Raw genomic sequence first — 63,177 nt, forward strand, 5'->3', positions numbered from 1 at the left:
CAATTTCTTTTTTAAATGGCGGGTTTTATTCTTGTAATGCAGCCACTCTCGTGACTCCACCCCCTTGTACCACAGTACCTAAAGGAACTCCCTAAAAACCTAATCGAGGACAGTTGGTACTAGTGGAAAAGAGGCTATGACGATGTTTGAACTAGAGGTGCACGGTATATCAGCATTTACATAGGTATATTAGCCATTTTTTAACATGTCGGTATGGATCTGATAAGTAAACCTGGGTCGATATTGATAACCGATATTTATTTCCATCTTGTTGCCGTTTGTGTTTCTGGAGGGGGATGATAGGGGCCATGTGGTGTTTGTTTGGTCATGATAGTGATGATACCGATGCAGCGCAGCATTGTTGGGTGTTTAACTGAAGCAGAGAAGCAATGTAAGGAGTGTGGTCGTTTTTCCACGGAGTTGAAAGGGTAGGAAAATACATATAATATTGGTAAATATTGCCAATCGGCCATAAGGTAGGTAGGTAGGTTAAGTTTATTTATATAGCGCTTTTCAGTAACGAGACACTCAAAGCGCTGTACATACAATTACAATACAATCACAAAGAACACAGAAAAACTAATCAAATCCTAAGAAATGTAAAAATCTATGAATCCTTCTGAGAAATCTAAAAATCTCTGGTCAATATTACAATGATACAGATAACATTAATAATCCTTTGGGTTTTACTGGTAAGAGCTGGTTCTAAACCAATCTTTCTAAAGAGGTAATTATATCATTAAGTCCTCTATGTAGGGGAAAGCATCTTGTGCTAAGAAGTCTCATCATTCCACTGAATTATAACTAGTGAAGCTGAGTCACTGGTACAAAACAGCTTTAATCCACATTTTCAGGTGCTAATAATATATTGTTTTTACTGGTGCTGAAGTTGAACTAAGTAATCTAATTAAGAAAGCTGGGTCATTGGTGTAAAAGCAGCTAAAGTCCAAGTTACTCATAATGTTTGGTTTTCGCTGGTAAAATCTATGAAAAGTAATGAAATCACACATTTAGGTAAAGTAAGATAGGAGGGGAAAAAAATCATATTTCAGACTATTCTTAGCAGAATAGAGTCTGAAATAGTACAACAAACGTCAGCAGGGGTAAACAACACCCACATAAGTAAAGATTCAGCAAGGCTACGGTGGAGTCTTGAGGATGTGAATGTAAGTCTGAGTGTGTTTGCAAGAATTAGACTGTCAACACTGATTGAAGCGCCATTGTCCTTGAGAAGAGAGGTGGAAGTTTTATCCATCGGCCACATAGTCCTATCAGCACACAGCTGGTAGGGGAGTGCTGGAGAAGAGCGTCGTGTTTATATAACATCCAGGAGATATTTTGTCGATAGACAGTTAGCAGAAGTTGCCAAGGCCACATTGAGGAGCCAGATTTAGAAGAACAATAAATGTTGCGGTTCAGGCAGTTGTGAATTTCCAACTACCTTAAGAGTTTTACTGGTATGTCTCAATGGCGAATCCAAATAGCCAAATTTCTGGTATTTTCCACAGATCTGGAGTGCACAACGTCTCCAAGATTATATCCTTTAACCTCTGAGTCCAACCGCTGCCAGACTGCAATTCTGTTCAAGAATTGTGTCCAGCTTGCGATTCTGCTCTCTTAACATTTCAGTCTGAGTGTTGATCGCTCTACAGACTCCATCTAACATCGTAGGCAGCTTTGGAATGCTTTGAACAGCCGCCCACGTTTTATGAATCACTCGATAAGCCACCAACTCCAAAGAGCAGAAATCCTGTTATCAAAAGTCCAAATATGTACACATTTTCTATGTCCGCAACCGACATCGTTGTCAGGCACACAATCTTCCACTGCTGCCAAGAATCCATTGTGTATCCAGAGAAGAACGTCCCGTCTGGACAAGAGGGTCTCCTTTACCCTGTCTTCCCGTAGGAAAAAACTTTTTGACCAATTACGTTGAGAGTCCATCTGACCAAATCCATAATTTACAAGTTTGGAGGATATGCAAAGCAAGGCTCAGAGAAAAATACAGACAAAAAGCAGAAGCAGGGATCAGCAGGGAGGGAGGGAGAGAAAATGCGTGTGTCTTCCACCAAGAGCAAAAAAAATTGATAACAGCAATATTAATACTGGACATCGGCCCAAATGTTCATATTAGTGCATCTCTAGTTTAAACAAACCAGAGTACTGAAGATGTCTCCATGACATACAGTCCTGCACATCCATCTCCACCCTTCCTCTCTGCCACAAATGAAACTTATCAGGGGTTATATTGTACCTTAACCAAAAATGAAACCTATATGTATAATGTACAATAATATAATGTATAATACTAAAGTTACTCTATTATAAGTTTTATGTTAACTTACGTACATTAATGCTTTCATTAAAAAACAAAAAACAAACAAACAAACAAAGGAAACCGTTAAAATGAATTAATTGGATTAGCTACAGCTGCTGGCTAGTAACATTACAGTATTAGCCAGGTAAGCTAACTTAAACTTTAAAATACTCCATGTTTAAATAGGAAAACAACAAACACTACTTGCTACCTTTACACCGAAGTTCAGCCGTGATCCTTAACGTCATCTAATCGGAACCAGGCATTTAAAAATGTCCATAACGTGTAGAGACAAATGAATGAGTCATTTTACCAAAGCGTCTCTCGTTGTTTTAAACCAAATATATACAATAAAAATATGTATTCACTTTACAGGGTTCAAGTAAAGATCATCCACTTCCACCAGGCTGAAAGATCCTCATCTATTTTCTATAAAATGTGGAAACATCTAAGCAGCTCCTGCGTCAGTATCAATCTAAAGGTTTTAGGTAAAACATTTAATCTTTGATTATTGTTCAGTCTTACCTGTGTGGGGTTGTTCCACAGACATTACACAGAGATCTTGAGTGGTAATGCGTCGTTTTGTTGTGACTTTATAAATGCCTTCTATGATTTCACTTTCACTTCCAATGAGACTATACCCCTAAATGTCCACTAGGTGGCGCTACTGGTTAAGAAACATCACCCGATCATTTCTCATGTCTGTCCAGGTAGGTGTGTGGACATTAAATAACAAACTCATCATTATCATCGGTCTAATTATGTGAGCATCACTACTTTAATAATAAGCCAGGTATTAAACTGACCTTTTCGTGCAAACCAATAAATAGTGCAAATAAGACAAAAAGGTGTGAGCACAAACTTGTGCCACAAGAAACTGAATGTGAATTGCTCAGGCTGAATGTTTATTCGGATAATTTGGAATTAAATACATTGGTTTGAAAATGAATTACTAAACTGAATGTAATTGTTTGACACTGAATTAATTTGCTTTGAAAATCTATTTCGTTGTATTGAAAATTTAGTTTGGCTACTTTCACTTTCAGTTCTATGATTGAACTCAATAAAATAAATTCAGTTATTTGTGTCACATATCCGGGTCCTTGAGAAAGCCACAGAGTAATCATACACAGATTCACCGATTTACATTTCACACCAGGTCAAACTGCGTTTATGGCATTTTAAGCTGGAGCAGTGCAGAGTTCATGACCTTGGCAGATGTCAATCACTATAAACCCTTTCCCACCGAAAGTCCCAGGATTCCTTTCACCCGGGTAAAAGGAATCTTAGGGATTTTGGTGCTTTCTGTTTCCATTTCTCAGGAAAGCCACAGACCATTTTATTTGAATTCCGTATGAAGTAGTGCACTACACCTTCAGTCCAGCTGATGGCATTACTGCTTTACTCCTTTTTAAATAATAGCTAACTAATTTGTTTTTGTTCCAACCGATAAATTATAGTAGATGCAGCTTTGGAGTTATACAGTTGATTAACTCCCTCCATTATTAAATTCAGTTGCACTGGATCCATAAGCATGAAAAGCTAATATCATTGTGTTACATTTATTTTTTTTTTACCAGCCTGCATCTGGCCAGAGATGTTGCTTTACAACAATAACTACTAGACTTTTGTTTCTTTTATTACCATCTGGCAAACTCATATATCTACAGCAAAAACAGAAAAATACGTTTAGTAAAAACTTTATTTATTAGAATTTAAAAAACAATCAGTCCAGAAGTACAGGGAATTTATACCTTAAATGCTTAATCATAGGCAAATATTGATAAAGTAGAAGATGCATATGAACCTATGCACTTATGAACTTATCCTGCTTGTGGGTTTGGGCACAAATATCAGCATTCCTCAAAGGTTTAATGTAGAAGTTTGTTTTTTTGGTTTCTTCTGTTGTGAGATTTGGGCTTATATTCAGAAAAGAACTATGTGCAGAACCCTGAATGCTCAGAACAAAAGACGCAGATGGGTTAGAGGTACAATCAGATGAATAATGAAGCTTCAGATATCGATCATACAGATCTGATGATTGCTTAGACACCCCTTTATTTTAACATCATCTACCTTTGCAAGTCTTCTGTCTGTTCTCCTTGCCTTGACTGAAACGTGCCGACAGCACTGAAGTTAGCCTGTGAATAATAGCTTGATGAAAGGACTTTTAGATTAAAACTCTAAAGATAGTCCAGATTCCTTAAATCTGGACTATATTTGATGAGATATGGATCCAAATCGAAAATATTTGGACTTGTCAGACCTAGACAAGTAAACCTAGATGCACTAAAGATATATTCTTTGTTTTAGATATTTGGAGCTGATCAATATATAGTTTACATTTCCTAGAAGCAGAACTAGAGTTTTACCTAAATTATGATTTGAGTGCTGTATTCAGTATTGTACAATAGACGTGTGACAAGTCTGCTGAGGAAAAAACTGAAGGGAGGAATGTTAACACACGGTTCTGGTTATCTTTGATCATCATTTCTTATTATTTGGTGTTTATATTTATTAATATAATATTTGTTAAAAATATTAAAAATAGCATGAAAGACAATTGCTTCTGTGTTGCATGATGCTTATGAATAGAGGCTCAGTCACTGACAGCCTAACCCTATTTTACCCTCTTTGATGATGCCATTACTTGCAGTCTATTTTGTTTTTCTGGACAGGTGGAACTGTGCCATGGGACACACCTGGGTCTGATGTGTTAAAGCTTGAATGACCATATAAGAAGCCTAATGTAAATGAAAGATGTACTAACTGTAACAGTTATGCTATTTGTAGCTATTAGCCAAAGACGCCAAATTAGCATATTGTGTTACATCGATCTTCCTTTCCCCATTGGTATGTTTGACATAAAGGCAGAATCTGCTTCTAAATATGCAGCACTATGTAGAGTTTATAGCGGGCACATGTGTGTTTCGCACACTATGACTGAGCAGTTACAGCAGTCACTAGGCCATTGCTAACGCATGCAGCTCTTCACTATTTGCTAATTGAGCTGGAACTGACCTGATTCATTTATAAAACAGCCCTTCAAGAGTGTTTATCCAGATAGCGTTATTAGGAGGCTCTGAAGAGTTCTTGTTTGAAAAGATTTTAGTCTTACATCCACTGGATTAAGATTTTGTACATATCACCTAATGCCTCTGCAAGTTTATTTGTGTTTCTCATTCTAGCAACAAAACAACTGAAAGCGTTTTACATGATGAAAACATAAAACGCATGAAAAAGTACATTGCAGTGGCAAACAGAAAGAAAAGTTGGACTACGTACTGAAATTAATGTTTCAGTTAATAGTCTAAAAAGAACAGTCACCGGCATCTATAAACAGTAAAAGAACTTAGGGATTCAGCATTTTTGCAGCTTTCTGGAAGTTTGTTCTAGATTAGTGGAGCATAAGAACTGAATGCCGCTTCTCCATGTTTGGCTGTGGTTCTCGGGATACAGAGTAGACTTGAACCTGAAGACCCAAGCAGTCTGGAAGGCTGATACAATGACAACAAATCTTTGATGTGTTGCGCATGCTACGCAGATGACACACAGCTCTACATTACAATGTCACCAGATGAAAAACAAAAGTAAAGTAATTCAGGAGAAGGGATCCAGAGTCAGCACACAGCTTCTATTACTACAGCTAGAAACCACAGATGAGGCCTGAAATCTGGGTGTAGTGAAGTATAGTGTAGACCTGAATCTCCAGAGGCACATAAACACAATCAGTAAGTCAGCCTTCCATCACCTGAAGAACTTTTCCAGGATTATAGGACTAATGTCCCAACAGGATCTTGAAAGACTCCATGCGTTTATCTTTAGGCAAATTAATTACTGCAACAGTGTCTTCACAAACAGCTGCAGTTGATCCAGACCTACTGCTGCCAACATCCTCACTAAATCCAAGAAAGTAGAACACATCAACACAGTTCTGAAGATCTTTTTATGCCACAGACCAGTGGAATAAAGAAAGATAGGAAAGAAAAGTGTGACTACAGACCAAAAAATGATGTTTTAGTAAATAGTTTAAATAGAACAGTCAAAAGCAACTCTAAACAAATGGGTTTTTAAACATACAGCACTGGAAAGTTAATGTTTTACTCCATTTAAATGCTAACATTACCTGTATCTTTTTTAAGCCTGGTATCATCTGACAAAGCTTTGATTTAAGAAAGAAAAAAATAGTGTGAGAGGATAAACTTTCCCCCTTCCCCGGTTACTCTGCATAGATGATATTTGTACAGAAAGTAGTCATTCCTTTCTTTTTTTGTGTCCCCAGTAAGCAGCCATCCATCCATTTGACAAATGCCCATTTAAAAAGATAATTTTATCCAGAAAACAGTTTGTCTCCTTTGAAGGGACTGACAAATGAATGAGCAGAGTTTATCTGAGTTGCCTAGTGTTTATCACACAGGAGTTTATACAAAGTGATGAATAGGTATTTTAGTTCCTCTAACCCATCCTGGAGAACCAAAGTCAGTCTCAAACTAGCCCATTTAAATATAAGACATGAACTAAGTGAAACACATCATTAGTAATAAAATTATATATTTGCAGCATGAATTAATCAAACAAAACTACTGAAAATAATCACATTACTATCACATCTCATTGGCTTTTCATAGGGGTTGATGTGCACAGTCACAGTTTTACAAAATAAGCTAATCAAAAAACATGCTAAATTATTTTGTTATATTCTTATGCTTTCATTCAAAAAATAAATCTAGTCAGTTCTTTAGGGGAATTTATGTTGGGAAGACATGTTTAGTTCCCCTTCAGTCCTCTTTGACAGTCTTCAGAGGCTCCTTGGACTGAAGCGCCACATCAGAGCCGACAGACTCATCATCTTCGTTGTCGATCTCATCATAATCATCCGTCTCGTTGGTGACGTATGAGCCTTTCTGTCTGGACAGACACCACAGCAAAATGGCGATAGTACAGAGGAAGACCAGCAGTACCACAGTGATGATACCTGTGAGGTGCAAGGGAGAATATTTACACGGGATAACACAGTAAATACTGAGGTCCATCATAAATTGGGGTAGAAGTCACTGGGTCTTCATTAGTGGAGTCCTACATTTATTGTTTATTACAAACCTGACAGAGGTACTCCGACACCAGAACAGAGGACGTTTCTCGTTTTTCAAAAGAAATAGTAGAAAGTGATGCAAGAACTGCATGAAAAAGTGTCAAAAGTGGTATAAAATGTACTGAATGTTAAAGATTCTACTATGAGTAGATGGACTGGATACCAGTGAGGGTTTCCAGATTGCACACAGGATCTGATTTATTCCAGCAGAGACGGGTCATAGCTCCACACATTCTCCATCATGGTTGCATCAGTAATCAGCTACCAAGCAAAAAACTAGGAAAGACATTCAGGGAATCTGTGGAAGTCTCCGGTTTGTAATACTTCATATTTACTTCTAATTTTAAAAGAAATTGAAACATTTAACCAAAGACTGTGAATTTCCAGACCATTCAGTATCCGACACAAATTAAACAGAGATGACAGTATAAACAGCATCAGCAACCAATAGTTTAAGTACTGTTCATGCTTCTAACATTTGTGCCATACTGCTTTATAGTAGTAAGTTTTGCTATTTAGTTTTACTTCTAAAGAGTAACTTTGGGGTCCCAAAATTGTTTTTGCGACTCACAGTGGGGCCCCAACCCCACAGATTTAATCTGCCCAGCCCATCATGCAGTGTACTTTTTCTTTTGTCTTTTTAATTGTGACCTATTTTAATATGCAGGGCTTGCTAAATTATATCATCGTTTTGTTGATGCGACGTCAAAAATGTGTTTGCAATAAAATACGGTAGCTGGCTACAGGTCTCCGTTTTGAAACTAGCTTTAAGAAGAAGACTGACGTAAAAAAAAATGAAAAGAATACAACAAAACTGATATGAGAGCACAAAAAACACAGAAAAGAATACTACAGTTTGATAATACCATAACTACAGAAGACCCCAGGATTTGATTTTAAACAGATATACACACAATGGAAGAAATGAAAGAGGCTGCAGCTTTGCAACACCTTAATGCCATCTATTTTAACTGTATAAAAATTAAATGTTTTACACAGTTAAGGCCACAATTATTCATACTTCTGGTAGAATTAGATTTAAAGTTATTTGCATTTAACCAAGAAGTTTGCTTCTGATCAGAAATGGGACTAGCGTCTCTAAAAAGATACATTTTAGGTAAGCAAAATCGATTTTGAAAACATACATTATTTTTACATTTTACTAAAATATGGCAAATTGAAATTAATTTATACCCTTGTGAATAATCAGTGGAAACATCCTTATGGTCATTACAGTTGCTGACCAGCTTTCTGCCCATCTTCACTGGTATTTTAATGATTTATCTTTGGTGATGAGCTCCAAGTCTGTGAGGCTAGAGGGCCTCCTTAATCATCTTCCTAATCTTTATTTCCTTCCACAGATTCAATGGGACTCTGGCTTGGCTGCTCCAAAAGGTTGATATTGGTCTGATTAAAAGATTATTTTGAAGCTAAACCTACCAGGGCTGTGAATAATTTTGAGCGTAACCACAAATACATTGACTAGAATCTCTTGAATCATTGTAATCAAACACGATCTCTTTAGGGACTAAAATTTATTCCAATTTTCAAAAGGTTCTATTTGGCAACAACAATAATGATTTAATATTAAAGACAAGAAAATGTTCAGGTTTTTATTGAGGCACAGGTTGATGCAAATAAAATTGTCCCAAATTGCACCATTCAGTTTCATTTGGGCAGTTCATTTGGTTTAGCTTAAGGGTAAAAATCCTGTTTTCACATTTCTGTCCAACATGCCAATTTAAAGTAAAAACCATACACAAAACAAGAAATGAAGAAGCAAGAAAAAACAAAACAATATACTGTGGTTGCCATAGTTACAACAGCCTCTGTAGAGGGGAGGGGCTTCTGCAGGTGGATGTGAAGCCCAGCAGATGGGGAGGAGCTTACAGATTTTTAAATTCAGACTCTCCAAGTGCAAAGTTCACTGAACTAACTTTTAAAAGTTTTTATGATTTACGGCTTAACACAATCAAACCCCTTAATAGGTGAGCAGTAGATTATTACCTGAAAAACCTTGTTTATTCTCTACAATTTCCTTAAATCCATACGACTATTTTTCTTTTTCCAATTTACAGCTGGAATTGAAATAATATTTGGAGGTTAGTGATTTACTTTGACCAAAATCATTCCCTTTGATGACTTTTTTGGCACACTTCATTCTCCGTTTATTTTATTGCAGATTATTGAAAACACTGAAGGATTTACAGACACTGTATGTTTTTTTTAACCCTCCCTGGGCTGCCACCTTAATGTGGTGGAGGGGTTTGAGTGTCCCAATGATCCTAGGAGCTATGATAGCAGGGGCTGTAGGGTCAACCCAAGGCAAACAGGTCCTAGGTGAGGGATCAGACAAAGCGCAGCCCACAGACCCCTTATGATGATTACCGAAGATGGACACAGTGTTCCCTTGCCCGGACACGGGTCACCACTCTGGAGCCAGACCTGGATGTGGGGCACGCTGGCTTGGTGGCCGGGCTTTCACCCACAGAGCCCAGCACAGCCCTAAGAGGAAACATGGGTCCCCCTACCAATGGGCTCACCACCCGTGGGAGGGGCCAAAGGGGTCGGGTGCAATGTGTTAGGGGTGGCAGCCAAAGGTAGAGACCTTGAAAATCTGATCCTTGGCTGCAGAAGCTGGCTCTTGGGACTCAGATACGGGCTGTTAGGTCCCTGTATGACCGGTGTCAGAGCTTGGTTCGCGTTGCCGGCAGTAAGTCAGACTCATTTCCGGTGAGGGTTGGACTCCGCCAAGGTTGCGCCTTTGTCACCGATTCTGTTCATAAATTTTATGGACAGAATTTCTAGGCGCCTCCAAATGGGTTGAGAGGATCCATTTTGGTGGCCTTAGGACTAATGTCTCTGCTTTTTGCAGATGATGTGGTCCTGCCTCAAGTGGAGGACTTCAAGTATCTTGGGGTCTTGTTCACGAATGAGGGAAAAATGTAGCGGGAGATCGATAGATGGATTGGTGCTGCGTCAGCAATGATGCGGGTGCTGTACCGGTCTGTCGTGGTGAACAGAGAGCTGAGTCAGAAAGCGAAGCTCTCGATTTACCGGTCGATCTACATTCTTACTCTCATTTATGGTCATGAGCTTTGGGTCATGACCGAAAGAACGAGATCACGGATACAAGAGGCTGCAATGAGTTTCCTCTGCAGGGTGTCTGGGCTCTCCCTTAACGATAAGGTGAGAAGTTTGGTTATCCTGGAGGGACTCACAGGCTAGCCGCTGCTTCTCCATGTCAAGAGGAGGCAGTTGAGGTGGCTCTGGCATCTGGTTAGGATGCATCCTGGACACTTCCCTGGTGAGGTGTTCCGGGAACGTCCCACCGGGAGGAGGCCCAGAGGAAGAGCCAGGACACGCTGGAGGGACTATGTTTCTCGGCTGGCCTGGGAACGCCTTGGGATTCCCCCGGACAAGCCGGCCCAAGTGGCTGGAGAGAGGGAAGTCTGGGTATCTCTGCTCAGGCTGCTGCCCCAGCGACCCGACCTCGGATAAGCGGAAGAGGATGGATGGACGGATGGATGGGTATGTTATTTTATACACAAAATGGAAGGAACATGTTACATTATGGGTAGTATTGTTTACATGTGACTTTAACTGTAACATAATTAAACAAAAATAGAAGTTTATTTCTCACCTCCGACCAAAGCTACAAAATCCTCTGTGCTGCTGTAGATATCTGCAAAGACACAACATTTATTTAATGTGAATTTTATTCCATAAAAATTTATATTCACCATAAAAGCTTCAAATGTGTTTTCTTGATTGGTTTTGCAGTTTGTCACAGTCTGTAAGTTTTAGTGCTGAATAACCCTGGCCAGAGGTTACAGACAGCTCAGAAATTAACCATGCATTGCCTCCAGACATCTTTTGTCTCAATAATTTGTGCAACAATATGCAATTAGTTAAAGGCTTCTGAAATAAAAAGTTAGACAAGGTTGGTGATGCCGGGAAAAGAGTTTCATGTTTAAAAGCGAAAAAAAAAAGCTTTGACCATGAAATGTAAGCATTAATAAATAGAAAACAAGTCATATTTTTAGGATGCATCTGTTTTGAGCTGAGTCTCCTAAAGGCCCAGTACACATTTTTACAGATTTGCATGGTGCAGGTGTATTTGTGAATCAGAAATAATGTTAATATTTCTTCACTTGAGACTGTTTAAAAAAAAACTTCTAGAGATCATAGATCATGAAAAAAATCTATGAATGTGCTGTTGATTTAACCTGTTTTCAAGTTATTTTGGGATCCTATTCTGTTTCTTTCATTGTTGGTGGACATTAGCCATGTTTTTCTTGTAATACATTTATTTCTCAGGGACACCTTTGCTTATAGCCCATGTTGGACCCATTCGGCCTTGTTGTGGAAACCACAGCCAGTTGGTATCAGTGTTTTGACATTTATCTCCACAGCGACACACCCCCGAGGCATCACTCTGATAAGAACCTCCCTGCTTTAACTACATAGATGGATTGCATAGTTTAAAATAATCCTAAGTATCTGTGAAAGCATGCATGTGGCTCATTACTGATGTCACATAACCTCATATTATTAAAGTTAAACACTCAACATAAAGAATGCAAAATTATTTATATGCTGCTTTGATGGAGAGTGTCATGACAGAAAAAAATATTAAAAAGTGGATTATTTGAGGCTTTTAAATCATGTCTTTCTATTAAATTTACAAGTTAGTTAATGCTAAACGGTGTATAGGTGAATCAGTTCCTGCTACCGTTACAATCTGAAGAAACTAGTAAAATCATCCCATTGGTTGTGCAGCTTTTAGTAAAATGCTATTGAAATGATCAGAAATGGGGGGGGAAACAAACGCCAAAATCAAAGTATTTAGGCTAAAACAAAATAAAAGGATAACAAATGAGGAAACTGCAGCTGGAATAAAAAAAGTTTCCACTTTGTGCAGTCAAAGCTAAATAGGACTAAGGACTTTAAAAGGTCAACTGTGCTCAACCCTGCTAAGCATTTAGCTTTGCAGTAATTAGGTGTTAGCTTGACAGGTTTTAGCAAGTTTTAACATAGCAGCTTGTAGTTGTGCAGCGTTTTGCAGTTTTTAGCAAAGTAGCATTTAGCTTACCTGTATGTAGCTTACCCTTCTCGCTTAACAGCACTTAGCTTAGCAACTTTACCTTTAGCAGATTATGACAACTTTTAGCTTAGCAGCATTGACTGTAGTAACGTTTAGCTGCTTTCAGTTTAGCAACTCTTAGCTTAGCAGTTTTTAGTTTAAAAGTATTTAGCAGCCCAACGTAGAGCTCAACCGTTTTTTCTTGAGCAGTTCTTAGCTTTGTAGTTTTATAATAAGCAGCTTTTAGTTGAGCACCATTATCTTAGGAGCATTTTGCTCCACAGCTTTTAGCACCTTTAGGTTTAGCAGCTCTTGTTTTAGCTTAGTAGCACTTGGCTTACGCTTTTTAGTTGCGCGGCATTTAGCTAGGTAGTAAATGGGTTTTATTCTAGCTCTTTTAAGCTTAGCAGCCTTGGTAGTTTTCACCTTAGCAACATTTATATTTTATCTTGACAGATTTTAACAGCATTTGATGAGCTGAAATCATTCTGCTTGTTAATGTTAAATGGCATTTAGTTTAGGAGCAATTAATCTCTCATCTTAGGAGCATTTTGCTGGGCAGCGTTTAAGTTTTAGCTTAGCCACTTTAGTTAAGTAGATTGGCACAGCTTTTAGCATAGCAGCGTTAAGTTTTTCCTTTTGCATCACTTTTTATTGCAGCTTTTAGCACAATGGCTTTAAGCAGCTTTTTGTTTACCAGTATTTAGTTTAGCACTGTTTAGCGCGGCATATATATTAATAAATTGGAAATAAAAACTGAACTATGTCTGCTATGCTGACCTTTATGTAATAGCTAAAAGACTCAAATTTAATACAAAAGTAAAGTTTAAATAAAATCCAGACATGGCACATTTGCTCCATCTTTAGGTTTTACTTCCTTATTTCAATGTATACTTGATGCAGAATGGTAAATGTTGTTATTTTGGGCTGATTACACAGTTTCCTCAGTTGTCTTTACTTGCACTAGTTTCACAAGTAAACAGATCAAATTATGTTAAATGGTTTTGTACTCTGCTGTAAAGACCAAATTAACCCTTTCTGCATTTGTTTCCTTTATTCCAAGGCAGGGTTATTATATTGAAATATGGGTAGAGACATCTGGAGGAAGTCAACCAAAGATTAAGTGGTAGAACTGATCAGACTCACCCACCTTTATGTTGATTTTTATTAAACATGATAAATGATAGATGCTGCTGTCTGTAACAACATGTACGCACCCTTCTTCCCGATCTTGGTCACAAGATCTGAAAAAGTTGGAAAGGTGTCAGTTGATGTTTGAGTCAGAGGGGAGGGAGTTGTGTAAGCGTTCATCTTGACCTGGAGGGGAAATAAAAGGGTTTTCAGTTGGAGATTGATGGGAAAAGTTTTCATTTCTGATGAAAGATAAATGTATATCAAAGACATTTCATTTTCCCTTATTTGAATTTGTTTTTGAGCTAATTTAGCAGACATTTGGTGATTTGTTTGTTTGTTTTTTGTTGTTGTTTTGCAGCTGATGCAAAACTGCAAACTCCTCAAATCTTAAAAGGAAAAAAACAGCTAAAATGCAGTAAATATTTCCTGGGGTTGCCTAGAACCAAACACAAAATTCTTGCAAAATATCTTTCTGTGCAAAGTGTCATGCAACAATCCAGGCTTTTAAAATAAGTTTGGGTTTCTCACTTCCTGAGACATAAACTCGAGAGAATAACACAAAAGTTAACCCAGAGTGTTGATGTTTGTCACAATGTGAGTCATGCTTCACAGCTGCTGAACATTAGGGTAAGAAACAAACAATGAGGCTGTAATGAGCCTCAATCTGAATGCTGCTGTTGTACTTATATTTTCTGTTTTATCATAATTCTTATTTTTCACAGCAGAACTCATTGAAACACAGCTTTAAAAATAATACATACATAAAGCTTTAACAGATTTGTACTGTATTAGCATCATATTTTAGAAATATTTACTAGTTTCTTTATATACATGATGAAAATTAAAGCTGAATCTGTTTGCAGTTAGTTCAAAACAACAACAAAGAATGTGGTGCAAAGAGAAAATGAAGTCAGAAACTTACAAGTTATCAGCCTGCAGCCGTTTAATCTCCAAGAAACAGAGAAAGAGAAGAATATGTTTTGGACGAGACTCAGACACTCTCGGTTGGGTGTGGTGTTGCTCCCCAGGGTTGTGATCTGTTCCCCCTCTGGCCAATCGCCGAGCTGACTCCACCTCTGTGATGCTCCACAGCCTGCAGATGTCTAAAACTGTGCAGCTGGCGGCTTTCTTGCATCATCCTTGTTAATTAATCTCCAGCCTGCACATTAATTTTAAACCTCCCTATTATGCACTGAAATGTTGAAGTTGTTGTGTCCTTGAGAATATTCCCAGCAGATAGGGTATTTTCATCTTTCAACAGCAGGTTTTCCCTGAGTCTAACTCTACGTGCTGTGTTATCAACCCCAGAAACGTCTGCAGGGAACAGGTGAAACTTGAAATTATAATTACAGCAATAGTTTTTTTTCTTTCAGAATCACATGCAATCTCCAGCATGTCCAGCAGGTGGGGCTCCTGGTCCTTCCAGGTGACTACCTGAAAAAAGGTTAAACTATGATATTCAAACTCAATTTAAAGTCATCTCTTTTGAGAAAAAGATCAGTATAAACATACAATAGCTCAAAAAATGTTATTAATCTGCAATTGCTTGGCTTCTCCACTTATAGAAAACTGCATAAAAAATTGTGGGCATAAACTGTGTCATGATGCATTCAGTTTTAAGTTTCTAGAGAAATTTAAAGAGGGTGAACCTGTGATAAAGAAATAATGAGACAATAAATGCACTTATTTTGTAAATAAAACAAACAGAATGAGAATCAAGCTGTAAAACCAGAACGTTTATGGTAATTGTTCAATCTAGCAAGCATTGAAAATTGTGTGCTTTGATTTTGGTTAGTCATGAGATCTAATATTTAACATTGTTTAAGAGTTAATAACAAGTCACACAAACAAGCTCTTTGTTCCAAAACTGGGTGGATAGAATCTGGTCTTCCCACTCACTCCAGTGGGCATCGGCATAGTTTAGCAAATTATATTTCTGTGGGTTTAACAGTGTTTCACTCAGCAACTTGTAGCTTTTGTAGTCTTTAGTTGTAGTTTGTCAACATTATCACCTTGTTGCCTAGCAGGATTCAGCAAGGTTTAGATTAGCAGCATTTAGCTTTGCAGCATTTACCTTCGTCAGCAGATGCTAGAAGCAGTTATTTCACCTTGTTGTTGACATGGAATAATTCATTTTATTTTTTCTGGTAGCTGGATATACTACTCATTATCTGGGGCTATGTTTGCTATGAACCTAATACAGAAATATAGAAAAAGAACTGTCAGAGTGAAACACATAGATTGAGCTGAAAATAGTGATGGTGAACTCTACATTGACCATGAGATAACAGAAACAGGAGGAATCATGCTTCTTCAGTGTTTATCTGACTTTTTATTGATGTTGAAGGTTGGTGTTCGATTTGTTTTTACTTTAAAGCAGATTAAAAGTGAAAACTTTTCAGTATATTTAAATGTCGGGCTCACAACATACAAAGGATTCTTCCGCCTGGTTCAACAAAGACTTGCGGCCAAGATAAACCAGTCTTATGGCGCTTTTGATGGACAAAATAGGAAGAACTGGTGCTATAGCTCTGCCAGTAAGATGTGATAAAGTTGGCAAATTGTTAAGTTGCTGGCTGTAAAAAAAGAATGTTGGCTGTACTTTTTATTTTATTAATTGTTTTTTAGCTTCACATTGATTACATTGACCTTCTCAGCCACCTAAAAAGGGAAATTGTCAACAAAACACAGCAGAACAATTTGCCTGGTTTTTGATTTGTTAAAGGTTTAGAACAACTCACAGGGCCAATTTTGAATTCATCAAAAAGAGAAAAACGACAAAACTGAAAAATTACTTGGCTTATCTTGCAAACCAAATATTTCCATAAAACTGTAATAGCTGTATATGCAAACGCTTCATTTCTTCATTTCATTAAATGAAGCATTTCTCTATTAGATAGTAGCATGTTGAGTTGATTTCCTTGGCAGTCAAATTCGCAAGCCGATAGGCTACTTTTATAACTTTGCTGTACCACCAGCTTACATGTTTAAAAGCCAACTGGTCAAAGTTTGAAGAAATTACCAAATTATGGGACCCACCTCTTACTTTTCTCTTCCTCATGTGGTGAAGTAGCTTTCAGACCAAAGATCAGCGATCAGAACTACTAAAAAAACGTTCTGAATGCCGTTATTGATATATGATGTTAACTACTCCATTTTATTTGTTGCTACTTTTGTAAATTGATCATCATCATTCAGGTACTGGAAGCTGGCTAGATGTTTTTCCTCCTTCTGATAGTTCTCAGGGCGCCCACAGTTTGTGCATTGCTAGGTTTCTATTTAAATTTCACTGTAGCGTCCCTCTGTCTTCCCCTCCTCACTCTTCCTCATGCTCGAAGAACTCATGGCAACAGACGGTAACCACGGAGATCAATGTCATGAACTCCTGGAAGTTACACTCGGAGTCGCCGTCGGTGTCCAGGCTCTCCATCAGGCTGTCCAGCGTGGACTGGTCTTTAACATGCTGCAAAGGAGGGTGGAGGACAGCTTTAGATCAGGACCCTAACAACGTCTTCTCATTTTATCTCGTAGAATTAAAACGGTTTGTCTCACCGCCATCAGATCTGGCAGCTCATCATGAAGAAGATCCTTCAAATCGCTCTTCTTCAGTTTGTGCTTGTCCCCTTCTCTCTCTGAATACTTCTGGAAGACTGTAATAATGGTTGCCATCGAGCTCTCCAGGTCAGTCATCGTTGTCCGTCCTTCTACCTTTAAACTGGCAAAGAAAGCAAGAAAAACTATAAAACCAATTGTGCACGTTCTGAAGAGAAACTCTAGTAAAATCCTAAAATTCAAAGTTGAACTGTCTACTACACAATAAAATATATGATATGACTCCATGTACGATGGTTTGGTTATACTTCACATGAAATATGTGAAATAATTTGGTACAATACAATAATTTGATAATATACAGTATGTGGGGGGATGAATTTGTAAAATACAATATGCTGAGCTATAATAGAATTAATACAATGCAATATAACATGTCATGATACAATATTTTGTTACAATACAACAGGTAATATACACTGGTATGATACAAAATGCATGATGGGATACAATATGATACTTTGATATAATAAAATATATGATTTTATACAATACTTGTAAACAGTAATGTGATACCATATGGCACAACATGATACATTAATACTGTTTACATGATGGGTTATGATATACAATTAGGAATACCATATATACAATATGACACAATATAAAAACCTGATATAATGTTATATGATACAATATAATATTGCATAATATGATATCATGACTTGATACAATGTGATAAAATATGGTTCAAAACAATTATTTGATTTCATACAGTGTAAAATATAACTACAAAAAGAATGCAGCACCATACAATGACAGAAAAACAGTGAATTGTGATATATATTATGATATATAATAAAATATCACACAGTATAAGACAATAAAATACAATACCACATAACAAAACACAATGTTTTATGTTAATTCGACACAATGTGTTATTTGATTTATGATACGAAAAAAGTAAAATGATATAATATGACATGTGCTTATACCATAGAATAATTTGATGTAATACTCTGTCAAAATAAAATACAATGTAACATGACATATTAGTAGTATGATATATGATTGTAATTCACTATGGTCTGAAACAATACGACACAACAAAAGATAAGATCATTTAATACAGTTTTGAGATTGCATGTCATATGAAAGTATAATATACGATAAATGATACAATATGATATATGATACACAATAAGATAGATATGAAAATAATTGTTTTGAATTTAATGCGGATGCAATGACTACCTTCCCAAAAGATCAATAAATAAAGCATAGAAACAGAATTATCAGATGCTGCTTAATTCTCATGTTTAAACAGATTAAAATTTAAAAAATACAAGTTTGGGTCCCAATCAAGACAGCATCCAAAACTCAGCCTCCCAGAAAAAATAGGACACAAGCAGTGGCATCCAGACCTTTATAAATACCTAATTTTAAGTATATTTTAAAGCACATAACAGTGCAAGACATATATTCTGCAGTGAGTATAATTCTTAAAGATAAATATTCAAATCTTCCAGATTAATGTTCTAAATGTAAAAGTTTGATGTTCTTACCGTTGTGCGGATGCGAACTGATGCTGTGTTCTCAGATGGTCGAGGATGACGATGTGCTGCGGGCTTTATACAGCAGTAGAAAGTGGGCAGTGTGGTGCAGACCTGAGGTCAGCCATCCTGTCGGTCAAATTGCTGACCAATCCTGTCCCACCACCTCCCCTCACTCCACCGCAGCTATGCACAACCCAGCACACCCTGACGTCTCTGTCAAAGTGATCTCTGTTGAAATGTTTGTGTTTATACCTGCTTGCTCAGCTGTTTAACAGGTGCTGCTTTCAGAAAGTTCAGATTAAGTGGTTTTAATTATTTCTAAATAGTTGTTTTTTCATAGACAACCCAGTCATACAAAACTAAAATGAATATATTTAAGGAAGAAAGTGCTGAAACCTTCCCCTGTTTTTAATCTCCTCTCTGTTTGATCCAGTTCTACCTCTTCTGGATGTGTTTGAGCATCTGCTGGGCCACAAAGGCTCGTTTCAGAGGAAGTTTGTGGCTGTGCATGTTAATGAAGACGCTCTTTTCACAGCTCAACTTGGCCAGACGTGTGCCCTCCGCTGCCCAGAGCGAGAGCAAACAAACAGACCAAAACAGCCAGAAGTTGAGGCGACACGTTTTCCTCAACAAATGCTGCAAAGATAAAAACTGGGGTCAAAATGGAAATATAATCCCCAAAATATCTGTACCCTTGGTGCTATGCTTCCTCAATGTTTTGAATCAAATTTCACGTGATCTCTGGGCATCATGACAGAGCAGGTATTCTTCATCAGACTGCCATTAGAGGCCAGAAGTCTTCCTCCACTGTTGCAGAAACAGAGTTGTTCGTCTTCCACACAAACAGCATCTTTGTTTGGTGATAAACGCTCAGCTCACGCAGAAGACTGCCGGCTGTCTCATTGTTCGCCTCAAACAATCCAACTCTGTGCAGGAAACTGGACAAACTTACAGGAAACCAGTGCCACACGTTCAGACCGACAGGTTTATAGTGACACACTTGTATTTTTTGGGGTTTTTGTTCACTCTGGCTGAGAAAAAAAGACAAAACTAGTGCAATTCTTAAACCTGATTTGGTTTTTTAGAAAATTAGAGAAAAGAATAATATTTAGAGTTATTTTCTGTTTCTGAATCTGTAAATTGTCCTAAATCAAGATGTGATTTTCTGTAATTATAAAATAATAGTAACTGTACAGTTTTTATTGTATGTTGTGTTGTCATAAGCAATTTCATATTTTTATCAACAACATTTTGAGTGAATATTTCACTCAAAATGTCACAAACCTGTCAGTTTTTTCAATAAAAGCAGTTTTCTGATTTGGTTTAGTGATCATGAAGTAAACAATTCAGCGTTTCTTCACCACAAAAAGACCAACTGACCTCCCTTTTAACTTTATATTCCAGACTTATTATTGATGAGACAGATTTAGATAACTCACCCTATTGTTATTATTAGTAGTAGATACAGCGACAGCTTTGTAATCATTTTTTACATAATTATATTATTGTATCTCCCTGTCTTTCCATTGTCAGCCTTTAGATTGCTTAATCTTCCCCTCAGGATGGTTTAGAAATGTGTAAAAGACAAAGTGATGGTTGCAGTGTTGAAGTATGTTCTTTATTTGGCAGCTCAGTTCAGCTTCTTCTTCAGCCTGCAGCCAAAACTCTGACAGACCTTTCAGCTCCAGCTCCTCTTTGTTCCTCTGTGTTATGGGTCTCTTTCAGGATTTTCTCTCCTGGGAAACAGCCGAGGCCTCCTCAGAGCCAGCCGGGCTTCATGAGTTGAACCGTCTCCACAGCAGCCAGCTGGCATCTCCTGCCAGGCTGGAAAAAGGTCCACCGGGCCGCTGAGTCATCACTGGGAAAGCAGACAAAGCTTGCTGCTGTTTTGGGTTATTTTGCTTTTTACTCTAAGATTAGATTTTTAATGCTTGATCCTGCCATCATCCTTTCTACCAACATCTTTGGAGAACACGAGTCCATCTATTTCAAGTCATTTTGGATAGAAAGTATAAAACTACAAAGGATAAAAATGTTTTCTGTCTGTAGGGGGGAGCAGTCTGTTGAACAAATATCTAGGCTCATGTTATAGTAAAATCCTTAAAACAGACCGAAAATACCTAAAGTTTAACATTTTATCCATAACTATTTACAACCTGGGTTACTTTTGCAAGATTTTTTTTTTTTTTTTTTACTGAATATGACAAAAATGTCAGACAGGGGACCTGATCACTTTAGATTTGGACATTTGAAGATTTATTCTTGTAAATATGGTAAACCTGTGTTAAAAGAGAGCTGCATATGATAGTTTTAATTATTTGTAAAAATATACATTTAATCAGGATATTTCTTAGTAAAATATTTTATTTTGATTTTAGAGTTGTTCTGTTTGTGACCTCTAGGCGGCAGGGTTTGGCACCCAGATCACATTTTGGTTGTTTCATACCTAGTGCAGATAATTTTGTTTGCATTTTAAATAGCTTTCCAATTGGTTCCTTGTTTTTATGCTCAAGTTGGATCTTAAACTCTTTGTTTAAAACATTTAGGGGACTATTTTGCATAATTTTGTGGTTCATTTGGGTTGTTTTTCTGTTTTTTTTTTGTGCTTGCCTTCATAAACTGGTATGTGACGATTGCATTGTACCTCTGTTGTCATCATGTGTGAGCAGCTTGTGTAATGAGGATGACATTTTGATGACAATGTGCTACAGTTTAATGTGACCACAAGGAGGCACTGGAAGATTCAAAGTCATTATTATCCTTCCTCTATAGCTGACAGATCTAAATTTGTTGGATATTCTTAGGGCGAAGAAGCCTGAATTTTATGAAGTGATCAGCAAGAGTCAGCTCACACATCTCTGGTGTTCCTGCTGCTGAAACATTCATGCTATCCAATCTTTTTTCACCCTGTAGAGGTCCAGGGCTGTGCAGCACATAAACACAGAGTTACAACTGCAATCAAAACACCCACTCAGATGATTTGTGAAGGCCGGCTGGTGCAGGGAAGACATTAAATTCTTCTTTTGTCCTCTTGTCTCTCTAACTCACTGAACACATCAACACCATCCAAACAGGTCAGATTTAGGCTTGAGCCACCACATTTCGGCAACTTAAGGGTGAAGATTTACTCTAAACTATTAAAGTGTATTTAATTTAAATATACTTAATTATTTATGCTGAAAACATAACTGGTATGGGTCTTTCTGGTCTTTTCCGCCTTTCTTTGGTCATATGGTGTGTGTTTTGGGGTCTGAGCCTACATGATCACTATGTCTTGTTGTAATTTGTTGGTGCTGGTTGTATTTTGTCCTTAAGGCAATTGTTTCTCTTTTGTGTTTAAATTAATGATTTTGTGACCATTTATCACAACTTTGTGTCACTTTCTGGGTCTTTATAGTCAGTTTTTTGTCTCTGTGAAGTCATTTTGTGTGTCCTTGATGTCTTCAGGTGTTCCCTTTTCTTTTGACTCAGCCTCCCTTCGTTTCACCTCAAATCATAAGGTTCATTTTCTCATTTGAATTATGATGCATCTAAATATTATCATTGTATTTATGGAGTAATCATTAATTATAGAATCATTTTTATGAATGAATGTCTTTCACCTAAGAAGACCATTGGAGCCATTTTGAAACAACTGAAGATTTCAGGGTCATCAGTTCAAACAATTTTACAAGAACACGTCAGTCACAAGTGGTACCACTTTGCCAGTGTCTGCAGGAGCAACCGAGGAACCACCAAGACTCAAGCTTAAAATGAACTGGAAACTGCTGGACTGCTGCTCACCAGAGACTGCAGCTGTCCACAAGAATGGCTCAAGTGTCTTCTGCAGAGCGCTGTGATGATCAGACATGACAAAGATTGAGATGTTTGGCCACAATAACAAGAACTGTGTTTGGAGAAATTTATATACTTATCACACAATCTGTACCAACTGTCAAGCATGGCAGCAGTAGCATCATGCTGTGGGACTGTTTCACTGTCAGTGTTACTGGTGCATTGCACAAAGTTGATGGAATAATGAAGAAGGAGGACTACCTCTAAATTCTTTCAAACTTGGTCAGAAGTGGGTTTTCCAACAGGACAATGACCCCAAACACACCAGGTTTCAAACTGGTTAAAGCAGGCTAATATCAAGCTCCGGTAATGGCCTTCCCTTAGTCCTGACCTCAACCCGGCAGAACATTTGTGGACTTTGCTTTGAAGTCTGAACTGGGCATGGAAACCAACTGGTTTAAATGAACTCGACCCGATCTGAAGAGGGAAGAGGGGTCAGACATCCAGGCAGAGTAATCCATGAAGCTTGTTGATGGCTCCTACAAGTGTGAACAAAGTCCAACTTACTGTCATGTTAGCAAATATAAACAGAATGTGTGAATTAGTTATTAAATGACCGAAATAAACAACATTCATGGCCATGAAGACTGGATTGAAACTTCAGATAAGAACTGTTGGTTTGAACCTAAAGCTTTCAGCAAAAACTTTTTATATAACGTTTATCCTAATATGTTTGACCTGATACTGAAAAAAAGACTTTACTGGAAGATTTAATCTAAAGTTACAGCTCAAACTTGTTTATTTTAGGGATCACTATGCACAATATTCACCTGAACCAATTACAATTGAGTTGTGAAATTGACTGTATAATTGTAAAATGATAAAAAATCAGTCTTCAGTCACTGCTTTGCTCATTATATACACAAAAGGAAAGTTTGTTTCCAAAGAACACTTTAAATTGCATTTTAACTCAGCTAACTGAATTTCAGCTTCCTGCTTTAGTAGAAACAAACCTGAATGCAGGTCTGCTTTGTGTTGGGACGCCAAACCTGCTCCATTTCTCGATCACCATGGCGACTTCATACATGCCAGCAAGCGACGGGCCGCGACTGCAGATTGGCCATCTCATGTCGCATCTTCCCCTAATCCCATAATCCTCTCCTGCTTGCACTCTCACCACCCCCACGATCGGATTAAAGGCTGCTGACCTCAACACATAGACACACACACCCACCACAAACCTGCTGGCCTGAATATCTGCTTCCTCCTCTGACTGAAACAACTCACCAAACAACAAATTTACAAAATCAGAAACCATGTTAAATCCACCTACAATGTGACATATAAAAATATTTATAAAATATCAAAGAAAAAGCGTGGAATACCCTGGATGCATAAATGTCCACAAGCTTGAAATAATGTTTTGGAAGCACCTTTTGATTCAGCGTCAGCATTCAGTCTCCTGGTATTCACACCATATTGTGAATCTGAGGAACCTGAAATAAAGTCCAGCTGTCCTTGCAGGATTTGTTTGCATCCTTTAGCTCAGTGGTTCTCATGTTTCTAAGTTCCACCATTATGACAGACAGTAGCTGGACTTTATCAATTTGATGTTTTATCATAAAAACGGAAAACTTGTCAAATTGCACTGCTTGATTGGTTCTTAGATAAGTTTTAATTACGTATTTAATTTTTACTCAGAAGTTAAAACTTCCGAGTTTCGTAGTTGGGGAAAAGGGAGGGTTCTTACCATCCCAAACCTCAAAATCCAATATGGCTGCGTTGTACAAAACTTACCTGCATTAAAAACTGTTTATTTTCGTATGTCATTAAATCTTTCAGACAAACAGTCACATAAAATCTCTTTTTGTGAACCCGTTGCTACAGTGAAAGCACAAAATGCAGATAATTACATTTTTAGGCTGTATTTCTCATAGTCAGCACTTAGGTCACTGGTCAATTAGCAAATCCCGCTGTCAAGTTGTGTTTGTTTGGTTGAACCAAAGCGCAGACAGGAATGTGGAATGAGCATGGTCATGATTAATTAATAATGAAAATAAAGAACTTAAAGGAGGGCCCAAGGAGAGCAGGACAAGGAACACAGACACCTTGTCATTCTCCGGCGATTAGTTTGTGTTTACCAAAAGAAAACCAATATTTCTTCTGAGAATCATTAGGGGCAACCTAAATACCAGTGGTAGACAGGTTTAAGAGGCATGGCATTAGCTAAAAGGGTTGTTTGCAGGGATGCTACAAAAGATTTTATTTTCCAAAGATATCTGTCAAGAAAAGGGAGCAAAAAACTGCAATTGCATTTGACACATTTACCCATGGCAAACTAAAACAGTTATTAATAATTATGGGGGACAAGTGACTTACATCTCCTTCCTCAGGCTGCCATCTACAAACTTTCTCTAATGACTCTTCCTTAGTCAGCATCATCGTAGATGACTATGACTCAGAGTACAGACAGTGAACACAGGATTTTGTAGACTGCTGTCTGCGGAAACATCTCCTGATTTGCAGGCACAGACCCACCACACCAACACCAGTAAACATCCAGGGAACTGACTTTGAGATAATGGACTGTTATCAGTACCTGCGTGCTCACCTGAACAATAAACTGGACTGGAGGCACAACATTGATGTTTTTTTACAGGAAGGGTCGGAGCAGACTTTACCTGTACAGTATGTCTCTTCTTATGTTGTAAATTTGCCCTTACTTCGAAGTCATCCTGTACACCTGGCTGGAAAAGCAGCTTCAAACGTAATCTTTCCGCCTCTGTGCTTGACTGTGAGGATTATGTTATTTGGTCATATTCAGCATATCTCATCCTCCAAACAAGATAAGTTGAGTAGTAGAGCTGGATTTGTGTCTCATCTGACCACTAAGCATTCTCATAAGATGTTTGATGTTTACTGACAGACTCTGTTACATTTTGTTCTGTGTTTATATTCATTTAAGTCCTTATTTTTACAGTACATTTCCCTTTAATGTGCATTTTTGTCCTTCACGTTTAAAGAGGACCACATAAGGCTGATCTTTCTTCTGTGACCCAAAGCAATTCCTGGCAACAAAAAAACAATAAGAACAACATATGGTGAGGACTAAGCTGTCGACAGGTCATAGAGCAAATCTTCAAACTCTTAAGGAGGCTGAAACATTGATGCCACTGCACCTCAGCAGCCGTCATCAGGGATTAGTACTGAGCTGCACTTCAGACTTCCTGTGATAACTGGCTCAGAGAAAACCAATAAACACACTGATCATCAGAAATATCTATATCATCAGGTCAATAAAGGTTTCAATATCTACACGTTTCCTTTGAAAACAAAGCAACAATCACTGTCAGTTCTGTTGTAAACTCTATTTTGAAGAGCACACACATTTTATTTTACCAACGATCTCTTTAGTTAGAGAACTGCTCTTACTTACAGTTAATTACTCTTCTCGTTCAAACGTCCTAATCTATCTGCCGTCCTGTTCCCCATGTCTGATAACACTGTCTGGTCCAGAGTTGGACCGACCATTTAACCTTTTTATGATGTTTTAATTCTATCCTGACCTCCCTATTGCTCAAGAAGCTTGTAAGATAAATTTACAAGACTCAAAACATTGGTTTACCACACTTGTCTGATTAATTTACAGATGGATCACTGCACTAGTTAACTGCCCTTGTGTAATAGATGTCTTGCTTTCTCAGCAGCTTCATCAATCAAAGCTGATAATTGTGATCGACAGGGGGAAGGTCTTAGGCAGATGGTGGCCAAACAACACATTTAGCTGAAAGCATCAGAGCGGGTTTTAGATTAATAGTACGAAAAGTAACTGAGGGTGTTGGTGTTTTAACTCCAGTAAATAAGAACTGTAATCACACAGGCTGCCAATGTCTGAATCACAGCTTTTTTGTTTCAAATTGCCAGGAATTTGTATCTTGATCCTACTTTTAAATAAATAAATAAAAAGATTTGTGTTGTTGGGAGATTTTTTTTATTATTATTATTTATTAGGTGTGTTTTTATGAGTAGTCAGCATGTTGCCTGTGAAACTGATCTCAGTTTGGAGAATGAGAGAAAATCCGACTTTAGAGTTACAGCTTATTGTAAATATGCTGCTCTTGTTGTCATCTGGTTTGTTTCCATATCAAGCCTCATTCTGAGAAGATTAAAGAAAACACCTTGAAACATCAAACTGACAAGAATACAAATCATAGTAATTTGTCCAAAAGTTTAGAGTATTTCCTGAATTAAGTATGCTCTCTTTAAATGCAAATTTGCAATCAGGATTTATGTGTAAATCCTAGAAAATGCTGCATAAGGGCTAAACATATGCAGCCCTTCAATCCGGTCTTTCTTAGCAGCAGAAATAATGAATACCTAATTTCAGATGAAAAAATTGTGCAGCATAAGCAGAAGAGCTAGACAGGACAGGGTAGCAGAGAAACGTATGGTAAATGTTGCAAAGATTAGATACATTATTCAGAGTGCAAGTTTTTAGCAGCTCTGTATCAGTTATGTGCCATTATAGCATATCATAAAGTTGTATTTTATATTCCATCACTCTAATAATTTGTAGAAAACTGATAAATTATTACACAAAAATGATGAAAATAAACCAACTGAAAATAAGATGTGATTTTATAAGTGATTTTATTTATTTTCATTATTTCTAATGCATTTAAACATAATATTTAGCTTTGCTTGTGAGATAAAAGATACATTCCTGGTGTTCTTTCCCATAACCAACCTGGCTGACAAGCAAACGTCCAGTTATTCTGATGCAAAGCGGGGCACGCTGATAGCGAAGCTCCTTGATAAAGACATGAATAGAAAGCTCTTTTTTTCCGCATCCCACAGTTCCCATTCAGCCTGGATGAATAGATGCTTCAAAACCAGTCTGGATTCCAATCAGAGATGAACTCTGGGGTCAGCAACGGCTGTTTCAAGCTGTTTATATTCACTTTGCTGTTGGTTCTTGTTCCAGATTACTTCAAAAAAGGGGTATCATCTTCTTCATTAACACTTCTTCCAAATACAAACTGCTATAAAATTTGATTTATTTCTCACGCAAAAGAAATGTGCTTTCACATCTGAACTCAGATTTGGAGATGGTGGAAGGTTTGAATAGGTAAGAACACTTCAATGACTGTCAAGCATGGTGTTGGTGGCATCATGCTATGGGACTGTTTTCCTACCAGTTACACTGGTGCATTGAACAAAGCAGGTGGAATAAAGCAGGACAACTATTACCAACTTTACTGGGTCCCAAACACATATCTCCGGGGTTTAGAGTAAATAAGCAGGCTAACATTAAGCTCCTGGAGATCCCTGATTTCATTTACACTGGATATTTATGGACTATACTTAATAGCCAGGTGTGCGCCGGGAAATCAACTAATTATATAAACTCTACCATCTCTGCCAAGGAGATTTGTCAAATATGCCGCCAACCTTGTGCCACAAGAGGGAAAATTAACCAAACATCTTTGTGTGTATAATTTTAGGTAAAGCCCAGAATAAACTTAAACATTAAACTGTAAAAACTGTTTCAGCTGTTTGTTGTATAATCATTTGAACCTGGTATAAGTCAATAAAAGATCAATATTAATATATTTATGCTCATCAACTTCTCACCTGATCTGTATATTATATTTAAAAACCCAAATCACTAGTTATCTCATCTGAGACTTCCCTTTCTGAAGTTGTATTTTACTCCTGTGGTCTACATCTGCTGTATTTTTTATGTATTGATTCTTTTTTTTCCCCCCAAATATGAGCTGTTTTGTCCGAGGTCAGGAGTACTGAGTGCATATTTACATATCAACACAATACAAATGATCAAACAGAGAAATATTCCTTAATGGTTCATGACAGATTGTAGTAAAAATGCAGAATAACTTAGTTTGACCTTAGTCAGGCTTGTGTATTTCATCCTGTGGAATGAAAACTTTATCCTTTTTCATTTTGTTATGGTTCATTTAAAAAATGAAATGTAGCAGCTCCAAGGTGACTCCTGCTCTTTGAACAGATATCAGATTCTCGATTTATATCCAGTCTCTTCATAACTGGCCTTGGTGAGTATTCATCGTGTTCCCCTGACAGACAAAAATGAATAAATCACATCTCTGTCACATTGTGAAGTTGCTGCAGAATTTATCAAACCATCTGCGTACAAATGGAAAAAGAAGCTGCAGTTTTAGAGATATGACCGAAGCGTGGAGGACAACAGAAAGAAGTTCAAATTAGTGGAGAGGTTTTCTTCGTGGTATCGTCGCAACATAACAGTCCAGTTTTCTGGTTTGTTTTTCAGGTTTTGTTTGCTCACATAAACTGTATTTTATGATGGCTGAATTCCCAAAACAGTTGTTATCATTCAACAATTTTAATGCTTTCGTCAGCCGAAAAGGGGTTATTTAGTTTATCTTGTAAGGTTGCAGTTTTAGGAGCAAACTGCTCCACCAATACCACTTTTGTCAGGAATAGTGTGTAAAAGAAGTCTAATCTCTCTAACAGGAACTGTTTTTTAAATGCATAATTTTGTTGCCAGACCTACCTAAAGATATGATTTATGTGTCCTAAAACAATTCACTATATAAATATACAATATATAATATATAATATGCAGTTTGTGAGACTGAAGGGTTATGAGTCTAACCAGGTAGTCAGCAGCACAGGAGCACCACAGGGGACTGTACTCTCACCATTCCTTGTCACTCTGTACATCTCAGACTTCCAGTACAAGACAGACTCCTGTCATCTGCAGAAATACTCGGATGATTCTGCAGTCGTGGGGTGGATCAGAGATGGACAAGAAGCTGAGTAAAGGAAGCTGGTGGACCGCTTTGTGGCATGGTGTGGAAACAATCATCTCATCTTGAACGTGAATAAAACAAAGGAGATGATTGTAGATTTTAAGAGAAACAGGAATAAGTCAAAAACTATTTCTATCATGGGAGAAGAAGTGGAGGTGGTGGAGGAGTATAAATACCTCGGTGTTCACCTGGACAACAGACTAGAGTGGAGATGCAACTGTGAAGCCATCTACAAGAAGGGACAGAGCAGACTGTACTTCTTGAGGAAGCTTAGGTCCTTCAGTGTTTGCAGCAAGATGCTGCATATCTTCTATAAGTCTGTTGTGGAAAGTCTGATCTCTTCTGCCATCATCTGCTGGGGAAACAGCATCAGAACCAGGGACTTAAAAAAGCTCAACAAGCTGATAAAAAAAGCTGGCTCTGTTCTGGGGACTCCTCTGAACCTCTGGAGATCATTGTGGAAAGACGGATTCTTCATAAAATGAAGAACATTATGGAGAACCCTGAGCATCCTCTTCATCAGACTGTCCTACAACAACAGAGTGTCTTCAGTCAGAGGCTTCTTCAGATCTGCTGTAAGACGGAGCGCTACAGGAGATCCTTCCTGCCCACAGCCATCAGCATCTACAACGACTCTTTGAGGAAACCTTCATAATATGAGCTACAACAACATTTAATTTCCCTTTGGGATTAATAAAGTATTTTTGAATTTTAATTGAATTGAAATGTAGTTCCTGTTATATGAGACAAACTGATGCAACATGGAATTGAAGCATTTCTACTCTTGTAACAATCCAGAGATGTTAAATGATTTCTGCTGCCTTTTGGTGTCATCAGTGCCTTCACAGAGGGAGTTCAGCTCGCTGACAGCATTTAATTGCCTGACCCTCAGTGAACCATGGCTCATTACCTGCTCTGTCCAGCTGCACACATTATTAAACTTTCACTGTCATTTACTGAAAAACACAGGCAGCATTTATCGTTAAAACCTCCTGAGGGCAGAATATATTGCTTTTCTTCCAGCTCCATGCATCTCTTTATGCTCATCAAGGTACAGATGAGCATAAAGAATACATGTTCCAAAAGCTTATTTGGTCCAATTAAAATAAAAATAACTTTAATATTAAATACGAATATAAAACTTATTGTTATATGTATTAGTTTTTGTTTTTTATTTTACCAATAATTTTGTACAATGCGGATTGTTTTGATTTGGGTTTTTTGTTTCTGTTTTTCATTTTCTGGATTCAATTTTGGATTTTCGAGATTTTCATATTTCATGATCTTTTTTAATTTACAATAAATTTTATAATTAATTTCTCTATTGTGGGTATAACTCATTTAAAACAATGCCTCCTTTTTAATCATTCTGACTTTTTTTAACTATTGAAAAAAAAAAAAACTAAATATAAATGAATATGAATTACAGAAAATACTGTAATATTTAAATGTTGGAAATCAGTAATAACCTTCAATATCATCTTTATCGAAAAAGTTTCTTTTATTATTTTTGCACAAAACATTCCATAAGGTCATATGGTCATGTCAACATTTTATTTACATTTTTTATTTCTTATATTACGAATTAAGTTTTTTGTTTTAAATAATTCATCATATTAGTGATATAGTCAAGACAAAGCAATTCTTGCGGCGTTATTAATATCATTTGAAGTCTAGATTTTAAGGTTTTTCTACAGATGTACCTTTGACTTTTTGATTGGATCATTTACGACTTCTTAATCTTGCAATTCTGACGTTATTTTGCATATTTTAATATATTTTAACGGTATGTTGTATTTACACTTTACACAAGGTTTATTTTTATTCTTTTATCATTAACTTCCTTCTCTATTATCTAGTCATTTCTACAGTGGCTGTTGAAATCCTCCAATTTTCTTGATGTAATTAATTTGTTTTTTAATTATTTTAAAATTAAATATTTGGACTTAATTAAAGTAACAATAAACTTTAATTTAAACATTGTATGTGTACGTGCTGACGTACCTGTGTTCTGGTCCCGCCCCCTTTGATGACATCACTCACTCTCCTCCAGCGGAGGAACGTCAGTTCTCCGTTAGACCGGAGCGTTGATGGCTGTTAGTGGTGCGTCTAATCAGTTTTCACTGTTAAAAACTTCTTCGACTGTAAATGAGATGTAATAAACTCCTCGTTTTAGTTAAGTATTTGCTTTATTTTTCTTCCTGAGGACAAATGAGTCGAGAAGAAGCGATAAAAGAGAGGCAGAAGAATAGCGGTGTTCTCCATCTGCTCCCGACACTTAGTGCTGTGAGCGCTTCCAGCGAGCCAGAGGTCAGTTCAAATTGACGCCAAATTTACATTTTACTTCTTCTCCTTCTCACAGCAGTCTCTTCTGCCTCCAACTGCTGTGTTTATTCGACAATACAATTTGTTTGGATGAATTCGGCTTTACTTAGCTTGAACATTTCTCTGTTCCGGTGTGTATAATTAGATTTATTTACTTTGTGTTGTCTGAAATGCTGCTTTATAGTGAGATAGTAGTTGCAGTTTAAATGATATTGTACCTCTTTTATTTTCCATGAATATTTGTATTTTTTTGATGTGAATAAGTATTTTTCCGGTAATATTTGCCTAATCTTCCTCATATTTATGTGTCTAGATTGAAACATGTTTAATTGTGACAGAAAAACTCAGCAGCTGAGGTAAGTGCAGGAAAATTGAGTGAATTGACAACAGCAGGCTAATGTGTGTACACAGTTGTTCAAAGACTTCTCAGTGTTGCCAAGAAGGTCATCTGATAAGCTGAAAATCCCCTGTGTTTCTGCCACAAGCTTTAAGAAGAAACGTTTGTGCTTTTCTTCATCGTCTTCCTTCTTGTTTGTCTTTCTCTCTTCATCCCCTTGTTCCTCTTCCTCTCCACCTCATGGACTCATGCTTCCTCCTAAATCCTGCGGACAACTCTTCCTTTATTTTATCCTCAGATTTCTCTGTCCTTTTCCAATCCCTTCCTCTGGTTTTTCCGCGAGGATGGTGCACCAGCATTTTCAGGTGGAAAACATCAGTTTGCGTGAGAAAAAAGGACAAACGCAAGCAGGAAGTTATATTATGTTTTGATTAGATTTAACTTAATATAACCTGAAAAATAGCTGCTGTGATGTCTTCTAAACTGACTGGTTTTGGAAGCCCAGAAGGTATTTTTGGCCATGAGATGACTGACAGCAGCAGCTGTAATAGAGGCTATATTCTCGGTGGTGTTTGAGGCAAATTGAATGATGAACGTTTATTTTTTTATCAATTTATTCTTCCTGCAGGTTATGACGAGAGCAGATCTAAACATTAAAATATTTATCTTCAATACAGCTCAGCTTGGTTATTCTTCTAGGACATGAAAACATGAAACCGCTCTTACAGTGAGAGCTGATTATCATTTATCCCTACTATTAATACGTATTTGGAAAATATGTCATGGAAGAGCAAGGTCACATTAAAACGTGCTTTTTTCTATTTATTTACAGTTGCTTGCTTGGTTCCTTGAATCTCACAGCAGATTCAAGTTTCAAATTAAACGAGCACTGTCCTTTAATTTTTGATTTATGTGGTCATTTTCTCTACATTTGCACAAATTTTCTCCGTACGTTGCTGCTTTTGAATACCTGAACTCCTCTTTATTGCAGAGATGCTCTTGTAAGTATGAAACAAATAAAACACGATCGGCCTTTTTACTGTTTTTAAATGTGTTGCTAATGACAAGAAATTTAAAAACACACTTTTAATACTAAAAATCAGCCTTTGGAGCAATGCCTCTAAAACTATGAAGCACTTTCATAAATGAATAATGATATAGTTTATTTAACAGCACAGCACAATTGTTTATTGCTGCAAACAAAAAGCGTGTTGACATGTTGACAGAAAAGAAAAGGAATATGTCGAAAGGACAGGTGGCCACTTATGAGTGAGCACAATGTAGTGAGATTTGTGAAAGCGAGGAGGGCAGATCTCTCCTCACCTAGCATATCTCTATGTTATTATGATATAGCACCTATTAGTGAGCTAAACAATGTTACTGAAGTCTTAAGCGCATGTTGGAGACATTAAAAACAGGAGGTAAAGCAGAGCTCGGCTCAAAATAGACCGATTTAGTGTCTATTATTTAGATTTAGTCGCCAACGCAGCGCTAAAGACTGGCCAGGTCCTGGTAACTTGGTTGGGTTGGAAATGTTTGGACGATGTAAACCAGAGCTGATCATCCATTCACAGTAGGCTTGCAGGAAACCTTGTGGCCAACGAGTTAAAGAGAGTGTGAAGTTGGCCAATAAGCAAGAGCTCTTCCTCTACGTTAACAGGAAGCTTCACAGATCTGAGACTTTAAAAAATTGTGCTTTTTAACTGAAACATATGGTCCACTGGAGATTTTTGAATCATTCACCAACATTTGAACACCGTAAGGATTTACTGGGAGGATGTGGATCTGTTACTGCTGGTATGCCACTGATCTCCTAACCTCACCAGCAGTAGGCAAGTTAGACAGCAGTTTAAAAAAAGGTAACTGAGTTACAATACTCTCAAAGTAACTAATTACCAGGAAAACTATTGCTTTCATCTTTTTAAAAAACAAAACATGTTTAAATATGTAAAAGCGTTTAGATCCCCTCTTAATGGAATTAAAAAATGTATGTTCAGATGTTTATTATAAAACTAAATATATGATTAAATGAACTAAAGGAAGAGGAAACACTGTAGACTAAACTGTGTAAATGTTAATGACTGATCATATGAAACAAGACATCAAATAAAACGTATAGTTGTAGATATAATTATTTCCCCATTGAAGAACAATAGAACACAATAGATGTTTTAGAACCTATGGTATTTATTGTACATCAGCTGGTTGTCGAATAAGGTTAACATTAAATTATGCTTGTCAAGCAGTGTGGTGCAAGTAAATAAACCAAACTGTCACAACTTGAGACAACAAAGTATTTTATTCCCCACAAAAGTAAACAGCTGAAGTTTCACTACGTCGTGCACTAAGATTAAAAAATGTGAACTCTACGACCATCTTTAGCCATTGACAATCTGCGTCAAGTCAGACAAGTGCTGTTCTCACAAGAGAGGTCTAGGCCTGTTTTAATTTCCTCTGCTTATATTCCAATGTAAAACATTATTAGTCACATCCAGCTTCAGTTTCATCCATTTATACTTTCTAGCCATTAAACCAGTGACTCTCTCGCAAAACAAGAAGCCTCTTCCTCTTTGGACTGAAGAGGAAGTTTGGAGTGTTTAGATCATCCAAGGAATGTGGAAGAAAGCTGGTTGTATTACATATTACTAAACTGGATCTGGGAGTACTTACACACTTCAGTTCAGTATTAGATTGAAATTAATTCACGATATTGCCTAATATCGGAGATATCTGCGGCTCTGTCTCATTTCCAGCAGCTTTGATGTTAAAAAGGACAAACTCTCCACCAGCTCGTGGCTCCTAGAAGCAGTTATTGTAATAACAGTCACTCAGGGATTAGGACCAGCCGACTCGCGGTTAATTAAACTCTCCGACATGCTCACCGCCCCTCGGATCTCTCAGCCTGACTGAAAATGAGTTCATAACACATCGACTCGGATGTGAGCCCAATACCCTGCTTGCGTTTTCCAGAGTCAAACCCACTAGCTCCCCTGGCAGTTTGCTGCACAGCGTCTTTTTTCCCTCTGTAGTGGAAATTTCTCTGCTTTTGTAAAACAAAAGGAAAATCTGTCTATGCTGTCGTTTCTGCTCCGGCTTCCACACAATAAAAAAAACTAAATGTTTCAGCTTTGTTCAGGGAGGTAATCTTCCCAGTGATCCGACCCATAAACAGCAGAATGCAGTTTCTCCGTCACTGCATTGATGAACTTTGTATTTACCTTTGATCACTTCAAGGCAAGAGGCCACATCTCTAGCTACGTTTTTCCTATTGATAACACTTCAATGAGGCTCATTTTCTCCTCAGAAGGAGGCGTTTATCGATGGCTACAGGACAAGGAATGGAGTTCCTGAAGCTTCCCTTCACTGCACAAAGTCACAACTAAAGTCACCCGACAACACTGCATAGAGACAGTAAACAAGTTCAGTTCAAATCCAGTCCAGCACAGCCCGGTTCAGTCCAGTTTTAATCCAGTTTGATTGGATTTATATGCAGAGAACAGAGGGACGGAACCAAACACACTGAACATGACTCTGTGGAGGAAGAAGTTTAGAGAATTACGAGAAACAAAGACGAAGAACATTATTTTCTTACTTACATTCCTTATATTTGATCCATCCATCCACTCATCCATCCATCCATCCGGGACCTCCCTCTAGGGACGGTCCCAGATGGATGGATGAACTCACCTGAGGGACTGAACTATACATCTCTTCTGCCCTGGAAATACCTCGGATCACCAATGAGGACTCAGGAAGAATGTTTCTGGGAAGAGGGATGCTGGGTTTCCCTACTGAACTTGTCACCTCCATAATCTAATCTCAGCAGACGAAGATGACACACATGAGAAACCAGGCTGTGTCTGTCTGACCTGATGAAGATCTTAAAGTAGTCGGTCCATGAATCTTTAATACCATCTCCAGTCTTTAATCTTTCAGCTCTTAACAAGTCGTCAGACTGAGAGCTGATGTGTTTGGACTCATTTTATTTATTATTCACTCGGCAGATTTCTACTTGCCTGTTTTGTCTGTAGTTTTGAGAGTTGAACAGTAACTTCAGAATGAGGCAGCTGAACAAGCTTCAACTGAAGTTTATAGAGCAGAGTAACTACAGATACATGTCAGTCTGTCCTCTTAGTAAAACATTTCGGCTTAAAAGTAAAGAGCTTATAATTGCATTTATTATGGCCTTGAAGACTGACTTCTAAAACCCTTTAAAGCCTGGAGCTGCATTATGATTTAGAGGTCTGCTCATTTTAATGGCTCAACTGCCTCTTAATAAATTCATTAAAGTGAAATAATGAGATCTAAGTGGACGTGTGACACTTTTTACCACGAGGTTAAGAACAAACTGTTTGCTGCATTGAATATTAACTGTAAATCATCATATTTTGAGAACAAACACCTGCGTAAGAATGAAGGTCCCTCCTCTCCCCACATTACTTCTCTAATGACGATAATCAGCTGAAGGCTTTTTCGCAGCAGCTTCGGCAGTCTGTGTTGCTTTAATCAAATAAAATGCCGTCATTAGTGTGCAAAAATACACAACTGTCCCCACTGTTTATGCTCTCTGCGCCCTGCAGGAATAATAAAGGCACTTGGGACGTTTTGCATCCAAACAATTTCTTGCTGTGTTCTAATGAGATTAAAGTCATCTGCTGATCGCGGTTTTGTGTGTGAATTCAATCACAGCTCAGTGAAGCTGTAGGTGTACGATAAACTCAGTCCTTTAAGAGGTAAAGGTTTAGGTTGGTGTCTAAAACACACAGTTCAGGCATTGGCGGAGACCATCAATTATACTTTGGGAGTAGATAAAGGTCTCCTGAACAACTCGCTGATTATATCTCAGGTGATTTGAACTAACAGGTATTCAGTAGTATTCAAAAGCAAGAGTGAGTTCAGAAGTCATTGTAGCGTCCTTGTTTCTGACCCTGAGTTTTCTTCAACATCCTGACCTTTAAAGGAAAATGGATGGAGATCAGGTAGGGCAGTAAACTTAAATTAATTGTTTTTAACTTCAATACCCCTGCAACTTCTTCAGTCAGTGTTGCAAGCTTAAATGATTGCAGTGTTTTAGTTTTCTAGTATTCGGACAGCTTACATAAACTACAGGTCAAAGGATTTAGATTCACTTTCTCACTTAATGGGCCTCTTCATTTTCATGACTATTCATATTGTAGATTCTCACCAAAGGCAACAGAACTGTGAATAAACACACATGGAATTATATAGTAAACAAAAAGTGTGAAATAACTCTAAACATTTTCATATTTTAGATTCTTTAAATGGCCACCCTTTGCTTTGATGACTTTAAAGTAATTTTAAAGTTATTTTACAATTTTTCATTTCCTACTTAATTCTCTGTGTTCATTCACTGTTTTGATGCCTTCAATGAGAATCTACGTACAAAGGAATATGTCGAAAGGACGGGTGGCTGCTAATGAGTGAGCACTCTTACTTTCCTTTTTTTTTACCGTGTCCTTTCAATTATTACGGACACGGAGACTGAAATGAAAAGGAAAAAAGAAGCTCAAAAAAGAGAGAGATGGGGGAAAAGGGAGAAAAGGAGGAAAGAGTGGAGGAGAGAAAGAAGGATGAAGAGAATACAAGATTACACCCTGCTTGCTTATACACCTGCAGCTGTTTTTTTTTTTTTTTTACAAAATAGTACATGGTACTTATGAATGTAAAATGTACTTAGTGAGAGGTGCAGCCCAAAATAGAACATCTGTGTATCTGTCAACACCTGAAGCTTAACACCTGTGAGTATGGGTGTGGACGCGTTTTGTATACAAGGTTTCTCCACAAAAATATGCAATAGCGAGTGTGAGGACCCACAGACCTGCCCCATGGTCCCTGGACGGACACTGAGGAGATCCAAGCCACAGACATCCAAAGGCCCCCCAAAGCACAGGAACCCCAGGAGAACCACCGCCGGGACTACCACAACCCCCCCAGAGAAAAGCAGTGGAGAGTCCCAGGGGAACCACCCAGCAGCGACAGTGCAGAAGCCCCAGGGAGTCGCAGCGACGAGCCCAAAGGCCCTGCCGGCAGCCGTCCATGCCCGAGCAGATCCAGCCATGGACCCAGAGGCCCAAGACCCCGGGACACACCACCCCCCAAGCAGAGGCCCGACAGAGCCCAGGGGGCCAGGCCCCGGCAAGCAGCCACCGGGAATGAGCCAGCACACACCAAAGCATCCGGCCCCGGACACCGAGAACCACAAGTACACCAGCGGGCAGAGACTCCAACCACCGGCAGGCGGTGTGTCGCGGAGGAAGCTGATCCAGGAGAGGGAGCAGTCCAAGACCCAACCTGTCGCAAAAAAAAAAAAAAAACAGGCACACACAGTCACAATCACCCACTCCCACCCTCATGCATACACATAAAATCACTCGCACCCAACGTAAGGATAAACAACAATGGACGTCGTACACTCAGTCACACTCCCCATGCATACTCTATACTCCCAGGTCCAGGCGCTGGTACCCCCTAGGGGCAACCGGACCCAGGAGGTGGTCCCCTTCCCTCCTGGGGCAGAGGGTACTGCCCAGACCCGGGTGATCCCGGCCCGGCTCCTGACCCCTCGCCCCAACCCAGTCCCCAACAACCCCCATCCACCTCCGGAGAGGGGGCTATGTACAAAAGAGGGGTCCACATGGCCCAAAGCAACTCGCCAACCGGAGCCGCCCCAGGACGGAGCAGTCCCGACCCCCCCAACGAGCTCCGATCCCAACCCCATGAGTCTCCCACCCCCAGTGAACCCCAACAAGAACCTCCCCACAGGGCCACCCCCAACAAGGACACCGATATTGAACACATCCCCCCGAACCCAAACGCCACAAATCCCCACCCCCACAAAAGCACAACCCACACGTGAACTCCGTGGCTGAGAAGCCGATGAAGCCACACCCACACAGCGCAAGCTCCACACACAGCCCCGCTCTAAGAACCCCCGCCGCAACCCACTCCCCCACCACACAGCGCGCCGCAACAGCAAGGCAAGGGCCCCGCGCAACGCCACCCCCGCCCACTGGCGCAACACTCTTACTTTCCTGAAAGATCCTCTATGCAGAAAATGTAGTGAGATTTGTGAAAGCGAGGAGGGCAGATCTCTCCTCACCTAGCATATCTCTATGTTATTATGATATAGCACCTATTAGTGAGCTAAACAATGTTACTGAAGTCTTAAGCACATGTTGGAGACATTAAAAACAGGAGGTAAAGCAGAGCTTGGCTCAAAATAGACCGATTTAGTGTCTATTATTTAGATTTAGCCGCAACCGCAGCGCTAAAGACTGGCCAGGTCCCGGTAACTTGGTTGGGTTGGAAATGTTTGGACGACGTAAACCAGAGCTGATCATCCATTCACAGTAGGCTTGCAGGAAACCTTGTGGGCCTTGTGCAGGAAACAATCATAAACAAAAAGAAAACCTTTAAATGAGAAAGTGGTTCTAAACCTTTGACCAGTAGTGGATATATTCAGTCTTTATTTCATTGGCTTTTCCTGACTGTAGTCTCTGTCACTGTCTTTCAGAGTATAAATCCTCTGGTTGCTTTTCAATTGTTACTCTCCTCTTTGCTTCAGCTCTGCTGCTCTTTTCATTGATTCAGAAACTAATTTCTCTCCTAACTTTCTTTCCTAGTGCTGCAGCTTTGACCTTTAGCATCATTGCTGATCTTGAAAATTAGCAGCGGGGTTTGGAAGTTGCTTGAGTGCACGTGTGAGCCTCCAGTCTTCCATCCTGAAATCCTTTGTGCGTTTGTGTCGCGTCTAGGCTGAAAGCTGCCAATGATTTCATAAGCAGCAGCCATGGCTGCCCATCGAATTGTTCGAGTGAACAACAATCACATCCTACCCCGCTGCAAGTCTGAGGGGACGCTCATCGACCTGAGTGAAGGAGTGGCCGGGGCCAGTCTCAATGATGTTAAAGGTCAGTGTCCCGGTGCACTTCCACCTCAATTACACTGAGAATTATAGAGAGGGTTCATACGCAGTCTGGAGAAGTTTGGAATTTGAATTCAGTATTTTAGGAATGGAGAAAGAAAACAAAAGTATAGAAAAAAGTTGTTTTTGTCTGGAAAATTGTTTTTTTTTTTTTACATGAAAATGTGTAGGAACTCTATGTAGAGTTCTGATCACTCAGTTGTGGGAAAAAAGAAAGTACACCCCAGAACATCAGTACATAATAAAACAATTTGGTATTTACCAGGTTTTCAAATCATTAAATTACAACATAAACCCAATGCCAAGGAAGAACAACAACAGCAATGACTTCAGAGAAGCAACTGTTGCTGCATATCAATCTGGGAAGGCTTATAAGGCTGTTTACAAACTATTTGAAGTTCTTCCATCTACAGAGGCAACAATTATTCACATATGGAAAACATTTAAGACAACTAGGAGTCCTTCCAGGAGTGGATGTCCCAGCAAATATGATCCAGGGCCAGACACTGAAATGCTAACATAAAGGACAAAAAAACCCAAGAGCTCCATGTCTGTAGCGGACACAGAGTCTGAGATGGTTGAAGGTTAAAGTTCATGACAAAACAATTAGAAAAACAAGTATGGCTTGTTTGGGATATGTTATGGGAATTTTTAGTGCCTTGCTTTCTTTGTTCCTTGATATTCTACAGGAACTGACAAAAGTATTAGAACCCCTCAGTGTTGTTCCATTCTTATCTTATATAGTCTTAGAGTAATGGTTTCTCAGCCTTCTCCTTGCACCTGTGTGAGATAATATGTATCCCACACTGTTAAGATTATGTCTGGGACCTCGTCTCTCTGGGTCTCATGAGAGTTACCTGGAAAACTGTTATAGCTTATAAAGAGAACCTTTGCTTTGTCCAGTCAGAATGATTTGGCAGCACTACTGAGCGCATCTCCAATGCTGTAGAAAATCTTTCTCTCTTGCAAGATTATAATAAAACTGATTCTGAGTGACAATCGTCGGTCTCTGTCTTGGTAAAAACTAATTTTCTACAACAGGATAATAAATGAAAGTAGCATGACTTAAGCTTGCAACTTTGAATCTGAAGACTTCTGAAAAATGTTCTTCCTACAGACGAGACCAATGAAACAATGTTTGGCCAAAATTATCAACTCCAAGTTTGGAGAGAACCAAACCCAGCTTATCAGCACAAACACTTTATCCCATCTGTCAAGCATGGTGGTGGTGAGCGGATCACCACCACCATTTTACCCAGTAAAAGCCGAGTTGCCCACAAACTCATCTGCACGCCAAACTATTCTACAGTCCAATGTGAGTCCTTCTGTCCAACAGCTGAAGCTTGACCCAAACTGGTTTATTGACAGGATAATTATCCCTAACACAGAAGAAAATCTATATCAGATTGGCTGGAGAAGAAAAGAATCAAGAAGCTGCAATGGTCCAGTCAAAGTTCAGACCACAACCTGGTTGAAATGCTGTGGTGGGATTTTAGGAGATCTGTGCAGAAAAAAAACCTCATTAGTTTAACTGGTTCATTATTACTGTGTTTGATAATGATGTGAGGCGTGTTTACTGCAGCACTTTCAATAATCTACTGATAAGTAGAGTTATGATCCAAAGAAAGACTGAACCAGAAACTCTGTAATTGGGACAAACATGGCTGTGCTTACCTATCTTTTCAGTGCCTTCTCCCAGTGCCTTAAAGCTCGACACTCAAGACTCCCTTGGAGCTGCGCAGGAGGTGGTTGCTATTAAGGATTACTGCCCAAGCAGCTTCACCACACTGAAGTTCTCCAAAGGGGATCACCTCTACGTGCTGGACACATCAGGTGGAGAATGGTGGTACGCCCACAACAACACAGAGATGGGATACATTCCAGCCGCTTACGTCCAGCCGGTCAGCTTCAGGAACTCTTCGCTAAGCGACAGTGGGATGATCGACAGCCTCGGGGAAGGGTATGAGGATGAGGGGAAGGATTTTGGAGGTCTTGGAGAGTGGATGGGGATGAGCTTGAAGCCCTCCGCCATTTACAACAACACTCCTTTTACTGTGAACCCTTTTATCTTTCCGTCAAATCAAAACTCCAAAGACGTAAGTGTGAGGAACTCGGCGGATCTTATTTACCTGGACTCTCTGGCATCACCGTCATCTTGTTCTAACAGTTGTACTATCATGAGCAGCTGCCATATTAATAACCTCAACTCAACCAGCCCTAACCAACAGGTTACACCCAACTTCCAGAGAGAAAATCCCTTTTTTAAGAGCAAACGTTCTCACAGTCTATCAGAACTTTCAGTCCTACAGGCACAGTCAAATCCAACTTTACCTTCATCTGGATTCTTTACGGGCCTAACAGCTCCTTTACCGGAACAGTTTCAGTGCAGAGAGGACTTCAGGACTGCCTGGTTGAACCACAGAAAACTAGCTCGGTCCTGTCATGACCTTCACTCTTTGGGCCAGAGTCCTGGATGGGGCCAGACCCAACCAGTGGAGACCAATGTTGTCTGCCGACTGGACTGTAACGGAGGAGTTGTTCAGCTTCCTGACACCCACATCAGCGTGCATATTCCTGAAGGGCATGTCAGTCATGGAGACTACCAGCAGATCTCCATGAAAGCCTTACTGGACCCCCCTCTGGAGCTGAACAGCAACCACTGCTCCACTGTAAGTCCCGTGGTGGAGATCAAGCTGAGCAATATGGAGACAAAGTCATTCATAACGCTGGAGATAAAAGTATCAGTAGCTGTGAAAAAGGAGAGTTGTCACGTTGCTGATGTACTTTGTGTTCGCAGTGATTCCAAAGAAGGGCCATACTCTCCCATACCTAATGCCTACATTTACAAAGATACAGTCCAGGTGCAGCTGGATAGTCTGGAGCCTTGCATGTATGTAGCTGTGGTCGTTCGGTCACTGTACATCGGTCACAACACAACAGTCTGGGACCATGTGCAGAGAAAGGTCACTCTAGGTGTATACGGACCCAAACATATCCACCCGTCATTCAAGACGGTTGTGGCCATGTTTGGGCATGACTGCGCCCCCAAAACCTTGTTGGTAAATGATGTAACATGGCAGGCGGCCTCGACTCCACCGGTGGCGCTCCAGCTGTGGGGGAAGCATCAGTTTGTGCTTGCATTCCCTCAGGATCTGCAGATTGGACTGTATTCCAACATGTCCAACTATCAGGTGAAGGCAAGCGAAGGAGCTTGGATAATTCGGGGATTTCAGATAAAACTAGGGAAGGTTGGCAGGCTGGTCTTTATGATCACGTCGCACAACCCCAGCAGTATCACAGACTTTACTCTCAGAGTCCAGGTTAAGGACGCCCTAGACTGCATCCTGACCCAGTTCTGTGTCCAGACTCCACTGCCACCACCAAAAACTGGGGTAAAGATCACAGGCCAGCGGAGGTTCCTGAAAAAGAGAGAGGTCGATAAGATTGTACTGTCACCTCTGGCTGTCACCTCAAAACACCCAAACTTTCAGGATCGGTGCATTACTAACCTGAAATTTGGTAAACTGATTAAAACGGTGATCAGGCAGCACAAGAGTACGTACCTGCTGGAGTACAAGAAGGGGGATGTTATCGCTTTACTCAGCGAGGAGAAAATCAAACTACGAGGGCAGCTGCGGACCAAGGAGTGGTACATTGGATACTACCAGGGAAAGATGGGGCTGGTTCATGCCAAGAACGTTCTAGTTCTTGGTAAGGTCAAGCCCATTTATTGGTGTGGGCCAGACCTCACGACTACAATGTTGTTGGATCAGATCCTGAAGCCTTGCAAGTTTCTCACCTACATCTACGCAACTGTGAGGACCGTTCTGATGGAGAACGTGGGCAGCTGGAGGGCGTTTGCGGATGCTCTTGGATACGGGAACTTGCCACTGAATTATTTTTGTCGGACTGAACTGGACAATGAGCCGGAGAAAGTGGCGTCGGTTCTAGAGAAGCTGAAAGAGGAGTGCACTAACATAGAAAACAAGGATAGGAAGTCCTTCCAGCGGGAACTCATGATGGTAAGGCATCACTTTTTGAATAATTTGTATTTACAGACTTCAGTGTATTGTGGTGGAAATACCAAAGTTTTGCTTGTATGACCAGTTTTTCTACAATGTCGTGCAAAAATCTTTCCAAAGATATCCCTTTTTTATATTTTGCATCAAAGCAGCGGGTATAATCTTTAACATCTGTTAGCAGCTTGTTCCTAAAATCTAGATAGTGCAAGAAATATTTTAAAGATAAACCAGATTGACAGACACAAAGTAGGATTTTACCCCAAATAAGACAATTACCTGGTGCTAGAGACTTAGAAGAACTAGACCAGGACGAGTGAATGTAACCGTCTGGATCTGTATGGATGCATGAACCACTGCATCACTATAATCTAGATTTTCCGAATATTTGATTTAGTCATAAACCCACATTTACTGGAATTGAAAAACTTAACTTGTTGTGTCAAACACTGCTATTTGATAAAAAATAATCATTAATTACAAAACCTCTACCTAATTAGATTTTTGTTGCATTTCATCACCATTAAAGAGTGACTCTATAGAAGTTATAAAGTGTAATCGTTGATGAAAAACTTTTATTTTCACGGCTGGAAATCTTTCCTTTTCCAATTAGTTTGAGTGACTTCCTTTAGCTTCTAAACCGTAACCACTACTGTACAACCTTAATATTTTAGTGGTGCAATGGTGGGATTTCACTGTTATTTGCATCGTTGACTCGACAGACGCAGGATGTAACTTACGTAGTAAAATAATTGAGTGTTTGAGCTTCAGGGGGAAAACATCAAGTCAAAATGCACCTAATACAATTTTTTTCAGTGATCAATTTGTGCTAAAATCAACACGTCTTTTGTGAGTGATGAAGAGTCTGTCACGAAGGTTTCCAGAGGAAGGCTGTCATTTAAACAGGAGACAAAACAGAGTCCATTCAGGGCGAACGGATCGCAGCAACGTTCTTCTCTTTCCATTGGTTTGAGCTTTCAATCTCTGCTGAATATAGAAATGTGTTGGGAAACTGAGTTAAAGTGGAATGTTTATAGTGTTTATAGTTAGTAGGTCAGAGCTTTAACACAGTCGGAAATCAAACAAATAAATATGGATTTAGTTGAAAAGGTTTTTTTGTTTTGAGCAGCAACGAACCACTTTTAGTGGCCGACGTAAGAATTAAAAGTGTGGATGTCTATTAAAGTTGGTCAAAATCAATCAAAATGGATGTAAATACTGATGCTCTGTGATGTTTCTGGAGCATAAGCTCCTCAAAAATGACCAATTCTCCTAATTTCTTCCCAGAATCAATCAGATGCCATATTGTATTGGGTTTTATTGTGTAAAACAGCCTGATTTAAGTCCTGACAGTCAGTCACATGAAGAATAAATAACTCATCTGCCTGAGGTGGCATGCCTGGTTCACACGGCACCTAGCTAGATCACTCTTAACACACGACACACAGCAGGAATATCTCATAAGATTATCTTTAGAGATGTCACGATAATCGTGGTGGCCTTAAGATTGTCGGAAGGGGAAGATCGTTGGTGTGAACCAGGCATCTCATGGAAAAGGAGAAAGACAGGCCTCGATGTACCTCTGAAGTGATCCAGAATTAGTTTTCCTCAGGATGCTTTTATCCTAAAGTACTGTAGTAGTTACTGCTGTTTGAGTGCAGGTGGAGTTGATGAAGCGTAGAGGTTGGAGCAGCTGTAGATGTATTTTTCCCTCACAGTGTTAACCACAGCAGCTCAGCTGTAACCGCTGCACCTTTCCCCGCTGTCCGTCTCATAATCTGAGGAAAGCTTTTATTCTGCCAGCTGTGCAGAGGCTTTTTAACCCTCCTGTTTCCTACCTCTGAACCGTCTGCATCCTTCACTACTTCCTCTGTTTTATAAGGTTTACTGAAAAATGATACTGCCTCAGATCCTTCACTGTGGTTCTGTAATTTCCCCCTGAAGTCCCAGAAGCTTTCATCACCGAGGACGATGGAGGTGTTTGTCCAGTGACCTTTTATGTAGTTCAAAGAGCTACAGATGTGCGAACTGTACGCTGTGTTGTTTACGTCACATCTAAGGGTTTCTGACTGAAAACTACAACTCTGAACTGATTTTATTACATTTTCTGGTCTGTGAGCTGCTGGAAATCACATTTCAAAATTACTGCTGGTTATTCTGAGATTTTAAGGTGGACATTTTCAACATATAAGCCACGGTTTCTCTGGGTTCTTCATTGAATTAAAACTAAAAGTCTCCAGTGAATTTTCTACAGAGCGATTGTTTTTTCAACATAAGGGAGCACCTTGTCACAAGAGAAAAGTGAGGAGTCTGGGCCCAGATTGGAACCCTGCTGGGAACCAGTGGTCCATTCTCCAGAAGCAAGTGGATAAAACATTGTAAGCCGATGAGCCAATGCACCAAAACAACTGATCCATCTCAGCCAGCCCGTTATTCATGCTGGACTGCTGCTCTTTTAAAAAATAGGTGCATTTGAAAGGTTTTGACTTCATGTCCGTTCACATCTAAACGCTCCTGCTTCAGCAAGTCTTATGCAATGTTTTCCCTGAGGAGAGGCGAACTGTCATCATGAGGCTGCAGAAACAAGGCTGACTTAGCCACACAGCCTCAAACTAAACAAACCTCCTCAAATGAATGAAAGAAACCTTATGTAATTCTTACTCAATCAGACATTCCTAACAGTGAAAAGCTGTGGCTTCAAAATCCTCTATTAGCAAACACTGTTGTTTCCCGATGACCTGGTTTTACTGTATCTGGGAAAGACCTGCAGAAAAATACCAAATCCACAATAATCCGTGTATGTAAATCAGGAACAAAGGAGGAACTCTGGCCCTAATGTTCTCGATAAATTGTTCCATTGTTCTAAAGATACAATCTCAAGTGCCTGACTTCATTAAATAACACTTCTGTATGCTAATTAAAAAGGAACAGAGGCTGATGATTGATGATGCCTAAACTCCTGATATCTTAATTAGATGTGGCCTCTGTAATGAGAAGGGTGAAAATAATTGCGATAAAAATGAGAGCCGATGAGTAAAGACACACTGAATGGTGAACAGGTCTGACTATCACTGGAAACTTCCTTTATTTCATTCATTCCGTTCATTTAGTCAAACACATTCTCAAAGAGGGATTTATTTCAGTTTATTTCTCTTATTGATCATATGTTGATCATTTTGGCTTACAGAGAAAAACAACTAAGATTCAGTGTCTCAGACAATTTGAATATTACATCAGATCAATTAAAAAAATGATATTTTATACTTTTTAGAACAATTTCTAAGTACTCAGTACTTGGTTGGGGCTCCTTTTGCATGAATTTTTGCATCAATGTGGCGTAGCATGGAGGAGAGCAGCTTGTGGTTCTGCTGAGGTGTTCTGGAAGCCCAGGTTGCTTTCATATTGGCCTTCAGGTCAACTGCATTGTTGATTCTGGTGTCTCTCGTCTTCCTCTTGACAATCCTCCATAGATTCTCTGATGGCTTCTGGTCAGACCAGTTTGCTGGCCAACCAATCACAGTAACATCATGGTCATTGGACCAGCTTTTGGTACCTTTGACAGTGTGGGCCGGTACCAAGTCCTGCTGGAAAATAAAATCAGCATCTTAATAAAGCTTGTCCACAGAAGGAGTAATGAATTGCTGAAATGCTAACTTTACTTTCATCTGAAACAGGACTGTAGACTACTGAGCCAGAGTCCAGTTCTGTTTCTCCCAGGTGAGACATTGTTAACCCCTGTTAACTCCAGTCCTTGTGAAGCTTCCCCAAACTCTTGAATGGATTTGGCTTGACAATCCTCTCAAGGATGCGGGTACCCCTGTTGCTGGTGCACATTTCACTACCACACTTTCACCTTCCACTCAACCTTCTATGAGTATGCTTGGATACAGCACTCTGACCAAGCAGCTTGTTTAGGAATGACCTTTTGTGGCTTCTCGTCCTTGTGGACGGTGTCCATGATTGTTTCTGGACATCAGCTGATGCAAACCGAAACCTCTCAGCTTAATTACCAAAGGTAAGGCAGACTGTGGCTCTGCGGGAAGAGTAGTCGTCTTGCAATATAAAAATTGTGGGTTTGAGACCAGCTTCCTCCTGCCACATGTCGATGTGCCCCATTTGGAGAACAACTGTCAGACTGAGGCCTCGCAGTAACCAAGTATTTTCCAAGGAGAGCCCAAACAGCTAAATTTTTGTTTCGTCAGACCATGAGACTTTTCCCCAGAATCCTCTTGGCTTGTCCATCTAGACAGCTGTAAATTTCAGACCAGCTTAAAGGTGTTGTTTTTGGAGTGATGGCTTCCTACTTGGTCGGCGGCGTCTCAGTCCACTGTCACGTAGAAGTGGACCGTTCCGGCATCTTCCGTGTCATAGCAGGCTTGAGCCTGGGTGGTTCCTGGGTTGGTTCTATACATCCCAACCAATTTCCTGTTGTTTGACAGTGAGTATTAGGGGGGGCGTGTGCGTATACATACATCTGGTGCTCATCTCCAGTGGTCATTGGTCGAGAGAATCAGCTGGAACATCATGCAACTTGGTAATGTTTTACTCTAATACAGAACCGCTATCTTATTCTAACCACTTCTTTAATAATACATAAAGCAGATGCATTGTAAACCTTTTATTTTGTCAGAAATCTGTGCATCATTCATCCTTTGCCAGAGCTTCCCCCCTAAATGCAGTTTCAGAAGAAACGTAGCCTATGTTTCCAAACACAGCTGGTTGATCCAATTTTGCTTCGTCTTGTGAAGCTCAGCAGCTTTGAAGTTCATCCAGTGAAAGATGGTGGATGAAGTAATCATGACACCAGCCAGTGATGCTCTCTAGATGTAATCATTTCTATAATATGTGGGTTTAAGTAAAACAAGATGAAGGCAGTTTGAGGCTCGCTCTGCTTGTGAAATCACCCCAAATATTCCTGTTTCTTTCTGATTTTTATTGAGTAGAGACGCCACAAACACAGTCATCAGCCTAACAATAAGTCTGTTGAGATAATTCAAGTTCAAGTTCAATTCAAGACATCTACAGAGTTCCTCTTTGGAGATTTTACAGTTTTTCTGTAAAAGTTGCTCTGTTGGAAGATACAACCGAAAGCAGGAGCTGTTTTCCGACTCCTATGCCTTCCTCAGAAGCCGACAGGTGCTCCCATGTGAAATCTGAGCAGGCATTGATCAGGACAGACACGGAGGCCCAGCGGGGCATCCGACACCGCCCAGGCAGATCCTTTTATCGCAGCGTGTTGGGTTACAAAAGGACTGAATAAGAAAGCCTGTGTTTGTGAGCTGAAGAGAGGATTGTTAATAATAGATTATCGCTGAGAGGCAGGGAGAGTCACTCCTGGAGCGGATGTAGTCCACCCTTCAGTCATCTCAGCCAGAGTCAGCTAAACTATTATGATCCAGACCTGGCTTATATCTTCATCAGAGAGTCTGCCTGAGAATTAGCACCCCTAAAAAGTCCTGTAAAACAAATATAGAGGCACGTTTTTAAGTTGATTGGTTCTAGGAACTTTTAATTGGCCATCCCTGACTTCTTGTTTCTCGGGGGTATAGATAGGGGGTGAATTAGCTTTCTCTTGGCATTTAAGTCAGGAAATGTCTACAAGAAAATAACTGCTCAACGAAGCTTGCTGCCATTTGGAGGAGGCCGCAAAGAGTGACATCTTTGGGTCACCAAGTCTCATGACATCATCTGTATTAGTTCCTATGGCTGCAGAGGATGCTTTGAGAGAAAATGTAATAAATATAACAGTATGTGGTTTGTTTATTCTGCCTCATGTTGCTCTCCTTCTTTCTCTTCCTCATTTCTACCTGTCAGCATCGTCCGTAATTGTCGAAAGGAAGCTTATTTTTCTGTCAGCTGTCAGCATCGTCTGTCCGTCTGCTGCAGGGACTCCCTGCGTTATCTCATACCAATGCTGTATTCCCTGGTGCAGCAGAGCGTTTTCTATTTTTAGATCCCAACCGTGTTGTTGTTTAATAAGCAGGAGTCTAAACCAGGCTGGAAACAGATGAAGGGATGTTCTGTGGTGCTGTTGCCTCTGAACACATGAGCCCTTTCACAGGTTTTAAGATCCAGCTGTAAATCTTTACCGCTAACGTTTTTTGAAATCCACCTTTTATTCCTCTTTACAGTTTCTATTTATTCATTTTATCGGCATTCTTTATAAAGATTTATGAAGGAGGCAACTCAGAAAACCTCGTATAATCAGAGATTCTCACTCAGTTTCTGTCCAGTCCTTTTGCCTGAGCACAACAATTAAAGATCAAACCTAAAAAAACAAAAGCAGATGAATAGTAGCTGCAATGTGTGTCTTTAATACAACAGAAACAAATCTAGCAAAGACCAGGCACAAGTCAGGAGTTTAGCAGAGATTTTTTTTACCATAATGATTTATAGTTAAGGATGCCTTAATACAGATGAAACCTTTTTATATAAAGCCAGACCGTGGATGATGTTGCTGATGTCTTCTGTAGCCTATTAGGTCTTTAATTGTGGTGGACCCAGAAGGATCTTCCAAAGGTTTTGAGAAAAAATAGGTCAATATATCAGCCAAACAGCAAATTAATTAACCGCTGACTCCCTTCTTCAGAGGCTTTGTGTAAAGTGGAGTTGATCTCCAAACATGAAGCGAGTCACCTGAAATGTATCCACCACCGAATCTATAGAGGCTCAGAAGGAGAAAGCAGCTGATGCTTCAACCAGCACATATTAGACTGAAAATACTATGTTTATTTTCTGAGAAAAGGAGCAAATTTGTGATCCCAGATCAAAAACATGACCCGTGGCGACACAAAAACCCATATTGGTCAATTTCTCATCTTAAACAAGAACAAAAAAGGTTCCACTCAGGATTCTGATATGATTTCACATTCAGTAACATCCATAATCTCAATTTTGTAACTGGGAGCCATGGTGGAAATTGGACAAATAGAAGACAGATTTTACATCACACCTCAATGACAGTGGAAAACCTCCTGAAACACTACAAGCTGAATGCTTTGTCTCAATTATATAAACTTGTCTCAGTTCAAGCTGCAAAACCTCAGATTAAACAGAGGAACAGAACTATAAATGACTCCATCTAGAGCTCAGACAACAGCTGACAAAGTCCTTAAGCAACATGCTGATCTTTGACCTTCCATCTGGGTTAGCTCTTGTCTCAGAGCTTCATGGCTCTTATCTTCTGCCAGATAACTCACCTGTCTGCACTCTTGACCCCATTTGGCTTTTATTTAGCATGACAAACTGATCCTAGTTTCCTGTCAAGGTACTCCTAGGTTTAAACCGTCCTGGCTTTAACTACACGTTTCTGCAGCCTCTGATTTCCAATTTGAACACCTCATGTCCGTTAGCAGCTGGCCCATTTGATCAGCTTTGTCTTCAAAGAGTCTATATTTAGACTAAATGAACCGCAGGTAGTCTGATCTAAAGATGGAGGGAGGCACAGAGGGACCACAGAGCTTATCAGACAGCTTTTAAAAGCCTGACCTGAAGACAAATCTGAGTAATTCATGTTCAGGTAACTGCATATTATTTTACAGAAAAAGACGGTATATGCAGGGTTTCTACACCGTGTGGATAAGCAAGGAGTAAAATATTAGAGAACATAGACTTTTATACTAATCTCATTCTGTACAATTCTGCGCGGTTCTGTCTGTCTGTTCAAATCTCCAACCATCCGACTATCTATCCATCTGTCTGTTGTCCTGCCCATCCTTCCTTCCTTCTGTCCTTCTTTCCTTCCTTTCTCTCCACAGAGGATTTTGTGTGTGTCCACGTTTGCTTGTCCTGCATGTCTCTGTCTACTGGTGGACTGTCCAAGGTCCGTGTCTTGCCCAACGAACGCCAGAGATAGGCGCCCCCCTGCAAGGTTTAATGGGGTATAGAACATGGAACGATGGAAATATGCAACATTCACCTACAAAATAAAACTTTATTAGCAGTACTCTTCACATGCAATCAAATTTGTAAAAGAACCTCCTGTATCATGTGGCATTAATAATGAATCAGCTGATCAGATGACTGGTTTCCTACTGAGACCATTTTCCAGGAACAGTGTGAGAGGTTTACCCTGATTACAAGTTGGAGGCTTGCTGTAAAGGTGGAGGTTTTAATATTTTGAGTTTAGAGTAAGTTGACTGAGTCCAAGGTAGGAGCACGATATGGCAAACTCTTGTAGGAAAAGGTCACAATTGTTTTCTGTGTGAAGAAACTAAATTTTCCTCTGAAAGACTTTTAGATTGTAGAAACTGGCTCAGTTAAAGTCCATCAGGTATAAACCAGTGTTGTTTTCTGTGTTTTTTATTTTATATTCCTATTATTTGTTTGTATTTTAAGCATGCTCTAAAACTTGATTTTAAACGTTTGCTTTGAGATCAGATATAGTGTGATTTTAGCCTGGAGACCAATGGAAACCTCAGTTGCTGTATCAATAGATGGAAGACGAGAATAAAGGGTCTCCTGGGTCCCTGGACATTTATTTCTATTTTTTGAATTTTAGTTTTGCATAACTCTAGCTGAGTTGATGCTAGCCGTATAAATTTGGTACTGTTGCATATTTTAGGAGGAATTTTAATTTTTCACAATTTGGAGGAATTTTAAAATCAATGAATCTATATATATTTAGCTTTTTAACAAACTGCCAACTTAATTTGATTTCTATTTTTTAATGTCTTTATGTTGAAATCTCTTTAAAATGTTTTATTTTTTTCCCACAAAGTGAAGATATTTTCACCTGGACTGTAAATCTATCTAAAAAACACTTGATTTACTAAAACTGGCATTTAAGGAGTTCAACTATGAAAATCCATTATGTGTTTTACTTTTTTATGGTAAAGACTGAAGTCAATTAAAGCATTCCTAAAGAAAAAAGGGATAGAAAAAAAATATTCTGAAAAAAATAAGAATATAATAAACATGTCTATCATTTTATTTACCTTTTGGCATAAAATACAGAACAACACAGAAATAAAATCATTATTATAAAACTAACTTTATACTTCTTTCTACTTTATTTTGGGCAGAGAAATTGCCCAGAAAGATCCTGAGGTGTTAGGTTATGGTTTAAGTTATTTGTTTATTTGGGCTCATGTTTTTCAGCATGTTCCTTGTTATGTTTTATAGGACTTGCCATATTCTATTATTTTTACACTTAGGTTTTGCCATATAGTTAATTTCCTTGCGCTCATTATTCTTAGGTGTGTTTCTTTAGTTTATTCTTTGTGTTTTTTTGTGATCCTTTTACATTCAGATTGTTTCTCTGTTTGGCATTTTCTCCAGGGTTTCTTGTTCAGTCTGTTCGTGTTTAACTGTCTTTTCTCCTCTTCTCTGCTCTGCTCTTTTCTTCTGTCTCGGCTGCTCCACATTTCCTCTGATTGCTCTGTGTTTTCTCTGCCTCAGTTGCAATTCATTCCCCCTGATTAGCTCTTCTGGTTTGCCTGTCATTTCTCTACGCCAACCTCATTACATATACTTACTGGTTCTCTGTGTTCCTCACTGGTTGCTTCCGTTTTACTGCCGTACGGTCCGTTTCGCTGCTCATTGACTAATTTTTCCATGGTTCACGTTGTTATTGCTGGTCTGCTTAAAGTTCTTTTCATTTTGTCTATTAAAAGTTCTTATCCTCACCTTAAGTCTGCTCTGCATTTGAGTCTTTACCACCTCAACATGGCAGAAATTAAAAATGTTGAAAATATTTAATGTTTTTTTTGTTTTTTTTACATGCAAAAACACTTGAACAACATTTTATTTTTAACAGTTACCCCACAGATACTAGCTCACATTCTGAGGTTGGCTTTCGTAGAAGATGTTACCACAAGATGGTTCTTCTGTTTTATGTTTCATTTTGTTTTATTTCTAAGTGAGAGGACAAACTTCTCAGCTGCTGTTCTACCTCTTTTCTAGAAAAATGTCATCTTTTCTGGGGCAAATTTGAAGTCATTAGCCGTTTTAAACCCTATTAACTGGGAAACCAGATAAAATACATTATAAAAACAAATCCTGACACTTAAGGCTTTTTAAATCCTTGAAATTAAATCTACACCTTCTAATCCTCTTTAATGTGTTTAATGGTTGTGAGGTTGCGCGCCCCTGTTTCTTTAGAGCAATTAGCTTCATCTAACGAAGCCACCCCAGAGTAAATTATTCCCTCGTTAGGTTAATAATGTCCATTATCTGTCTGTAGTATCACAGGAACACCTCTGGGAATGTTGATGTGTCCAGAAGCAGAAATAACCTACAAATCAAAAGTTTGTTTGCTTTGTGTGTTTCCCTTGGTTATAAAATGTTCAGAAATTGCAGTGGAAATATAATGTAGTGACCTATTTTCCATTTTATTTAATAAAGTCCTCACCACACAACAAATATCCATGCATATTCTGAACATTTAATCCTTAAAATGCCAGTTTTAGTTGATAGTTTAATTTTAGAAGAAAAACAATGCAATAAGTAGGTTTCTTTCCCATCCCATGTATGCAAATTGGTGAATGTACAGTTCACACATATATATTCACCTCAATAAAGATTAAATATATATTTTTTCTTTTAGAAAAACAGTACATTTATTTTCTTTATACCACATTCCCTCTTTAGAGTCCATAATATCTCCTATAATTGTGCTTCATTTGTCAGTTTTATTTGCTTATTCAAAGGGTTTAATAAATAATGCTTAATAAACCCTAATTGTGTAATAGTGGATGTTTGTTTAAAGAATGCATTTTAAAGGGGCGTCAGTGGAAGAAAAAAAGGTCAAAGAGACACGGATTGATCTGAGGTCAATCAAAGATTCACTCCAAAATACCCAATCTGGCAAATTTTTATACTGTCTGCTTCAACAGAAGCAAAGTTAAAATACAATTCAAAAACCATGAAACATGGGCCTAGGAGGACCAAGATGTGAACTGTTATATAATAAACATGTCTGAGGATCATCCTCTTGCTGATGTTTGGGGCGTTTTGTTGAACTCCTCTGATTGCTGTTCCAGAGATCTGTTGCATGTCAAGTTTTGAATTTCTCCTCATGACAATGAGAGGCCCCCTAACCATTCATGTGGTCATGTTTCACAGCTTATCTAAACTAAGGTCGGGCTAAATGTAGACTTTGCAAGGTAATCCACATATCCTTTTCCCAGGAAAACCTCATCCTATATCAAAGTTGATTTTTGTTGATCCGTCAATCATTGGTAACAGACAACAAAGCAGAGCCCCTAAATCAGTTTTTGAATGTTGTGGTGGACATGCTTTCAAGGTGTGAAACAATGCTGAGATTGTCCATCTTTCACCAATCAGGCGTTGCTGAAGATGGACTGCCAGGGTCTGGTTGCTAAATTGGTCCTGGACTTTGTTTTGTTGACCACGGCGGTTGAGGTGGCGTCGAGGTGGAGGGAGTTGGCCGAGAAGCTGGCCCGAGTGTCCAGGCAGCAGATGGAAGCTTATGAGGCTCCGCATCGTGACAAGAGCGGCGTCCTGGACAACGAGGTGAGGATATTTCAATTCAGCCTATATATATATTCAGTTCACAACCAAAGTCAGGCTTTACAAGACCAATAGGCAACATATCCATATCCAATTATGTAAAATCCAATTTAGTTCAAATTAAAATCAAATTAGTACAGTTAATTAGGTATCTTCCGGGACCAGATGGGGGTTAAAAGGAAAGGGAGGAGACAGAAACAACACAAAAGCACTAAGCTAGGACTACTTTCTATAGGAATTTAAACATAAGAGAGTTAATGCCAGCAATAGCTCTGTATAGGAAAAAGACATAACTAAAAAGAGAAGCACTGAGCCAGTTGTACTTTCTAAGCAAAAGAAAAACACAGAGCACACAAAGTTATTGGCAGCAGTATTTTTGTCAGTAACGAGGGTGTCAGTCAACTCAGTCTGATAAACAAACCATAGTCTTTGTCAAAAGTCCAATCTTTGGTCTTTAGTCTCTAAAATTATGTCTTTTTTCCTGACCCTTCAGTCTATGTGGAAACCAGCCTATGATTTTCTGCTGACGTGGGCTGCCCACGTGGGGGACAGCTACCGGGACGTGATCCAGGAACTCCACCATGGTCTGGACAAAATGAGGAACCCCATCACTAAGAGGTGGAAACACCTGACTGGCGCTCTGATTCTCGTAAACTGCCTCGATACCCTCCGCAGTACTGCTTTCTGTCCCACCGGTTATGGGGACTTTGCTGTTTGAACATTATATTACCCTTGGAAAACATGGTTAACTCTACAGCGGACGTTATTCAAACCCAGTTCTGAAACTAAAATGTGGCCGAATCTCAAGGCTTTGCTCATCATGGGATCTTCAGGATATATGGAAACTTTGGCTAAGAGCCCTGCTGTGTCTGTTTCTAACCCATTTTTTCTTTCTTTTCGGTCTGACTCTTGCTTTTCTACTTCTTACTACTTCCTCTTATGTACTTGTGTCCTTTTTCTACCTTGTAAACTACTCTTGTCACTGTCTGAATCTTGGTTGTTGCTTGGCCCCATAGATTTCTGGTCTTTACCCTCAGGTGAACGTCAAAGACCTCACGTACCACAGTAAAAAACAACACTGCAAACTGTCTATAGAAAAATTATCTGAACTTCAAACAGAACTTCTAGCTGTTTACATTTATCTCCATTATGGACAGGTTTTTTGTTACAGAATGACTTTCACAGGCACTGTTATAAAATCAAAAAATGTCTTTAATCTAAAATGAACCTTAAGCACTTAAATAAAACATATATGTAAATCAGTTTTATAAATTCAAACATTAAGATTAATTTTTGAAAAACTATAATGCCAAACACAGCTAGGCTAATGTTAAAGTTAGCATTAGCCAAACGCAGTTGCAATTTATACAGTAAGAGATTTGCTCTGTTTGTGTAATTATTTCATTAACGAGTGTACTTTATTTTCAACGTGAAATCCGGTGTTGTAAAAAACAAAAATATGTTTTAGTGGAGAATTAAAATCCATTTTTGATACCTAATCCACCCTTAGCTAGCTAGTCAGCTAGCATGGATGCATTGGGAGTACAGTATCTAATTTCCAGATTTTATTGTCATTATTCATCACATAAAAACATTTTTATAGTTGACGATCAGAACATTGGCATTTAAAAATGTTCCGTATGATAGTGTTTTGGTTAATGCTAACAGTACGGTTAGCATTGGCTGTTGTTACAGTAAAAGATTAACTGCCTGTTGATGTAGTTTAATCACTTTTTAATCATAAAGTGATTCTATTTTCAATGGAAGACATGTCCTACAAGAGATAACAGTTAAGTCCACCTAAAATCTTGTTTACGATAATATTCCAGTTTTTACGTAAAAGCTAATCCACAGTTAGCTAGCCAGTCGGCTAGCAAGGATTATTTGCAAATGCAGGATCTACTTCTCTACTTCTCAGAATATATAATCTTTAATATTGACATAAAAACAGATGAGTTTCTTGTTGAAGATCAACACATTGATTGTATAGGAATTAGACAATGTCCTATATTAAAAACATTTAAGATAATCCTAACTTTTAAGATAGCTTTAGCAGTCTATACAGTAAAAGTAGAAAGTGTCAAATCAAATCATCAAATTTATCAAATCATGTTTAATCATACGTTTAGTTTATTTCGAATGAAAATCAACAGTTTGGTTCAGTTAGAATATGAATTATATTTAAGAAGAGAATAACGTTTACGCAAATGCTAATCCAACATTAACTAGCTGGTCAGCTAGGACACCAGTACATCCTCTGCTCTTCAGATCATTTAACCTTTAACTACAGTATAAAACACACTAGTTCCTAGTTCAAGACCAGAATACACTGCAATAAGGTAAAACTATATAAGAGATAGTTTAAGTTAAAAATTAGACATTTTTGCAATGACATTGTGTTTATATTTTCAGAACCCAGCCCCTGTTAAAAGTACAGAAACATAAATGACAAATCAAACACACAGAAGGACTCTAGAATAGACTTTTAATCTTTCAGGGCCACAATAATTTCTCGTATGAACTTGACATGGTCATATATTAGCTAAAGGAGTATTGACTTGGATGCAATCTTCCTTTCTGCCACTAGATGTCACCACATTCAAAACAGTAGAACTTTTAAAAAAAAACTACATTAGCAAAACAAATCATCTTGTTTTTTGTTACAATTTTATTTAGAGAGGCCCTTTCTCAATGTCATTTCAGCAAGGGAAATCAACTAGTTTATTGTTTATATTTTTTGTGATTTTGATGTTTATCCTGGTAATCTTGTGACTTCTGCAGTGCTTGGAATATTTACATGATCTGAAGAGAACATGTCTGAGAAATTTATATATTTATACTGAGAACCAACTGAGTATTGACAGATTTATAAGTGAAGATGCATCACCTGTGATGGATAACAAATCAGAATTTAGTTCAGTATCAATGTTTAGAAAGTATCAATAAAATGTGAATGTAATGAGTACCTGTGTGCATACTGGTTTTATTTTTTCCCATACACCCATGAGGCGGACGCAGGGAGAAACAGACTGTTGTTTAAAACAGCATTTATAAAGCTGTTTGCAAGGATAAGTTAAAAAAAATGACTTGTGTAGATAGATTGTCTTCTTGCAATATGATTCTCTGTAGAAACTAAGAATACAATAGAGGGAGGACCAAGCATCTACTGGAAGAGTCATTTTATTGATGTAATGATCTATAATAAGGCTATAAAAACCAAATCAGAACAGAATCAGAGCAAAGCATTGCAGTTCCACTTTATATGAACCACAACTGAATGATTTAAGTGTGAAAAGGAAGGTTTTAAAAAAATGATATGTCCCCTTTAAGCCCTTACTCTACCTGTGGCATGCTGAATTCATGAAAACCAAAAGATTGCTAAACTAATAGCAATGGATTATTTGATGACAAATATTTCCAAATCCCTGCAAAATAAAGCTCAAAATCTCATAATCTCCTGTGCACAAGATCAAAATGCAGATCGTCAGCTTGTTTCAGGAAGCTTTATTCGAAGTGTAGTTTTTATGCAAAGAAAAGTTGCACAAACAACATTTTCCCATCTGGTTTTATATACAGATATTTCCTTTTTTATATGCTGCAACAGTAAATGTATTTCTAGTCTATCTGAGGCGGTTCACAGCACATGTTTCATTCTCCCCACAGACTAATAGCACTTGTTATTCTGAACACCGGGTGTCTTTTCCAATCACCAGCAACAATGAGAGTGAATCCTCCACCTACTGTTGTTCTGTCTCTGTACATCAGGGTTCATCGCCATGTAGATGTGTTTCTGTAGCTTCACATGAAGCTGGTTTTTACAAGTAAAAACACCCAAAGACTGAGATGTTGCACATGAATCCTTCATGTTTTCTTTCTCAGCATAATCCCCCCTCTTTCACACACACACACCCGCAGAGTTTGATGGACTTAATTAAGGCTGATAATTATTCTCCCTCAGAGGACGGGCCACCTTCACAGGCGTCCTTCGCCTCTCGATGACTCACCCTCCACATTCCTGCTTGTCTCCTGGATACAGTTTGAAACTAGACACCAAGGCTGTTTCTGTTTGTGGGGTCAATTAGCAGATTAACGATCTGGTTTAACGTTTTTGGATTTAAATTCTTGTGCAAAAGTAATCTCTCATTTCTTTAGATTTTCCTTCCAAACAACCATATTTCCTTGGAAGATCTTAAGTTAGTTGCTCTTCAAAACAGTTTTTCTATGGGCTTTGGCTGCTTTTTTCTCATTTCAATCCCATTTCAGACCACTTACAGAAGTATGCTGTCATTTAGAAGTTATTCAAGCTTAAAATAGCCTCCTAAACTCAAAGGATGGCCCACATAGCAGACAACGTTTTACAGAACCGATTTAAAATCGGATCTTTAGGCTTTTTGTTACCAGCAGCCTCTCACCAAGACACAATTGTTTTCTTTTCTTTAGCCAAATTTATGAACATTACCAAAGATAACACAGTTTGACTCACAAATTTATACTAAATTCCTTTTTTTTTTTTTTTTACTCAATATTTTAAAGATTATATCCAAATAATCTTGTTCCTCTACCTCAATAAACTCAATACTTTGATTCCCCAGTATCTGGTACATCCATCCATTCCATGAAGAGAAAGAGTCCCACAGCATCATAGGTCATCCGCCATACATAACAGTGGACATGATATGCTTTTCCACATGTTCAACCAGGACCCAAACCGAATGATTGTATGTGTTGTATGTCTTTTGGTTCATGTGTAGATCAGTGATGGGGGTGTAGACGATTTGATTTACATGGAGTTTGCACGTCTAGAACGTGTGATTTAAAACTTTTAAGGTTATGCTGTTTTGGCAGCATCATGCTGTGGGAAGCTTTTCTTCAACAGGGACAGGGAAGTTGGTCAGAGTATATCAGGAAGATGGATGGAGCTGAATACAGGACAATCATGCAAGAAAACCTGATAGATCGGGGTAGAGGTTCCCCTTCTAGCAGGACAATGACCATAAGCATCCAGCCAGAGCTACAAGAGGATGGTTTAGATCAAAGCATATTCATTTGTCAAAATGGCCTTGTCCAGACCTAGATCAGATGCTCCCAATTCAATCTGACTGAGTCTGAGGTGTGTTGCAAAGAATAATGGGCAAAACTTTCAGTCTGCAGATGTTCAAAGCAGGTAGAGACATACCTCAAAAGACCTGCAGCTGCTAAAATTTCTTTGCTCCATTAATTTCTGGACCATGTGGAACATTTTTAGGCACCACCATTTCTTTGTTGGGATGTTTTCTGCAGGAGAAACTTAATATACCAAAACCCACACCTTGTTTGAAAGGCATAGAGAGAGAGGGTGAGGTTTTTACCCTGTCCATCAGATCAGAGGGAGACAACAGTATTTTCCTCCCTCCATTAATTAATTCGAGCAGCTTTTGAAAATGCAGAGCAGGTGGTGAGATGAAAAGCTCGGGACAAGCGGTCACCATGTTTCATCTGGAGTTTCAGGGCAGGACGGTTCCAGAAGGGTCCTCGAAGGATAAAGGAAAAGCCCTTCATCTGCTGGTTCTCACGTCTCGGGCCTCCAGCAGCTCCTGAGACCTTCACACACGGTGATTATTTCCACTTTCCTGTCAGCTGGGGGCTTTGACAGATAAAATGTTCTCACCTTTCAAGAAGATCCGTCTCCTTAAAGAGGTTAAATTCTTGAATACGCCAAATGATTTCTATTTTCTGGCTCTGAAGGAAGTGTTTTACATCAGGTTTAAATCAGACTGCAGTCTGAACTTAAAGTGAGTTGCAGTCTTAATAATTTAGCCTCTGTATTTGTGTGTTTACGCCCTGTTTCTAATTCACCTCATTGATCACACACCCACCCTGATTAGCAGAGGAATCAATGCTGAAAGGAGGACAATCAGTGATGACTCAGGTTGTTGTTGTTCAGGGACTAGATTTCCTTCGTCTTCCTGCCAACGCTGCTGCTTCCTAAATGATGCGCAATTGTTTGCACTTACTCTGCATAATTAGGCCATTTTTTTTTTTCAGTCCTTTTATCAGATAGCTAAACAAAAAGCAGGTGCTGATGTGTTGTTATTGTCGCCACCCCTGGTAGAGATCTGTAAAAAGCCTTAAATAATGTTTTTATTGCAGCAGAATAATCCTACACAGAAAGATGTATAAAAATCCAGCCTTTGTTTGGAGTACATTAATTCAGTTGGGAAGAAAGACCCATGTTTAGAAATAATTGTTCTAACAAAATTACAACATTTATTTGACAAAGTTGGAGAGTACAGAGAGAGAGATGTTTAAAGAATCTCTCTTGACTGCGCTGGCCAGGCAAAAAGGTTGATTTTGTTTCTGTGGAACCATTTCTGTGTCGATCAGGTCAAACGTTTTGGATCATTGTCCTGCTGAAAGACAATTGTTCTGGCAGAGTCCATCCACCAGCTTTTCATTTAAATAATTCGGGTACATCAAAGAGTTCAAGATGCCAGGCACAATGATAAGGTCTCCAGGCTCACAGCATGACACATCCTCTGCCGTACTTAATAGGGGGCATTCTGTGCTTTTCCACATGTTCAGACCAGACCCGTCTGAAAAGCTCAGTTTTAGTCTCAGTCCTGTTGCTAGGGTTACCTCTATCCCTTAGTCTTTTACACTGAATTTGGGTATTTGCAAAAATATTACCCTGAGAATGACACGCCTGTGTTGTGTAAACAATTGTACTTTAGCATACATTATTAATCCTGTTAACACATTAATTTCAAAATTTCTTTGCAATTACTTAAAAGAATGAGAAGTACAGGTCCTTCTCAAAATATTAGCATATTGTGTTAAAGTTCATGATTTTCCATAATGTCATGATGAAAATTTAACAGTCATATATTTTAGATTCATTGCACACTAACTGAAATATTTCAGGTCTTTTATTGTCTTAATACGGATGATTTTGGCATACAGCTCATGAAAACCCAAAATTCCTATCTCACAAAATTAGCATATCATTAAAAGGGTCTCTAAACGAGCTATGAACCTAATCATCTGAATCAACGAGTTAACTCTAAACACCTGCAAAAGATTCCTGAGGCCTTTAAAACTCCCAGCCTGGTTCATCACTCAAAACCCCAATCATGGGTATGACTGCCGACCTGACTGCTGTCCAGAAGGCCACTATTGACACCCTCAAGCAAGAGGGTAAGACACAGAAAGACATTTCTGAACGAATAGGCTGTTCCCAGAGTGCTGTATCAAGGCACCTCAGTGGGAAGTCTGTGGGAAGGAAAAAGTGTGGCAGAAAACGCTGCACAACGAGAAGAGGTGACCGGACCCTGAGGAAGATTGTGGAGAAGGGCCGATTCCAGACCTTGGGGGACCTGCGGAAGCAGTGGACTGAGTCTGGAGTAGAAACATCCAGAGCCACCGTGCACAGGCGTGTGCAGGAAATGGGCTACAGGTGCCGCATTCCCCAGGTCAAGACACTTTTGAACCAGAAACAGCGGCAGAAGCGCCTGACCTGGGCTACAGAGAAGCAGCACTGGACTGTTGCTCAGTGGTCCAAAGTACTTTTTTCGGATGAAAGCAAATTCTGCATGTCATTCGGAAATCAAGGTGCCAGAGTCTGGAGGAAGACTGGGGAGAAGGAAATGCCAAAATGCCAGAAGTCCAGTGTCAAGTACCCACAGTCAGTGATGGTCTGGGGTGCCGTGTCAGCTGCTGGTGTTGGTCCACTGTGTTTTATCAAGGGCAGGGTCAATGCAGCTAGCTATCAGGAGAT

General features: G+C 39.0%; 3 protein-coding genes across 3 annotated transcripts; 1 reads left to right on the plus strand and 2 right to left on the minus strand.

Moving 5' to 3' along the window:
- Positions 1-6,244: 6,244 nt before the first annotated feature.
- On the minus strand, positions 6,245-16,614 carry LOC124861957 (cell adhesion molecule 2-like). Its single transcript, XM_047355963.1, has 4 exons — positions 14,552-16,614; positions 13,713-13,812; positions 11,053-11,094; positions 6,245-7,292 (listed from the first exon to the last, which is right to left on the minus strand). The coding sequence occupies exons 2-4, from the start codon at positions 13,804-13,806 to the stop codon at positions 7,096-7,098; spliced, it is 333 nt and encodes a 110-aa protein (XP_047211919.1). The 5' UTR covers positions 13,807-13,812; positions 14,552-16,614; the 3' UTR covers positions 6,245-7,095.
- Positions 16,615-16,759: 145 nt separating this feature from the next.
- On the minus strand, positions 16,760-18,905 carry s100b (S100 calcium binding protein, beta (neural)). The gene is made up of 3 exons (XM_047355965.1): positions 18,750-18,905; positions 17,182-17,344; positions 16,760-17,092 (listed from the first exon to the last, which is right to left on the minus strand). Exons 2-3 carry the CDS (start codon positions 17,317-17,319, stop codon positions 16,946-16,948), a joined length of 285 nt encoding a protein of 94 aa, XP_047211921.1. The 5' UTR covers positions 17,320-17,344; positions 18,750-18,905; the 3' UTR covers positions 16,760-16,945.
- Positions 18,906-31,413: 12,508 nt separating this feature from the next.
- sh3bp4a (SH3-domain binding protein 4a) lies at positions 31,414-58,389 on the plus strand. Its single transcript, XM_047354660.1, has 5 exons — positions 31,414-31,636; positions 39,764-39,919; positions 41,620-43,955; positions 55,239-55,427; positions 55,918-58,389. The coding sequence occupies exons 2-5, from the start codon at positions 39,799-39,801 to the stop codon at positions 56,140-56,142; spliced, it is 2,871 nt and encodes a 956-aa protein (XP_047210616.1). The 5' UTR covers positions 31,414-31,636; positions 39,764-39,798; the 3' UTR covers positions 56,143-58,389.
- Positions 58,390-63,177: the final 4,788 nt, after the last annotated feature.

The sequence above is a fragment of the Girardinichthys multiradiatus genome, chromosome 24 (assembly GCF_021462225.1).
Source record: "Girardinichthys multiradiatus isolate DD_20200921_A chromosome 24, DD_fGirMul_XY1, whole genome shotgun sequence".
NCBI lineage: Eukaryota > Metazoa > Chordata > Actinopteri > Cyprinodontiformes > Goodeidae > Girardinichthys > Girardinichthys multiradiatus.

Coding starts and splice junctions, on each gene's coding strand:
- LOC124861957 (XM_047355963.1), bottom strand. CDS start 13,806: ATGAACGCTTACACAACTCCCTCCCCTCTGACTCAAACATCAACTGAC. Junction 11,095..13,712: donor GACCAAGATCGGGAAGAAGG/GTGCGTACATGT, acceptor GTGTCTTTGCAG/ATATCTACAGCAGCACAGAG. Junction 7,293..11,052: donor TTTTGTAGCTTTGGTCGGAG/GTGAGAAATAAA, acceptor TGCACCTCACAG/GTATCATCACTGTGGTACTG.
- s100b (XM_047355965.1), bottom strand. CDS start 17,319: ATGACTGACCTGGAGAGCTCGATGGCAACCATTATTACAGTCTTCCAG. Junction 17,093..17,181: donor AGCTGCCAGATCTGATGGCG/GTGAGACAAACC, acceptor CCTCCTTTGCAG/CATGTTAAAGACCAGTCCAC.
- sh3bp4a (XM_047354660.1), top strand. CDS start 39,799: ATGGCTGCCCATCGAATTGTTCGAGTGAACAACAATCACATCCTACCC. Junction 39,920..41,619: donor CAGTCTCAATGATGTTAAAG/GTCAGTGTCCCG, acceptor CTATCTTTTCAG/TGCCTTCTCCCAGTGCCTTA. Junction 55,428..55,917: donor GCGGCGTCCTGGACAACGAG/GTGAGGATATTT, acceptor CTGACCCTTCAG/TCTATGTGGAAACCAGCCTA.